Raw genomic sequence first — 72,089 nt, 5'->3', positions numbered from 1 at the left:
TAATTTGTTAACAAGAAAGAAATGGCCAGGCTGTCTACCTGCCAACAAGGAAGGCATTTGAAACATGCAAGCTAAATGCAGAAAGCCGGTTCCTTCCACCCAGATGTGCTCTTTTCACAAAACGGAGAAAGGAATGCCACAACTGTTTGCTCACGTTCAAAGGGATGGCTTCTGGCTCCTGCTTCCACCATGTTATCCATCTGGAGAGTTTTGTTTTGTAAGTCACCCGAGGTTGTGGTAGAGGAAGCAATTAGGATTCTGAGTATTTTCTTCATTCTTGCACCATGAATCATCTCTTGGTCATGAAGTATTTGGAGGAAGGTGATTTGGTTTATTTTAGGGCAATCAGAGGGCAGGATCATAAAAACCTGTTCAAAGGGACTTAAAAATTTACCTCCCCACCCAGGACTCTCAAATTTGTGCTTCCTAATTGATGTGAGAAGATACCTGGCAAACTGAATTTCAAATCTAAGGAAACAAATATACAATAACAAAGCCCACAGTAGTGTGGTTGATCTGGAGAGCTTCATTCAGCTTACGAACTTGGAAGAAATACTGTCCTCTTACTGCCTGGTTGTCCCAAATCCAGGGAAATCACAGACGTTGAACAGCAGCAGAAACTTGGTGTGACAGTGTTTTGAATCAAGCCAGTGTGTAGTACTCAGCTATCTAAGCAGACATTAATCTGTGTGTTTCTGTGAAGGTATTTGTAGATGTGATTAGCCATCTACGATTGGGTGACCTCACATGAAAGAGGTTGTGTGGCTTTATCGGGCTAGTTCATCTGTGGGGTGTCTCAAGAACAAAAACTAGTTTCTTGGAAAAGATAAAATTCTGACTCAGGACTACAGCATTAATTCTTGAATGAGGATTTTTTTTGTTTTTTGTTTTTTGTTTTGCTTACTTTTATTTATCTATTTTTGTGAGATAGTCCCTCCCCACCCCGCCTTGTAGTGTAAGTTGGTTTTGAACTTATGGCCCTTTGGCTGTTGCATTCTAAGTCCTGGGCTTATAAGTGTGCACCACCACACTTGACCTTGATTGCACCCACCCACCCTCCCTACAGATTTCAGAACCACTCGCTTTACAAGTGCACGATCCAACTCACACACATATACATATGAACTTATACATATGTGCTAGTATACACATATAGATAAAGCATATAGATCAATAGGTAGATGGATCCTACTATTGGTTTTGTTTCTCTAGAAAAAATCTTGACTAACAACAATGGTATAAATGCAATGAAACAATGCAGGAGAAACTTTCAGATTTGATGTGGGCCAGACCAAGCATTTCCCATGTCCTTGGATGTGCTCCCGGGGATGAGTTTATGATCAAGCATCTATTCTGCCCAGATTTTCTCAGTTAAAGCTGAAAACCACACTGTGACTACTCACAGAAAGTTCTTGTTGCCAGCTTGCCATAGATGTCTTTTGAATCCTGAGCTTAAACTCAGAACCACAGACAGCCCCAACTGTATCTGTGTCAATCTTACTTCCTAGATAAAAACCACAAATGAAGTGGCTCACATGGAACCTAGAGTCACAACTCAGGGGTCCTCTATGGATGCCTGGCCCCTCCTAAGCCATTTAGCATAATAATACCCATATTCTCATTGACAAAGAGTGGATCGAAGAAGCACACAGGACTTACAATTGTGGTTATGCTTTCAGTAAAGCCAATCAGTTATCCTGCTTTGAACAATTTGCAAATAATGATTTATAAATAACCTTTCTGAATGGCTAACTGCTTAATTTTTCATTGCTAAAAAGGTCATAGATACATCCTCACACACTGAACTTCTGAGATGTGACTTGTGGCAAAAAAGACAGATTGGCCAACTGTGGATGTTTCTGCAGCAGATTTCATTGTCTTGAGCTTCTAGTAGCCAACCTTGGATGACTCACTTCATTTAGCCCTTCCACAAGTTTCATAGATGCCAGAAAAGGGAGAAATTCATGTTCTTATCCCATTTGACATTGGTAATGAAATGCCTCTCTCATGGTACATTCTTACAACAGTAGAAAGCTATGATATCTTTAAGCAATGTGTAGCCAGCCCTTGGGTATGAAGTCACTTGGCTTTTCAGTCTTGGGTTTCAGTATTTCTAGCTCTCTATAGAAGTGTAGAGTGTCACCTGTTATTTTTTTTTTAATACCAAACTCAGCACCCTAGTTTGTGTTTCCTGAGACAAGAGAATACCACTGGCTCCGTAAGTTATAAACGATAGGGCAGCCAGGTATAGTGGTATGCACTTGTCATCCTTGTACTTGGGAGATGGAGGCAGCTGGACCATCCCTGCTACATGTTGAATTAGAGGCCAACTGGCTACATGAGGAGATGCCATATTAAAAAAAATCAAAACAATCTCCCAAACAACAGGTTTCTTTAACTCATGGCTTTAGAGGATTTAAAGTCCAAGGGCATGGCATCAACATCTCATGAGATCCCTAGTGCTGTGTCATAGCATATATAGTTGCTCTTTCTCTTCATTCAGAGCTGTTGATCCCATCATGCAATTCATCTCTCATGACCTCATCTATTATTAACTACTTCCCCCAAAGCCCCATCTCCAAATAGCATCAATCTCTGGCTTGGGGGATTATGTTTCCCACATGTGAACTTTTGGGGGACCCATTCAAACCACATCAGTGAGTTCTGTTCTGCCTGTTGGCTGCCATCCTTAGAGAGATTTTACACACAAATTATTGCTGAAGTGCTTTAAAGACCCGGTAATATGTGCATGTAGCCACATGTGCACACATGAATAAGTCATATCTATAAACAACAGAGACAGTTCTTGCTGTAGAACCAGGATCAAGGGCATCTTCCCAAGAGGCAGGGATGCTCATCAAGAAATACCCCAATTGGTCCCAATGTTCAGGTGCTCCCTGCCAGTCTGTTCTGTATCAGGGCACCTTGCAGATCCTGGGATCTGTTAGCATTACTTTAGTCATGCAGAAACTAAACCACAGGGCACAAAATCCAAACTCCTCCAAGGAGACTCCGAGGGGATCCTTTTTCTGTGTCACCACAGGCTCTGTCTGTCTGAGGTCTGTGTGAAGGCTATTACCTTGCCAGAGCGGAGGCCTCCTTGCTTCAGACTGTGGGAGAGAAAGTCAGCAAGCTTGCTTTTTCCCAGTCTCCCTGCTAAGCTCACTGCTGCTGTGATGTGGGCCTCCATCACACAGTCTTGCTGTTCTTTCCATCCCTCAATCTCCCCACCTCACATACAGCTTCCAGGCAACTTACAGAGGGAAGCTTTCCCTTCCCTGAACATGCTAGGGCTGTCTTCACACCTTGTCTCCAGATATGATATAGCCCTTGTAACTGTCTTTCTCATTCCTTCTACCTGGTGAAACCCATTCTCTTAGCCAACTCCAATGTCAGTTTCTTATTAAATCCTTCCAGGATTTACTGGGAGGATCAGCACTTTGTTGGCTCATTTTAGGGATATCAGCGATAGCCACTAACATAGGTTGAACCAATTTTCCTTTGCACAGCAGCTTGCTCCTCTAGACCTTGAGCTCATGGATGTTTAAGACAGTCTTGTTTTTAGTTGTATTCTTGTCACCAGCCCAGAGCCTGGCACAAAATACTGTGCTTACAACCCAGGGTACTAGCTTATTCATGGAAGAATGATAAATATGCTATATTTATTTTTATCTTTGTGTGGGTTGTGTGTATAATTTATGTGTGCATATGTATGTATGCATGTATTTGTGCATGTGAGTGGTTATATGTGTGTATGTTATGATGCATACGTGGAGGGTAAGAGGATAACTGTGGCTGTCAGTTTGAGACACCTTCCACCTTGTTTGAGACAGGGTCTCTTGTTCGTCTGTGTGGACCCCCAGGCTAACTGACCTGTGAGCTTCTGACTATTCTCTTGTGTCTGTCTCCCCCCTCACTGTAGCAATACTGGGATTACAGATGTCTAATTGTATGTGGGTTTGGAGGATCGGAACTCAGGTCCTTGTGTTTGAGAAGTAAACACTTTGCCCACTGAGCCATCTTCCTAGCCCCAAAATAAGTATTATTAACTATCTTCTCTGAACAATAATGAACATAGACATGGATATATTTCTGAAGACCTTTTAGTCTCAGAGGACACACAGACAAAGCCAGAATGCAATGCCACATGACGGCTGATGTGAGCCTCTGGTGTCTGGTCTTGGCCATGATGCTGGGGAAGCTCCTACTGATGTTTGCTGACATCCTGAGTCTTAAGGATGGAGACTAGCTGTCTCATGAGCCCATGTCAGTGTCCAAGACACTTTAGTGACTTCAGGATGCTGAGAGTTACTGCTCAAACACAACCCCACCATCTTAGCAACACCAGAGCTCATGACACAAATCTTCACACAGGAAAAGGGTTCTGGGTTGGAATGCTGGCTGTTGTTCTGCGAAAATTGGTGTAGAGTGAGTGTGACAGCCGGCATCCCAACCAGAAGCCTGGAGCTCTATATTCAGGCCTAAGAGTGAAGGCTTTCAGTGTCACTCTCATCTCCATCTAGCAGAGGTCTAGATGAAGGGTCTCAGATTTCGAGGAGCTCTCCTTGATCCCAACCATGAGAGGTATGGAGGCAAGCTTATTCTTTCCTGAGAGAAGGCTGAGACCCAGGCATGGGCTATCATCATCATCAGCGTCAACTGAGGCAGTGAGTGATTAGTGGTTCTGCTCTGACATGGAATGCTAGGATAATGCCATTGTCCACACACTTCCAACAGCAGAAACCTGGCTCACTGATTAAATGTGTGAGTGTGAGTATGCGTGTCCTCTCCTGAGATTCTCATACTTCTATCTTACAGAGTAGAAAATGAAGGGAGGGAGGCAAAGGAACTCAGACCTTTGTCAGGCTGTTTAATCACAAAACTAGAATCCTGGTTGCCTTTAAATACTAAAATGTTCTTTCTTTTCTTGACAGCACATTTTAAAAAAATTATTATTATTATTATTATTATTATTATTATTATTATTATTATTGGTTTTCCGAGACAGGGTTTCTCTGTGTAGCTTTGGAGCCTATCCTGGCACTCACTCTGGAGAACAGGCTGGCCTCAAACTCACAGAGATCCACCTGCCTCTGCCTCCCGAGTGCTGGGATTAAAGGCGTGTGCCACCAACACCCGGCAAAAAAATATTTTATTATTATTTTATTTTTACTACACAGGCAATTGTTTTCACAAGTAAGTACCAACAGAGAAAAACTGTGGAGTTTTTAGTCAGCTCTAAGCATAAATATGGAGAAAGTTTGCTCCTGCCACATATATACTCTCAGTTTTGCCCATAACTTGGGCACACAAAGATCAAGAGTCATGTGTAAAGAGCATCGGCTCTCTAGAACGGGCTTCATGGAGAAGGGATCCCAGGACTTGTAGCATGGGCAGGGGTCGTAGATAGTGACAGATAGGAGCAAAGGGAATTCCAAGTAGACTGAAGGACACACAAAAGTACCAAGGTGTGAGACGATTGGATGCCATGGAGAGTTGAAAATCTAGCTGGTGTGATTGATGAGTTTCGGTGGGCAGTGGATTTCATTTTTTTCTCTAGAAACCTGCGTTACTTTTCTGCATGTTGTGGGGGCCTCTGAATAATTGAGATAATTGCAATACATCTTTCCTTGGCATCACATCAGAGGCATCACATCTAGTTGCTGAGGACGCTGGCTCAGGGCCATTTACCACCACTCCAGCTGGACTGGCAGCAGGCGTGGCGTGAGGCCTCTGACTCTGATGGCAATGCCCTGAAGGTATGAAGGCATTCCAGGTAGGAGAGCATAGCCACTGATAGCTACTCCCTGCCCCCAACCTGGAGGCTCCACCAAGGAAGGCCGCAGCATCTTTAAAGAGGCCTTCCAGAGATCATATGCAGTGCCGTTCAGTTGGTACACCGGCTCCTTTGATCTCGCAGCCATGCATGAGAGAGTCCCCAGCCCTCGCCTTTTATAGAAGAAACATAACTTCTCCCGTTTCATGGAGTTTGTCCTAAGTGACACAGCTGGGATTGGAACCCCAAGTGTGAATCTCTTTCCCATACTGCTTCTAAGAATTCTGGTTGTAGATTTTGATTAGACTGGAAATGGAGACCATCATTCCTCAAAAGGGCAAATTTAATATCATTTGTGTTCCATATGAAACTGAAACTCACCATTTCCTCCTCTTTCCCCTCCTCCTTTTTCTTTTAAGTCAGGGTCTCAATTAGCCTAGGGTGGCATTGAATTCCCTATGTAGCCAAAGATTGCTTGTTGTTTCTGATGCCTGTGCCTCCGCCCACTAAGTGCTGGGATTCTAGATATGCACCATTGTGCTTGGTATGCGGTGCTGGGAATTGAACCCAAGTCTCTGTGCACACTAGGCCTCTGCTTTACCAACTGAGTTACATCTAGTGTCTCGTGACACTTGTTCTAAAGCACTTTGGTGGGCCTTGTTTTTTCCTGGCCACCTATCCTAGGATAAGGCTGGCCTGGACACTTTGAACAGCCTCTTAGCTTGGTCAGGACGTGAAGCCTTTGTGGCTCCTTCCTGTCTAAGGAAATTTAGGACAGAAATGGTAACTGGTACTTATTTTTAATCCTGGCCCTTAACCTAAGAGAGTCACAACTGCTTTTGGAACAGGCTTCCCCCAGAATGAAGGGAGGAGGGACCCAGAGCAATCTCATGGGGAAGTAGTTCACTAGGGAGGATGGGTGGGGGAACCGTTGCCAAGAGGCAGCAGATGTCTTGAGAATGGGATGGAGGAGGTGGGTGTGGGTGGGGAGGGAGGCACCTGGGGAGCTGCAGGTACATAGCCCTGGTGTAGCTGGTGGATGAGTGTGGAGATCTGGACAGATGGGGAGCAGGAGGCCAGGATTGCAGCCCCAGGAGTGGGAAGTCAGTGAGGAGCAGTGGCTGGTGGCTTGTTTTGGTTCTGCTTTCAGAAGTACAGCAGTGGTTTGGCTGCAACATTCAAAGACCTGAAAATATGGAAGCAGGCTTTGAGGAAGGGGACCGCCGAGAATAGCAGCAGTGAATACGGGAAGTGCAGAGCCAAGGGCTCTTCCTTGGAGCAGAGATTGGGCTTCTTTCCGGAGCCTGTGGGTTGACAGGAAGAGGACATCGGGTTCCAAGCTGCACCGGGCCTGCCTGGGTCATCCAGCTGGCTTGCTCTATCTTTGGCTGATGTCTGCACTCCAGTCTTGCCCATGTCAGCTTAGAATATTTTGCACACCGTAAGGAGCCACTAATGACAATGCAGCTGTTAATAATATTGGTTATGTAGCTCATCATAATTTACTGAGGTTAATCTGTGTAAAGCTCTGAAGCTTTGCGATGGAGTGAAATTATTTTCAGGACATAGTGTGAGCTTGGAGAAGCATATACATAGAGCTACAGAGGTCAGAGAAGGGAGAGACTGTGCTGACCCTGGGAGAGTCAAGGCCAGAAGACCAAAAGGGTTTGAGAAGATACATATTTAGGGCAGGAGGAGGTGGCTCTAGCGTGAAGCATTTGTCATGGAAGCATGGGAATCTGCGTTGAAATTTCCAGAGCCCATGTAAATAAAGTCAAGTGCAATGATGATCATCAGGGACGCCAGCAAGGCTAAGACGAAAGGACTCCCCGTAAGCTCAAGGATCAGCTCTCCTGGCATACACTGCTGTGAATAGTGAAGGTGCCCTGCCTGTCCCAAAATAAGGTAGCAAAGTGAGTACTGAATCCAACATTGTTCTCTGACCTCTATACACAAACACTGTGTACCATGTGCGCACACGTGCATGAGCACGTGTACACACACACACACACACACACACACACACACACACACACACACACACACACACACGACACTTGGACAAAAGCTATGAAAACTTGATTAAACATAAAGTTGACTGTGCAAAAAGCAAAGGAATTACTCCCGGGCTAAAAAGAGATGTGTTTGTCATGATAGGGAAAGATCCAGGACAAAGATAAAGGCTTAGGGACTTAGAGTTTATACAGCAGACACTGATAATTAAGAAAGGTTTTTATGTAAAACATTAAAAGGATCTTAACACTATATTTTAGGGTACCAAATGTGGTGGTTTGAAAGAAAATGCCCCTATAGGCTCATAGGGAGTGGCACTATTAAGAGGCGTGGCCTTGTTGGAGGAAGGGTGTCACTGGGAGTAAGCTTTGGGGTTTCAGAAGACCAAACCAGGCCCAGTATTGCTCTCTCTTCCTGCTGCCTGCTGATCTGAAGGTAGAACTCCCAGTTCTTCTCCAGCATCCTGTCTGCTGCATGCTGTCATGTTTCCCACCATGATGATAATGGACTAAACCTCTGAACCCGTGAGCCAGCTCCAATGAAATGTTTTCCTTTATAAGAGTTGCTGTGGTCATGGTGTCTCTTCTCAGAAATAAAAACCTAACTAAGACATTTCATGACACCAAACTTGTAATGGTTACACTAGCTGATAGTAATTACAAACAGTGATTATGATAACACAACTAAAAACATATTTATATGCCAAAAGTGGTGGCCATTGGACCATCAGGATGGCTCAGTGGGTGAGGGTGCTGGCCTCCAAGTCTGATGACCTAAGTTGGGTCTCTGGGATCCACAAGATGGAAGGAGAAAACTAATTTCTAGAAGTCTTCTCCTGATCTCCACACTGGCACTGTAGCAGGATTATCCCTTCCCTTGATGAATGAATGAATGAATGAATGAATGAATGAATGAATGAATGGAGTATAACTTTAAAAAAATAGGATGTCACCTAGTCCTAATGTTACTCTGCTTCATAAAATGATTCTATCTTAGTGGGTTGAAGACAGAGATTCTCTTGGTGGCTTCGAAGAAGCAAATTGCAATGTTGTGAGCTACCAGAGTGAGGGCCAATGGCCGAGAACTGGGAAGACAGTGTGAGCCAGCATCCTCAGTCACACATCTGTGAGGTAATGGGCCGGGGAGCAGCCACTTCTCTCTCCACAGGAGCCCTCCAGATGACAAAGCAGTTTGGCTGACACTTTGATTGCTGCATTGTGGGACCCTTGTATGCTGCCTTATATCTCTAGAGCCTTCTAGAAATTGGGAAATAATGTGTGTTGTCTTAAATTGCCAATTTTGTGAGGTGTTGCAAAGCAATATAGTAACAGGACTGTGCTGTTTTCTGAGTTTTTGTTTTTTACTTTTTGTTGTTGTTGTTTTTTAAATAGAATGTGCTGGATGTCTCTACAATTTTGTTCAAATGACTGCAGAACCTGGAAAAGCTGTTGCTGCTATTGATGCATAACATATTGCTATTATTGGTCTATATATATATAGACCAATAATAGATATATATATATATATATATATATATATATATATATATATATATATCCCCCAAAAAACAATAATACAGACTCCCCCAGATTGCAGGCCAGGAATTGCTTCTAGGAGAACTTAGTTTGATGCTCAGGGTTATTAAAAGGCAGGTGTGCCTGGCCTATATGCTCACAGCCTCTGTAGCTACCCCACAAGGTAAAATTCGAGAGGGAGAATTATCCCACCCGATCTTTTCCCTCAATGCTGCTAGGAAGCAAACCTCTACAGTCTTAGAGACAGGTTCCTTAAAGAGATGTTTGGCTATGTTGCAAATTAGGACAGTGAGAGACTAGAAGCTGGGGTATACCTGCTTTGTCATCAGGAAGACTGAAGTTGGGATCTCCAAAACCCATATAAAAGCCCCCTGGCTACATTGGTGCATGTGGACAACTCCAGCACTAAACATGGTGGAAACAGGCCGATCCCTGGAGCTTATTGGATGGATAGCCTAGCAGAAACTACGCGTTCCAGATTCAGTGAGAGATCCTGCTCTCAAAATATGGTGGGGAGAAATAGAGGAAGCCATCTAACATCTACCTCTGGCTTCCACATGAACATGCATCGACATATACACCTGTATATATACCGTGTGTGTGTGTGTGTGTGTGTGTGTGTGTGTGTGTGTGTGTGTGTGTGTGTGTGCTCACACAAACAAATGGCATATTGTATACTATTATCAAGGCAAATAAAGAGTCTGGCAGAGATGAGAAACCCTGGAGTTACTTGTGCTCATCATTTCGGGTCCTTCACATTAATGGTCCAAGGAGCCCTAGACCTCCTCTCTCTCACCTTACCTGGTCTCCAAGGCCTGCCAAGCCCTGTGGGGCAGGCACAGGGTCAGGGGGCTTATCTTTCAGGCAAGGAAGGAGGTATGAATTCTAGGAATGCCCCAGGAGATTCTTGCTTGTTGGCTGGGATTATGGCTCCTCTATGGGTTTAGGTCAAACCCTATTCAGCCTCATCCAAGCCAACCTGGCTCAAAAGCCTGCTTGCCATGGCTCATAAGCATTGGCCTGTATCCTTCTGTTGCTCTGGGGAAGGTCATGGTAAGCTGGTTAGACAGAACAGCCCCCAGACAGGGAATGCATTTCCAAATTGTTGGTGTCACAGGGGGAAAAGGACTGTCCTGGTCTATGCCACACTACCTTTTCCTGTGCTCCATTCCAGCCCTATGGTCAAAGGATCAGAGAGTTCCAGAGGGTCCTTAGCCTCCATTTCTGCATTTCCCAAGGAAGGACCAGGAAAAGAATGGGGACACCCATTTCTCAAGGGCTCCCAAGTGCCAAGCCACTGGGGCTGGCCATTGCTGTCCTTCTGTCATGGAATCCTCCCAATAGCAGTGTCCAGAGCATACCAGGATACAGAATAGGGAAACAGAGGCTCAGCGTGGCCCTTGGTGACTGAAAATGATTGTACGCCTAACCTGACTGTTGGATAGTATTAATTCAATTCACACTACCAGGTAAGGATTCTGCTGGAGAGCATGAAAAAGATGTAGAAACTAACAAGTGTTTGAGAACCCAGAAAATAAGAACTTTCATCCATTTGACAAGGGAAAGGTCTGGAACACTTTATGCAATCAATTTAATGGTGTTTTAAGGTGTAGGAAATTACTGTACCCATCTTTGAGATAAGGTGCCTAGAACTGTAAATTGGGGTCCGGTTTGCTCAGATGTTCCTAACTCAGAGAGCAAGAGAGCAGATGTGGGGATCTAAAGTTCTGCTGGGGGCTGGGTGGATTGGGGGCCCATTTCTTGCTCTTAGGCCACCTCCTGTTCCTCCTCCATCTCATCAAAATGTGGTTCATCAGGAGCTAGGGACCTCTCATCTGGGGAAAGACATGAGAGCCTTTGTAACCGAGGAGCAGAAGTGAGAGCACTGCTGTCTCATCACCTCCTCTTCTCGGCCTGGTCGGCCATCTGGGTGATTTCTAGGCTTGGAGACTCTGCTTGCTCATTTGCTCCAGCTTTCCTGTCTTCAGGGCTTTTGTGGGCCCCAGGGCTTTCCCTGCTTACTGAGTGCCTGCAATGTGCTGACAGAGTTATGTTTGTGACACCCTGTGATGAGCAGTGTCCATACCTTTTGGAAAGATGGCTTTTGTTTTTAATTTTTATGTGTATGCATGTGTTTCTCCCCCACCCCCACCCCCACCCCCGTGTGTGCATGCACTCACAAGTGAGTGCAGAGGCCCACAGAGTCCAAAAGAGGGCTTTGGATCCCCTGGAACTGCAGTTATAAGTGCTTATGCGCTACTTGAGGCGGGTTCTGGGAACTCAACTTGAGTCCTTTGTAAGAGCATCGTGTGCCCTTAACTGCCAAGCCATCTCTCCAGCCTACCTCTTTTTAAAATTTCTTCCCAAATAGAGAATGTCAGATGAGAAAGGCTGAGCCACTTCCCCAAGTTAATAACAGGTGCTTCCATGGAGCAAGAACTGAAAACCTGGAAAACAAGATTACTGAGAAATTCTTGGTTTCGAAGGGATATCATATGGTGACTTTCTCTCCTCATCATTTACTCTTTATCATTTAGTTTCTCACTTTCAAAAATGGAATGATTTTCTTTCTTTCATCACCCCCTCCTTCCCTCACTCTCCCCTTTTTCTTACTTTCTGAGACAGGGCCTCATAATACAACCAAGCTAACTTGCTGTTCATTATGTGGTCTAGACTTGTCTCAAATACCAAGATCCTCCTGCCTCTGCCTCTGCCTTCTGAGACTAAGATTACTGGTGTGGAGTGGTTTTATTGGAAGGACTGTGAATTTGGTGTTTCCATCTGATGTCTCAATGCACACAACCGCACTGGTGGCTGCTTCACACTGGAGAGGTATCCAGATTGCAAGCACGTGGTTCATGCACACATCTAGGTCATCTCTCACTGCAAGGCAAACATAGAGCATGCAGACAATGGCAGTTTCTCCACTCCCACCTGACCTGATCTTGGGGCAACAGTTAAGTTGTGGAGGCCAAGTAGAGGGATATAGGCTATTACGTTCACACATTTGTCCTGGGAAAACTGTATCTCGCTGGGCGTTGGTGGTGCACGCCTTTAATCCCAGCACTCGGGAGGCAGAGGCAGACAGATCTCTGTGAGTTCGAGGCCAGCCTGGTCCCCAGAGAGAGTGCCAGGATAGGCTCCAAAGCTACACAGAGAAACCCTGTCTCAAAAAACCAAACCAAACCAAACCAAACCAAACCAAACCAAAACTGTCTCTCATTCATACCCTGGGGCTTCTTCATGCATGCATTATGCTGTCCACACCCAGGGTCTATACCATACCCTGGATTGTTGCTATTTCTTCTGAATTCAGCTAACATCACAGCCAGAGCCCCCTTCTTTATGTCAGAAGGCTTGTGCTTAGAGGACAAAGCTCTTCTGGGGATAGGTGAAAACTCCACACAGCTTAGACTGTTCTAACCCAGACTCAGAGCTAGTTGAATAAAACTTCAGTCCACAGGAGTCTAGACAGCAGAGGACAGCTGAACACTTGATGGAGCCAATCGCAGCCACTGGATGGGTCTCTGGCTAGACCATCAGTGGCTAAGGGGGTGACTTCAAACACCAGTGCACGGAATTTTCCCAGTTGACATGCTCTGATTGTGATCATCATAGCTAGGTGCCTGCTATGATGTCTGTTACAGAATTTAGTATTTAACTTTTAAAACACCAACCCTGAAGGAAAACAGCAGTAGGGTTACTTACCAAAGTGAAATGTAGGTGCTGGCTAAAGATAGGCCAGTGGCAGCCTGACTGTCTAGCACATGTGAGGCCTAAGATTCCCTACCAGGCACTGGAAACAAACAGAAAGCACAACAGAGGCAGGAGACATGTCCCAGCGGTTAAGAGGACTTGAGGATGACATGGGTTCAGTTCCCAATATCCACATGGCAACTCACAAACATCCGAAACCCCAGTTCTGGGAGATCTCATACCTTCTTCTGGACTCCACAGGAACAAAATATGTACCAAATATGCACATGGTGCACATACATGCATGCATGCAAACACTTTTACACGTAGAATAAACATAAACAAAATCTCTGAAAGGAAAGAAAAGAACACAAAACCCTGAGCCATTACATAGGAGCAACGATGGAGATCTAGCTAATCATTCTTGCCTGCGGACGCTTGGTCCTGTGGTGCATTTTTAGTAACAGTGCAAACGGTGCATGCTGTAGAGTTGTTGAAGGCAGGCCCCCATAAATATGAGGCTTACGCCTTGTCCTACAATCCAAATGATGAAAAATGGGAGGAACAGTGACTGCCCCATTTATCAAGAGGTTTTCTTTAGGCAAGGGTTTCTAAAGTCTGTCTCCCATCAGAGCCCTGCACTGCTCTGTGCCCCACCCTCTGGAAACATCACTACAACCAAAGCCACCCACCATCTCCCTGGTCATTTCACAGGTGTGAAAACTCAGCCATCAATGGCAGAAGACAATTGGCTAAAAGCCTGCAGCAAATCCCCAGTTGAGCTAGGCGGAGGCCCTGGTGAAGAGCCGTCTACCAAATATCCTGGCGGATCTTTCAAGTGGTTCCAGTTTTTGAACAAGGAGCGAAACAAACTCTAGACCATGGAAGTTTTCATCTTGAGAAAAAAGCTTTTGCAATCGTGATTTTTTTTATCCAGAGAATGGATCAGAAGTTCTGGGCAACCTTCAAAAATACATAGTTTGGGGCACGGGGTGGCTCAGTGGGTAAAAAAGAGCTTGCTACAAAGTCTGAGAGCCTGAGTTCAATCCCCGGGACCCACATAGTGGGAGAGAACCAACTCTTATGATTCTTTTCTGACCTCCACTTGAGAGTGGTGCTATGTTCACACATACCAAATAAAATGCAATAAAGAATTGAAAAAAAAAGTAGTTTGAACTAACACTTTCTTTGAAATGTCCTGTACTTAAGCACAGAGCTTAGCAGGTGGCAGCAGGCTCACGGGTAAGGCTGCTTCATCCAGTTTACATCAATGTCTGTTTCTAGTCACATCTTGTCAGTGTTGATAAACTTGTATTGCACTCTGTGTTTATGAATTGAATTATTTATTGTACATTTCCATGGCTTTACTACAAACATCAACTTACTTGGTTATTGCTCTATCTACATGAAGAAGTTGTTACAGTCTTCATTTTTAGAGGAGACTTAATATCTGGTTTGACGACCAAAGGAACCCATGTTTCTCTATTATTTATTGAGTTCTAAAATACTCTATTTTAATTTTCAGTGTGGTGACAGAACCAAAATAAGCAAAATCTTTTCAGAGCCCTCAATGACTTTTTTTTTTTAGATTTCATTTTACATGCATGTGTGTTTTAACTGTGTGTATATGTGTTCACTATGTATATGCTGGTGCCCTTAGGGGCCAGAAAAGGGCATCAAGTCCCATGGAACTGGAGTTACCGATGGGTATGAGCCACCATGTGGGTGTTGGGAATCAAATCTGGGTCCTCTGGAACAGCAGCCAGTGCTCTTGATCACAAAGCTGTCTCTCCAGTTCTCACCCTCAATCACTTTGAAGACTATGAAGAAAACCAGAGAACCAAGTATTTTGGGATTGCTAGTAGACTGTGACTGCTTTTAGGGCTTGAGGTCAGGTTTCAAATGTTGGAAATGTGTGGTCTTAGGTTTACAGCAATCCTCCTGGTGACTTAGTACCTGTACCTGTGAAATAACACTATATATATATATATATATATATATATATATATATATGCATTATCTATTATTACTACATTAACAATTATATATTTTACAATTATACAATATAATATATACATGACAATTTATATTTATCATATATATTATATATTATATATAAATTATATGCTTATATATAAGCATATTGTATATATTTTCTATGATGGAAGATGTGAGGTTTGTTGAGAGGTTTAGCTAGATGATTCCTACTGAAGGGGACAAGTCATTGTTTGGGACATAAATGTTCTCTGGACTGTAGATCTTATGGAGCCCTGGAGTGGGAGTGGGTGGAAGAGCCTGCCTTGAGCTATGTTAGTAGGACTGAGGGTTGCCTTAGTTTTTCCTGCATTTCTGGGGATGAGAAACACAAGCAGGGTAGGGCCCTTGCCCACAGTTGGAGCATAAGGCTGCAAAGAGGGAGTTTGACTGAAAGCCACAAAAATCTTCAACCCCTACTTGTAGAATTCTTCAAGAAGCCCTGGTGTGGGCAGAAGGAAGAGGGTCTGGGACAGGGACTTGGCTGGTTTGGCAGGATAGGGACGGCCTTCCTGGCTGGGCTCTGGCACCTGCATCTGAATGCTGCAGTGCTGGCTGAGCAAGCTCTGAATAGCTTGGGGTTCCTGGAAATTCGAATCAGCACATTAGCTAATGTTTTATCAGCAAAGAGCAGAGGCAGTGGAGAACAAGGGACAGATCCTGTTACTCCTGACTAAATGCCTTTTTGGTTAAGCATGAACAATGTTTTAGGGATGATTCCCAACCCTGGTGTGAAAGCAGATGTTGGATTGGTTTTCTTTTCTTTCTTTCCCATCTGTCCAACACAATGCAGGACAAAGGGCAGGAGTCAATTGTCTGAAGCTGAGTTCCCACACATGATGGCCCTGGAATGATGTCACAGGAGAAGCTTCCTTGTCAGGGCTCCTGGGACAGGGCGGCCTCCCTATGCAGATGGAGTGACAGAGGTCACTCAGAAGGGAAAGTAAGTATCCAGGGTCTCAGTTTGGCTGCATCTCTCTGAGCTTAAAGCTATGTTTGACAAGAGCAAAAGCATGGAATGCTAATAGCCTTGAAAAGATCCGTGAGAAAATGAGCTTGGGAAACATTTACCTTTTTATGATAGGGTCAAAAAATTGACTTCATTTGGTTTTTACTCTTACAAATGATTAACTAAAATGTCTTCCTCACCCAAAAAATAGAAGAATAGAGAGAAGCAATAGTTGAGGGTGTGTGGCCACAGCATTCTTGAGATTAGAATCGAACCTTGCAAAGAGCATTCTGGGACCTGGCATCAAATAGGCTTAAAAAGTCCAAGCCTGCCATTCGTGGCTTGTGTGATCTTGGGCAATATCCCAAGCCTCAGTCTCTTCTCCATAAAAATGGGATGTTGGCCTCCCTTTCCTTCCGCCTTCATTCCTTCCTTTTTCTTCTTCTGAGTACGGGAATCCCAGCTGTGCACTACCATGCCCGCCATCATGCTACTTTCTGAAAGAAAGAGATGTTGTAAAGGAGACAGAACAACTACTCATGTTAAGTACTTCCTATATGCCAAGCCCTGAGCTGAAGACCTCATTGAACTAAATTAGAAGTCTTGAGTTTAGAATTTATTCATTTATTTTGAGACAGATTCTAGTCAATGTTGGTGCATGGTCTGAATATTGGTATCTATTCCCCTTTCTTGAATCCACATGTTGGGGTTTTATCTGCCAAGGAAGCAGAACGAGGAGGTGGTGTCCATTTGTGTCCTGAATAACAACTCCTAAGAGAGTTCACTCAAACCTCCCACATCATGAGGCCAAGGGCACAGTGTATGAATCAGGAAGTAAGTTTCACCACACACTGAGGTTTCCCGAAGTGTGAGAAATTCATTTTGTTGCTGAGACCAGGGTGCCTTGACCCCACTCACAAACTTCCTTTTGTCTGAGAAATTATTACCCAGCCCCAGAAATATGGATACATAAAATAGGCATACAGATAAAGTATTTACTGATAATTACTCATAAAGGGATTTATAAACAGTTCTGTATTGAATATGAAAGCCAATCTGCATACCAACGAGATAGACATGCTCATTTATTTTTATGTAAAGAATTAAATCTTGGATAATATTTGTTAACATTTTCAGAGGGTATTAATAATTTGATTTTATAGTCACTAATTCTCAGAAGATCACTTTATATTGACACATAGAACAAAATGAAAAAGCGTGGTAAGGGCCATTTCAGAAACTGCTGGAAATTCTGTCCTAAACCTGAGCCAAATTCCATTTAATAATTTTAAATGTCACTCAAGCCAGTCACTCAAATAACAAAAATTTAGTCATTTCTAGCCAATCCGATCCATAGATGTATTCATTTAATACTTACATGCTGAGGAATGGTAGGGTCTTTGTTGTCCATAATTAAACCATTATGTTTTTGTAAGAAGCTAAACTTTTGTATATACAATCAAACCCTGCCAAAGTCCATAGCATACAGAAGTCTCAAATGTGAACTGATGTGTTTCATATAGCATTGCTGGGTGTTACATGGTATGACAACATGCATCGAGAAGTATGCTCATGTGGTGTGTCCAGGATGAAGGCTGCTGTGAAGCTGGTGAAGCAACATGAGTGAACATTGCGGAAAAACACCTCAAATTCATTATGCATTTCGATTTGAGTTAAGTTTTGGTTGTTATGCATTCAGAAACCCTTTACAACTGCCAACATTTTTGTGATCACCAAATTTAGCTACAAAACCTCATACAACTCACAGTGTAAGAAGCTATGCTTTAGACCCTACTTAATTTATGGTATTTTGTTCAGCAGACAAACAGACTAGGAGAATTCATATTATTAAAATAATCATATCTCTTTCCTCTTGATTTATGTAGCATCCCGAAGACCATTATCATTTCAAAATCACCACTGAAAACTCAGGAAAGTGGCACCCTGAGACAGATGGAGGTAACTACAAGTCTCTGGAGTAGCTGGGGTGAGGGGCTGAAAGTGGATCTAGCTAAGGGTGCCATCATGAGAAACTCAAGAAAACAAACAAGGGTTTCTGAGGTAATGTCTATATTGTAAGACTGATCTTGGAGATCCCACATCGAACCTCTGCCATGGATCTTCCTGGATGGACAAAATGATCAGATCTCTGGGCTTTGAGCAGCCATCATGGAATCCAGTGAAGGGATATTGCGTATTTCATAGTAATTACAAGGTTAGGTTGGCGTTAACATAGTTGTCTTGATTAAAACACATGGGTGGTTACACAACAGACCTCTTTCCTTTTTTATTGGTTGCATCCTCTTTCAGGCTGTGGGTCTCATGGGAGAAAAATCACAGTAGGGTTCTTCTCTGATGAGAAAGCTAGGGGCCCATGTAGCTGAGCGCCTCACATATTTCAGAGATGTTTTACGAACAGAGACAGATCTGATTGCTAGGCAGTATGCTTCAGAAGCCTCTAACTCATCGCCTATGAGAAATGGATATTTCCTCCTCTCCATTATTTTAAAGGAATAAATCAGGCCACAAGAGTAGACAGGGATATTCAAAGGCATTAGAGAAACCAAGGCAAGTCCACAGCTCTGCCCCTCAGTGCTTCCCAGATGTCTGGATGAATTTTGCAAGAGTTTCAGAGTTCTTCAAACAGGAAGCTGTCATCATTTAATAACCTGGAAGCTTCCCAGGGAAGATGACAAACTTTCTTTTAAACTGAAGTAAAATATGTAGAAAACCATACACACCAAAACCCATACAGTGATACCCAGATGAAAAAGAAGACCTTGCCAGCAGCAGTGAGCCCTCAGTCTTAGGGTACCTCCTATTAACTACCACTTTCTTAAGGCATTGCGTCTGTCCTGAGGCCAAACACTTTAGATTTGTATTGACTGCTTTTGATCCTTTTCCAAATGGAATCTTATTGGAAAGTATATCTTATGTGCCCACCTTCACAAATACTATATTTGTGGTATTTTCTTACATAATTTCTTTTAGCCATGGAACATCGTGAGTTCTTGATACTGTTATATAGAGTATTCTATTCACTGAATATGCTATAATATATTGGGGTTGTCTACTGTTGATGGATGTTTGGTTACTGTACCTAATGCTGCTGAGAATATTGTAACATCTGTCTTCTGGTGTATGTCTGCCACACTTTTATTGGATAGTGCACTGGTTAGTTTGTTGTCAGTTTGACACAAGCTAGGGTCATTTGGGAAGAGGGAACCTCAGGTGGGCAAGGCTATGAGTGCTTTTTCTTATTTAATGACTGATGTGGGAGGCCCCAACCTACACTGTGTGGTGCTACCCACAGGGAGGTGGTCCTGGGTTCTATAAGAAAGGAGGTTGAGCAAGCCATGGGGAGCAAGCTAGTAAGCAGCACCCTTCATGGCCTCTGCATCAGCTCCTGCCTCCAGGTTCCTGCCTCCAGAGAGTTTCTGCCCTCACTTTCCTAAGTGACAGACTGTGATCATCTAATCCAAATGAATCCTTTCCTCCCCTAGCTGCTTTGGGTCATGGTCTTTATCACAGCAATAAAAAGCTAAGTAGGTCAGATAGATAGACACAAAGTGGAGATGCTTGGAAGAACAATTTTGCATTAATGTAAGGCAAAATTACTTTCAAAAAGAACTGTGGAGGAAGATATTTTGCACAGATCCCAGAAGGTTGGAAGATACTGGAGACCACCAAGTGACCCAGAGGGTAGACATGGGGTGCCCATAAAACCCATATCATGGGCTTTCTTTCCTGGGGCAACCAAACTTTCCTGCCCCTGCTTTTTCTGGATGACTTCTTGTACCACTGTCATTTCCAGCTCATGACTTCATGGGAGCTTTGACTGTCTTAGGTCAGCTGCGACTCTGTGAGTCTTCTTTATTTTTATTTATTTTTACTTTTTTGCTTTGGGATGCTACAGCTATCATGACTCTCATGAGCATACACACTGCTCCCCTGCTCTGGCACCACCTAGCGAGTTGCCTTTCTTTAGCCTGAACTGTAAGCTTCGTGCAGGGCAGGATGGAGTGGGCCTAGTGTCTCTGCTCTGTACTGAATTCACTGCTCTACCCTTTGCCTAGGAAATCTGGCTTCTGTTAGCCAAGCTAAGATCCCTTCTCTACCTAGCTTTTGGGTGTGGCCAATAGAGAAGCGCCTTCGAGGGTAGAGGTAGAAAAGAGAGGGAGAGCCACACTAGGTAATGCTCTGCTCAGGTCCTGCACTGCGGGTCGTTTTGAGCTGGCTATGTTTCCAGCAGAGGGTTGTAGCTTCTCTCTGGCAGACATCTGATCCCTTTCAAGCCTAATGATTTCACCTCATCTCCTTCAAGCCCAATGGTTTGAAAAGTTCCAACATTTCCAGACTCACTACTAGGCTAACCTTATTGTTCCTCTACCATCCAACCAACTCTGCCCATTGTCCAATCTGTATGTGACCTCTACTAGGTTCCAAAGAGAGGAGACATGCATTTTTTTAAAAAAATATCTGTTGAGACTGCAAAGACAGCTCAGTTGGTAAGGGATTATCTTGAAAACAGAAAGACCTGAGTTCAAGTCTCAGAACCTACAAAAGAGAGAGAGAGAGAGAGAGAGAGAGAGAGAGAGAGAGAGAGGGAAAGAGAGAAAGGAAAAAAAGAAGAAAGTAAAGAAAACAAAAGTAACACAAGAGAAGAAGGCCAGGCACGTGCTTATAATTTCAGATAAGGAGAAGTGGAGACAGGCAGATCTCCAGGCTCCCTGGCCAGTCATCCTCATCTACTGAGTGAGCTCCAGGCCAAGAGAGACTGTCTCAGAATGAAAAGTGCATGGCACCTGAGAAACAACAGCTGAGGTTGTCCTCTGGCATGCATGCACGCTCACTTTCACTTTACCCCCCCCCCACAATGCATCTGTGCACATACAAATGCATGTGCACGTGTACGCGAGCTCACAAATTCATCTGTGTATCCAAAGTGTACCCTGCCTGATAGCTGTTAGTGATAAGTAACAGTTTTGAACTGAGACAATCAGTGGGGGAGGATCTGAAAGAGTGGCAGACTGAAGAGCTGAAAGAGCACTAACGCCAATTTTGAAGGCCAGTCTGTGAAGGCGACTTAAATTTGGTGACACGATGTTGCAGTGTCAAGTATCTACAGGATTGGTTAAGTACAGGCTGGAATTGTGGCACGGCAGGAAGTGAATGCCATTTAAATTACACTTCCTCTACTCAGTGTCAGCCCCTTAATGCTTCGCAGGAATGTGGCTTTTCAAGAAATCAAGGTTTCGATGTGAAATTCCGAGTTGTGAAGACTGTCAGCATTCAATTTTGAAATACTTCATCCCCGCAAAGGATTATGTAGCTTCCAGTTTGTAAGCTCTCTGCTGCCAGCGGGGACCCAAAGGGCACCATGGAGGCAGAGGGTGAAGTGATTGGATGTTGCACCGTGCTCTGAAAAAGATACTTCTAGCAAGTGGGCCACAGAGAAGGCCGCCCTTTGATCTCTAGCCCCACAGCAGTTCAGATGAGCTGGGAGGCTGTTAGACTGAGCGCTAATCTTGATGCTCCGTAATGCGTCTTTTTTCTTAAATCGGGCTGCGGTTCTAAAAATAGTCTTCGGGTTTGGTGGATTTCTCTGCTGTAGTCAGGTTCCCAGGCACTTTCTCTATTTCTGCTTCAAGCGAGGAGTCCTGAGTTCTTTTGGGTTTTATCAAATTATACAGTGTGCAAAGGCATCCATTTCACGAACAGATGGACTTCATGTGCATGAAAATACATGCCTTTTAAAGAAACTAAATTGGTAGTTCCACTTCTTCCCCCTTTTATTAAAGACAGAGTTCCAGGAGAGCTCCCTGCTATAAAGCCAGACTTCATAGACATCAGCAAAATGAGGCTTATTCAGTGGAAATCGGACAGAACATCAGAGGAGTCTTCGCACCACAGATCCTGCAGGCTTCAAGTGGAGACAGACTCAAAAGACACCAGCCCCCTGTCCCAGCTCTGGTTTAAAAATAGAGTAGGGGTGAGTTTTGGGAACCTCTTAACTCCTTAAGAGTGGAAGGCTTCCTTAAAAGAGAATGAGGGTGGCTTTCTCTGATGACAACCAAAACGGCATCGAGACGGGAGGGGCGAGTGAAGCCGTCAGTGCCATCCACAGAATACTGGAGGGCAAGTCAGAAGGCAGGGGACTTTTTATCACTAACCTGTCCTTCCACCTCACACTCTCCTGTTTTTCAGAGGGAGCATCAAGGCAGCCGATGAACTCATGAGTTTATTGTTTGAGGAGAAACAGTTCTGTAATGTAAGAAAGCATGATTTTTTTTCTTTCATGATTTTATTTATGTATGTGTCTCTGTTTATTGTGGCTGAAGAAATTATGGTATTAACACATTTTCATGGTGAAATTTTGTACACTACCAACATGAATGATCTCTTTGGCTCTCCTTTACGTCAGTTCAAGAAGTGACTAACATGGTGTTATGTGTATACACCCATGAAGTTTTTTTGCTTTTTAATGAAATAGCATCTGGATGTAAGCTATAGGCATAAGTGGTGATCTCTCTCTCTCTCTCTCTCTCTCTCTCTCTCTCTCTCTCTCTCTGTGTGTGTGTGTATGTGTGTGTGTGTGTGTGTGTGTCTTGGAAATATGTACACATGTGTATGTGTGTATGTACCTGTGTGTGTGTATGTGGAGATTAGAGGATACTTCAGGTATCTTCATCTACTTATTTATTTATTTGGAGACAGTGTCTTCTATGTAGTCATGGCTGGCCCAGAACTTTCTGTACAGACCATGCTGGCCTCAAATTCATGGAGATCTGCCTGCTTCTGCCTCCTAAGCACCGGTCTCCACCTTATTTTTTCTGAGACAGGGGCTCTCAATGAACCTGAAGCTCTGCTAAGCTAGCCAGCCAGCAAATCCTGGGATTCTCCTGTCTCTACAGCTGGATGCTGGGGCTACAGGTTTTGGCAGCCATGCCTGGGCTTTACAAGGCTGTTGGAGATCTGAACTCAGTTTCTCTTGCATTCTCAGCAAGAACTTTGTCCCACTGAGCCACCTTCCTAGCCCCTGTGGTGATGTATATGTATGTATATCACACACACACACACACACACACACACACACACACACACACACAAGTAAAATCATGCTGTTCACGATTGTCTACAGTTGGCTTGTTTTATTGAATATAACACTTCTTGTCAGAATACAGAAATTAGCCGTGCTCTTTTGGAAGTCTCCATAATTGCTGTAGTTGATAGACACTGTGGTCCTTTTAGTTATTCCTTATTAATGGGATATAGGATGAATTCAGTATTGCACTGTTGTGAGAAAATGCAGTTTTACTCATTGAATATCTCCCTAGGGTAGGTATGGAGAACCACACTTGCTTGATCAAAGAGAATGCACCTTTAAATTTTTTATAGATACTTCCAAATTGCCCTCCAGAGAGTCCACTGATGTGGGTTGTTTTCTTTTTCTTTCTTTTTTTTTCACAAGTAGCATTTATGGGCATACCTTTCCCCTTTCCCTCAATGACATGGAATATTAGTTACTGTTGTCATTTTTTTTCCAATCTGATTAATGAAAAATGGTTTTAATTAGTACTTTCCACAGGACTGGAGAGGTTGAGCAACTTTTCCTATCTTTATTTGTTTCTAATAAGGAGAGCCTAACTCTGTGTAAGGGTAACTAAGTAAAATTGTAGCTGTAATGGAAAGAGCCCTGGGAGGGAACAGGGACTCAAGTTCTGCCATCCCTACTACTGAGCTTGGTGACCTGGTTGCTAGCCTTTTCTAGGTCTTAATGAACTAGTCTATGTGCTGTTATGGACCAAGTATCTGTGTCTACCAAGATGTCAAAGCCCCAAATCCTCCTCCAGTTCTTAATGTGACATTTGGAACTGGGCCCTTTAGGGAACTGGGGTTAAACAAGGGAAGCTATCTGTGAGCCAGGAAAAACACTCTTGTTTAGAGCCAAATGGGCCTGCACCTTGATCTTAGACCTCCTAGCCCAGAACTCCAAGGAATTATTTGCTGTTCTTTGAGTCACTCCCTCTGTGGTACCCTCTCTTAGCAGTTAAGCACACACCACACTATCATTCCTTCTCTTCCTGTGAGAAGGTTGCCAAAAGAACTCATTGTCAATTTGCCTGCGAAGCCCTTTGTGACACTTCGTTTTGATATTCAGAGAGCTGAAGGCCTAATATTGAGAGTAGAGACTTACAGAATCCAATGGGGGAAGCTGTAGGGTCAGGAGACCTTAAAAAGAGTCAAGTAGAGAGAGAGCAAACATCCCTCCATCCACCCCTAGAAGAGGCCTGAAGGCCAACTGCTTTGCTGGTCTCCCGACTCACACACACATTCTTAGTGCCCAAACTCCTCCACACACACACAGAACAACACTTAGCAAAATACCCAGGTACCTGATGGCCAGTCATGTCAAGCCATAAAGTAACTGTCACTTAGAGTCAAGAAGAAAGTCTGAACTCCCTACCCCCATAATCTAATCTGTTGGAGAAAGAGCAGTTCCTAATCCCCCACCCCCAACACATGCCTCTCATCCCCCTACCCCTTGAGCCCTTTCCTATTTAGTGTAGTTGTTGGCTGTCAATGATTGCAATACTTTAAAAAGGTCCATTTCCCCACTGGGAAGAACTATGAAGAGCCCAGGCACCTGAACTACCAGGCTCCAGAACGTTCTAGGCTTGCGACATTAGACTCAGACAAACAACTTTTATTTTGGTCTTTTCACCAAGTTACACAACAACCATTTTAGGAATTTACTTACTCTTCAAAGGTCTGGGGATCTCTAGCAACTTTGTATCTATGTTCTGCTGGTGACTTGGAACAAGCAGGTGAACGAAACATTGTCCCTGAGTTGGGGTTGTATTGCTTTGTAACCTTGTTGCTTTTCTTCCTGACACATGGGATTCTGATTTAGTACCTTTGTGCAGCGGACCTGGAAGTCCCCTTCTAAAGGCAACACCCACTTAAGGCTCCTGGCTTTATTTGTTGTCTCTGTGTTTCTCCTTCCCTCTCACCGTCTTTCTGACTTTCTTACTTGACCTCCATCCTGGTGATCCTCCAGGTAGGGACATTATCTTCTTCATGTCGAAGTAAATTAGGTTTATTTATTTATTTTTGTGGTGAATGTGCCAGAGTGTGTGTAAGTGTGGGGGCCAAAGGAAGACGTCAGATGTCCTCCTCCACCACTCTCAGTCTTATTCCACTGAGACAGGGTCTCTCCCTGAGCCTGGAGCTGGGCTGGAGGCCAGCAAGTCCCCCAAATCCCGTCTTCATCTCCTACAACACTGGGCATGTAATGACTGAACCTAGTTCTTTTACGAGTGTGCTAGGATCTGAACTCAGATCCCTACGCTTGATTAGCTAGTCCTCTTACTCAGAGCCATCTCTCCAGCCCTAAAATTAATTTCACTTCTATTATTTGTTTTGTTTTGCTTTTCAAGACAGGGTCTCATTATGTAGCCCTGGCTAGTCTGGAACTCCCTTTGTAGACCAGGCTGGTTTTCAACTCACAGAGTTCCACCTGCTTCTGTCTTCTGAGTGCCAGAATTAAAGGCACCTGCAGTCACATCTGGCCTAATTATATTTTTCACTGATATAGACTATGTATATTTATAAGGCACAGTTTGGTATTTTGGTACATGTGTTTGCCCCAAATGTTTCTCATTTCTTTGAGACCGGAACATTCAACTTCTAGTTAATTTGAAGCATTCAATACTCTGGTATTAACCATATCGCCCTACTGTTCAGTGGAACCTCAGAACCTCCTCATTGGTGCCCTCAAATCAACCTCCTCATCCTGAACTCCTGTCTTCTTCATTTCTGAAGTCACCAGAGGATTAAGCACCATACCTGTCAGTCACCAGGGTCTTAGATGAACCCTGCTAATACAGGAACTGACAATGTCACTGCTCCTGTGGAATCCCCATCAAATTAAAAAGAGTGAGGCCTTACAGCTCTGTCTCCAAGCAGTCCAACATTACGGTCCCATAAAGAACCACCCGGAGAACTTCTCATGCTTTTACTGCTCAGGACGAACCCCAGAGCGGCTAAGTTAGGGTCTTACAGGAGGAGACACAGGTGTCCCTGACCATAAAGCTGATTTATAACTTATAAAGCTGGCCAGTTGATTCTATTGTGTTGAAAACTATTGTCAGAGCTGGGTGGTGGTGGTGCATGCCTTTAGTCTCAGCACTCAGGAGGCAGAGGCAGGCAGATCATTATGAGTTCCAGGACAGCTACACAGAAAAAGCCTGCCTCAAAAAAAAAAAAAAAAAAAAAAAAAAAAAAAAAAAAAAAAAAGGAAAGGAAAGTACTGTCAGATGGCTTGGTGGCTAAGGCTATTCAGCTACTCTTATGGCTATGGCAAGAAGTTCTCAAGTTCAAGGCCTGCCTGGGCTACATACCGAGTGAGTTTAAGACTAGCCCAGATAACTTAAGTGAGACTATCTGTCTGGAGCCCTTACCAGGTTTTGATCTGGGAGGAATGACAAACTCAGCAAGTTGGTTTTGAGTATAAGTTTTACTTCACACTTACGTCAAAGCAACACATAAGCATAAACAAACAATCCTAAGAACCACAGACAATAGGCTCACAGCAGGGGGTACCTCCCCTGCAAGGCTCAGGACTTCAGCTCTGGATTCAGGGCGGCTAGTCTCCTGAGGGTCAGGTGTCTTGGAATCCAGCTCAGAACTGGCAGCACTCAGCTTGATGGACTGGTCTTAGGTGAGCGGAGGAGAGCTCCAGGACATAGAGTCGTGGTACACTCTAAACTTCCCAGTTCTGAGCTGGTCCTTAAATAGTTGCTAAATCCTGCTAATCATACTTTGCCACACTTCACATATTTTCACTCTTATCTACAACGGCTGGGCTTTGTAGTGGGCCTACGCTCCTTTTCCTTTAATCTTTCTTCAGCTAGGCCTTTGCCTGCCTGGTTACAAGGCTCCTTACACTATCAAATAAGAAAGAACATCATAAATGGCTGGGATACATCTTGATGGTGGGGTATTTTTCTAGCAGGCCTGAGGTCTAGGGTCAATCCCCAATATAACAAAAGGGTTCTTCTACAAGTGGAGGGATTTGCACATTGGATACCAGGTAGTCCTCTGACACAATAATGTTTTCAAAAGAACTTGGTAATTTTACCAGAAGCCAGCTCGGAATAGCAAGACTGACTTTACTGTGGTCCAAAGCTCAGTCTCCATCTTAGAGAAATGAGGCCTGAATCCAAAGGAGAACAATATTCAATAGAATGAGGCTGTAAAAGTCTCCCAGCAATCAAGTAAACAAGGAGCTGGAGTCACAGAGTACAAAGTAATAAAGAACTAGCCACCTTTTACCAAGCACTAGCCCCCAAAGTGACACTATCAACCCGTCCATATCTGAAGCAATTGGCCTGGGTGCCTGTCACTGATTAGATTGGGCAGAAAAGCCACCAGCCTGCTGTTGAGCCAGAAGGCAGGCAGGGAAGGGTGGGGAGAAGAAGGAAGCTTGTGCCCAGTAAAATCGGACTTGGGCTCCTACAATGTGCCTGGATTCATTTGGGGGTGGAGGGCAAATCCTCCCTGCATCCCTGAGACTCTCTGTGTCTAACATTGAGAACTTGTGTTCTGTGGCTTGTCCATGAGTGTTCACTTTATTATTTATTTTCTGAGACAGGCTCTTACCATATAAGCCAGACAGACTTTGAGTTCCTGACCATCTTGCCTCCAGTCTCTGAGTGCTGGGATTGTAGGCTTAGGCCGGCAGGCCAGGCCACACTTGCCTGTGTTGAAATTACATCTTAATACTCCTTCTGATGTCCCAGGAATGAGTAAGGATGGATTTTAAAGAAAACCAAATAAACAAAAATAGGGAAGTCACACCAGTGAGAAAGCATGTGATGTGGCTGCTGCCCACTGGAAGCACATTCTGCTTCCAATTTAAAGCCTGTAGGCAAAACACTCCCATATGTAAACAGTAAGCCTAAAAAAAGAAAACAAAACAAAAGGCCTCATCTCTTAGGACAGCCAGAACCCAGCCACCTTCTTTCTTGACCAAGGCTTCCTCAATAGGAGAACCAAATCCCCCCCTTGTCTCACTGAACCCCCACATATGTGAGCCTGAGGGAATTTTGTACTCAGGAACACTAATGACACTTCTGTTTATGACACAGTAAAGGACAAGGGACATATGTGCTGCCCTCAACTCTTGCCATCGCTGTCACATTCCTCTATGCCATCACACTTCACTTCAAAACACACACTCAAAAATCAAGCTAATTCCAGGTAAGGCAGCACATATCTGTAATCCCAGAACTTAGAAGGTGGAGGCAGGAGGATTGTTGAGAGTTCTAAGAGAGACTGCTAGTGAGACCCTGTCTCAAACAGTAAACACTGAACACACAAAAAAAGTTTGTGCTAAGAATTTCAAGGTGATTAAACAATGAGTTGAGGCAAAATACAAAGCTTTCCTGTTACTTCATAGCAGCATGTCTATGAAGCTGACCCTAGGTACAGGTAGATCACCTTCAAAAATACGAAGTTGTGCTGTTGATACTTTTCAGGAAGCATAAAGTTACTTGTGTGATGGTCACATGCAACAGACCCATATTTCACTTCTGGGGCTGTAGCTCAATTCCTTATCTTAAACTTATTTAAAATGCTTGTTTGCAGAGCTATTTGTTACTGAATGACTTTTAACAGGTAAGTGACTAGATAGAACCTAAATACATAACAAAACAGAGCATTGAATGTGATAGAATAGTATGCTCCCAGGAAATCCCACAAGACGATGCGTGGAAATGTATGGGAAAGTGTATCTGCTTAATTGTTAAGTGAAAAAACAAAAAGGTGTTTTGTTAATGTTCATCAGATGCCTTATCACTTGAGAGTGTTGGGTTGTGGGCACTTTTCTTCAGTCTTTATTTCAGTGTCTGTTCATTTCAAACTTTATTTAGCAAGAGCTTGTTGTTTCATTTTGTCATGTGTTTGTTGCCATCTGATCTGGATGGAGCCTGGACCTCTTTAGGGATTCTGTGTGAGGTTGCTGTAATCCCTGTATGGGAGTGTTGACTGTTTCATGTAGTTTGTAAAATGGACTTCCCCCACAAAAAACACAGTTTCTGTTCAATTACTTGTCAAGGGAACCTGGAGATGGAGTCAGGTGGCCTTGAAGGGGAAGGTGATTTTCCTTCCTGTGTTTTCACTGTTCTGTGCTGGGGCAGAGTTCATTGAAAAGCTGTGTAATAATACCCTGGACTTGGAGTTACTGAGATCTTACATAAAGCCTGTAGGACTGAGACTCAAACTCACTTATGTGTGGGGTGGGGGTGGAGGTTTGTAATGTGAACTGGCCTCAAACCTCTAGCTCTCAATCTTCCTGCCTCATCCTTTTTGTGTGCTGAGATATAGGCAAATATCAAGGTACATAAGTCAATGACCTACAGTTGAATCTCTTTTTTTAGGCCTTCCTCTTTCCCTCCCCCACACTTTTCTGCAGGTTTATAAAACAAGAAACATTAACTTTACCATCTTAGCCATTTGCTTTTCATCTTAGCCATTTTTAAGTATATAGTTTGATAATGTTAAAAGTACCAGCACCGGTGTGGAACAAACTTTAAGTTTCTTTTTTCTTTGTTGTTGTTTGTTTTTTTGTTTGCTTGCCTGACTATGTAGACATAGGCTGGCCTGGAACTCTCTGTATAGTCCAAGCTTGCCTCAAATCCAGTCTTTTTGCCTGTGTCTCATGGTTGCTGGAATTATAGGCATGAGCTTGCTTTCTTTTCAACTTCTTCTGCTTTAGCATTGTACATGCTAAGTAAGTGCTCTATGAGTCTGTTACATTCCCAGGCTTAGCAGCTTTTTTTTGAGGAGTAATTGATAAAGAAAACTTACCTAATATATGCAATTTGATGAATTTGGACACAAGCAAACAGTGTCCCCAAACCATCAGGATGGTAAATTTACCCGTTACCTGTCATTTTCCAGTATCACCATCATTTGTGTGTCCATGGTAAGAACACCTAGAAAAAGTGTGTGTGTGTGTGTGTGTGTGTGTGTGTGTGTGTGTGTAGTATCTTTAGTCACAGACACTGTGTTGAATAGACAGAATCTTAAATTTATGCATCTTGCATGCCAAATATTGTAGCTTCTACGGAAAACAGTATGGTAATTTCTCGAAAGATTGGAAATAGCAACACCATATGTTCCTGGAACTGTGCTTATCAGTGTGGATCCAAATGAACTGAAATCAAGATCATGCATAGATGTTCACACTCCCAGATCCACTACACAGTTGTAGCTAATGACCAGGATGTAGGACCAACCTTACAGCTGACTACATAAAAGGAAACACAGCAAACACTTACAAATAAATATTTTTCGGGGTTCCTGAAGAAGGAAATGCTCTCATATGTGACAGCATGGGTGGATCCCCACCCCCTAGCTCTTAGACCTTGATCTAAATGAGATAAGAAAGGCAAATATGAGGTGACTCCAGCTCTACCTCTTAGGAACTCTGCTATTCCTGAGCCTCAAGTGCTGGGTCTGTAAAGTGGGAACAGTTCTCACAGAGGTGAGTGTGATCAAGACCACTGAAGTGACTGTGTGATGGGTCTGGTCTATGAAGGTCATCTGAAAAATGCTAGTGATTGGCACTGCCACAAAGTCTCACGCCCCATATTTCCCTGGAGAATCAACAGGTCAAGGCCTGGCAATAGGAATGGCAAATTCATTTCCAAACACATTGTTCCTAGTAAAAGTGGTTTTTTTCCCCCAACAGTGTATGATGTTTCTTTTCTCACAAACCACATAGTTTATTGTTTATCATTTTTATAGTTCATGAGAAATGGTCTTTTATGTTCTTAATGTCTTCCTTGAAAAGCATATGAAGTCTATCATAGTTTTAGGGAAAAAAAGATACCTTTCTTTTGAATTCTAGAAACTATCAAACCTAATGACCAAAATGAGACAAGGGCAGCTGGGAAATGCTTATTAAACATGATACTAAGAATAATCATGACATTTGGCATCTGTAAGTCAGACATTCCCACCCTCAGTGTGATCTGCCCAGTGCCTGGCTCTGGGATCAGGGATAAATACAAAGGGGTTGATTCCTCTGTTCACCGTGCTCTTCACCCCTTCCTCCAGGAGGAAGACTTGAAAATTAACATGTGGCATCCTCCTCAATGAATTCTTGGGGCTACATGTTTGGATGCCAATGCTAGCTTAGGATTATGATGATGATGATACACAAAAGGCAAAACATTAGCCTCCCTAAATCCTTAAGAACTCTTGTCTCTTCAATATCCCTTTCATGACATAGCACAGATGTGAGCCACCTCTACTCTTGGTATAGGTACTGTTGGCCAGAGGATTTCTGTTTCATTCTATTAGTGCCTGGGCCTAAGGCATGCTCAAAAGTTGGCATGATCAGCCCAACAAATGTGGGAACATCCTGATTCCAGGTCTAAGTATCCATTTTTAACTTCAACTTGCCTTGGAGAAATGTACAAATATGATAGCACCCTGGCTTTGTGTTTTAAACACATGTATTGGTGCCTCGTATGGCTGTGATGCCTGGAATCCTGGCACCCAGAAAGCACAGGAATGAGGACTATGACTTCTAGGACAGTGTGGGCTGCGTGGTGAGTTTAAGGTTAGTCTGTGATTCAGAGCAAGACCTTCAGGAGTAATACAGGAGAGGAGTAGAGAGCAGGGAGAGGAGAAGAGAGCAGGGGAGAGGAGAACAGGGAGAAAAGAGAGCAAGAGAGAGGAGTGGAGAGCAGGGGAGTGAAGAGAGCAGGGGAGAAGAGAAGAGAGGAGACAGGGCAGATGAGAGCAGGTGAGAGGAGAGGTGAGGAAAAGATAGGAAGACTGAAGAAGGAGAGTAACTTTTTTGGTTTTCTTGGAACAGAATCACCCACAAGTGCTGTTTAAAAAACCACATGGTTATCCAGAATTGAAGGACTAAGACAAGAAGGGCCCAGTGATGTTTTTGACCATCTTTTTCTCTGGTTGCTCTTGGACATAAGCTAATACTTAAGAGTTACTAGGTAAATAACCCAGCTTGAAGTCAACAGTCTGGCTCCTGCGTTCTGGGAAAGTCCGCTTTCTTTTGTGAGCTTCATAAAGGAGCCTGGGAATCATAATTTCTGTGGCAGTATGGTTTTGAGATTGAAACAAAATTATGTAGGTGATCTCACCTCATAATAAATCCTTTTACTGTGCTTAGTCATCCTTAGTACTTTTCAGTTTCTTCCTAAAGCTCTCTTAGCTGAATAGAAGGCCTTTTCTCAGGCCATGAGCTTAATGGTCTCTACCTGCTGGTTCTGGTTATGATTTTGGAGTTACTTAGCATCAACACAATCAGTTTACACGGAATAAAACTTTGTCTTGGAAGCACAGGGATAAAGACTACCACAGAGTTCATGGTGAACTTAGTCTAGGAAGACTGATGTAAACAAGCAATTCCTATGCAATTTGAAAATAATAATGATAATGGTCATAATAAAATATTTAAATCAATAATTATTATAATTAGCATTTTTTGAACATTATGATGATATGATATGCCTTGAGTGTTTACATTTTCTCATTTATGCCTCATTATAATCCCATAAGATGGCCATTATTATTTGCATTTGACAGATAATGAAATTGTGGTCATGAGAGGGAGAATGGCTCGCCCGGGGCAGTCTGTCATCAGTGGCATTAGTACAGAATCAAATCTAAGTCTGTCAGATTCCAAAGGTCCCCTCTCTCTATTGGTCTTCTATAGAGCTGTCAGCAAGCTAGTGAATCTGTATTTACAACTGTCACGCCTACCTAAGCTTGAGCTCATGAGGTAGACAGGGGCCACAGTATAGTGACTAAGCTCTTGACACCAATCTACAGTGAGAAGCTGACCTTACAACATGTTACAAAGTGTGTGTGTGTGTGTGTGTGTGTGTGTGTGTGTGTGTGTGTGTGTGTACCTATTCATAGAACAATATTCATCATTACTGTAAAAGGTATTTCTCTATTTCTTTTTCTGTCTCACCTTCCCCCTATTCTATATCCTGTCTCATACCCTCTCGCCATTTTGTTCTTTCTTTCTTTCTTTCTTTCTTTCTTTCTTTCTTTCTTCTTCTTCTTCTTTTTTTTTTTGGTGAGGGCAAACATGCCACAGCCCACTCACAAGTCAAAGGACTAGTGAACTAGTCCTTTGTAGGAACTAGTCTTCTCCTTTCACCTTATGGGCTCTGAGGGTCACACTCAGGTCATTAGGCTTTGGGGTGAGCATCTTTGCTCACTGTACCATCTTGCCAGCTTGCTTTCTTTTATTATTTTTAATTATTTCATTTTAGATAAGGTCTTACTATGTAGTCCTCACTGGGCTGAACTTGGTGTGTAGACCAGGCTGGTCTCTTCTTCCCTCCCTCCCTTCCTCCCTCCCCTCTCTTCCCTTCCTCCCTCCTCCCTCCCTCCCTTCCCTTCCATCCCTCCCTCCTCCTTCCTTCCTTTCTTCCTTCCTTCCTTCTTTTCTTTTAAATAGGGTCTCTTGTATCTTAAGCTGACTGTGAACTCACTTGTAGCTGAGGATGACCTTGAACCCTTGCTTCCTTCTGAGTACTGGAGTTATAGGTGTGAGTCTCCATGACTGCTTTATGCTATATTAGAGTTGAACCCCAGGTTCTGTGAATGTTGAGCTATACTCCCAGCCTGGGTTTTTGTTCCTTTGTCTAAAACGTTATCCCTGTCTACTTTATTAATGATAATGGGTTCAGACATGAAGAACATTGAAGGACATTAAGGAACACTGAGACTAAGCCTGTGTTTTGTATCTGTGAGTACTATTGCTTGAGTGTGGAAGCAACAAAAGGTTTAATTTACAACTGGAACAACTGAACTGCCTGCGTCTGTTAAAGGACTGTTACTCTGGCTGTGGTGGCACATACCTATAAGCTTGGGTTACATAGTAAGACTCTGTCCTTTCATCATGTCCTCTCCAAGATTCTGCTGTTCTAATTGGCCATTCTCTTAACAGCAAGTATAGTCTCCCCTCAGTAGATACATGCCATTATCTTGAGAGTGGACTCATTGTAAGAAGTTGTATGTGGTAACCCATTATAGTTGTTCGAACAAGTCCAGTCTGTCTCACTGATGAGCTCTCTTGCTCTCTTACCTTACACTATGGGATGACTCAGTCAAAAGGCCCTTACCAGCTAATGACACCACACTCTTGGACTTTTTTTTTTTTGAGACAGGGTTTCTCTGTGGCTTTGGAGGCTGTCCTGGAACTAGCTCTTGTAGACCAGGTTGGTCTCAAACTCACACAGATCCACCTGCCTTTTAACACTCTAGAGCAGCAGTTCTCAACCTATAGGTTGAAGCCCCTTTGGGCAGGTTACCCAAGACTGCATATCAGATATTTACATTACAATTCATAACAGTAGCAAAACTACAGTTATGAAGCAGCAATGGAAATAATTTTATGGTTTGGGGTCACCATGACATGAGCAATTGTAGCAAAGGGTTGAAGCATTAGGAAAATTGAGAATCACTGTTCTAGAACTAGGAGCCAATAAATTACTATTCTATGTAAATTGATCAGTTTCAATTATTCCGTTTTGTGGCACAGAGACTCAGGCAGGTTGTATAGTAAAAGTAAGCATATGGGGCAAGGAATTGGTGCTTTAGGCTTGGTAGGGAACATGGTCTAGACAAAGAGGAGAGGGCACTTGAGGACCAGGAAGTAACAGTGCTGGTAGATGAAGGTAGATGATGAGATGCCACATCCCAAAGTATACATTTTTAATTGGATTAATATTTTATTAAAACTTTTGTTTGTTTATTTTGTGGGGTAGGGGGTATGAAAGTGTCATGGTACACTTGTAAATGAAGGTCAGAAGACCACTGGTAGAAACTGGTTCTCTTTTTTCCATTTGGCCCCCAGATATTGAGCCATCTTGTTGGCCCCAATTTTACTTTTGAGACACAGTCTTGCTATGTATCCCAGGTTAGCCTTGAACTCACGAACTTTCTACCTCAGCCTCCCGAATCTGGCAGTGCAGGTGTGTGCTGCCACATCCAGAGTTAATGTTTGATTTTTAAGCCACTCAGTGACACGCCATCTTCTGGAAAGCAGAAGAGCACAGAATACAGAAATCATTTCCTGCCTTCCACTCTTCCTCAAGCAGTCCTGAAGGGGAGGCCAATCAAGACGTTCACTGAGCCATTTGCCTAAGTCAGTTCTAACTGTTAAATAAGCAAGACACACAGGAGGAGAGGTTCCTTTGGTCTGGTCACCTTGTGTAAGAGTCTATGCCACCCACTTCTGCTGATGTTGCTTTCATTACATAAGAAAACCCTGCTTTTCCTAAGCAGCTGGCATTTTCTCTAATCTGACAAGACCTGTGATTCACACACATCTTGATAAGTGTTTCTGACGTCGCTTTTGCCTTTGAGACACTTGCCACTTCATCTGTGTTCCAGCTTCCTTCTTATACAGTGTTGGGAAGCTGCTCTTCTCTCCTCCATACACCATCTCTTTGACTGCTGTTCTCATTCAGTAGGTTTGGTTTTTATTTTCTTCAAAAAAAAAAAAGAAGAAGTGTTTTCAAGTTTTTATTGGGGTGGAGGTAGAATAAGTGTAAAAGTCCGTACAGGGCCATATTAATTATGTAGAAACGAAAATGTGGGAACTTAATGAATCTCTACCTCCAACAATAAGTCAGCAAGTATTCGAGTGCTTTTACGTGAAGTACAGGAAGGGATGAGTCATTTCGGGAGAAGACGATCCTCTGGAAACAGAGGTGTCCACACTGAATTGATTAAGTATGAAGATCAAATGCAGTGTGCGGGCTGGGCTAGGGCTCAGTGGTGGAGGGCTTACCCCGCATGCATGAAGCCTTGGGTTCACTCCTCGGCGCCACAGGGGTAAAGAAAGAGTAATTCTGGAAAGATTTAGAAGTCATCAACCCAGTTGTCAAAGCCATCAGAGGAACAGTTCATTAAGAGAAGCCACTTATCCTCACACAACAGCTAAAGGAAAAGACATATGGCCACTTGACATGCTCCAAATTATCCCATGGCTGATGGCATATATATGGATGTTAATCGTTCACTCTTACAGCTCCTAGTGAACCTTGTGACACCACCCTTATTCCTAACGTTAAATCATGTGAATGGTCATGAAATGTAAGATTAAACTCAACACTGTAATTACTTCCCATGAAATATACTTTCTCTGGATATATATACTTTTTCCAATTGAATGTACAGATCTTGTATTTGTGGTTTGTAAGTAAGAGCTCCATGTATTTAGAGAAGGAATGTTCTGCCATTAAACTCAGAAGTGCATCACTGATGGGAAAATTCTGGTTGCTTCAGGGTTGATCTGTTTGCTGCCTGGCACATGACAGGATGAAGTTAAAATCCATATTTCAAAATACTATGGTTTCCATTCTTATGTTAATGAAATACTTTAAAACTTGAAATTAGAGATAGCTTAGTGTACCAAATAAAGCTCCACAAAGGGACCAGCTTTTCTTATTACGGCCTCTACACTTTATATGTGAAAAATTGGTTTTTAAAACATTTTCTTTACTATCTCCCAATACTCCCCCTGCTTGGTGCTTGGTGCTTAATGCTTGTTTATTGATCAGCCAGAAAGAAAGGATGTAAGTATGTGACCTCAAGTCCTTGTGTTTTGGAAAAACAAACAAACAAGTAAATAAACAAAAATGGAGAATAATGAAAATCCCAATTAATTAGTAACAAAAACAATGGAATTGGTGAAAACAGATCAAAACATCATAGAAAACGAAGTCTGTGGCCAGTGTGGCTGTTTAGGTCTGGTGGTCCTCAGTGTATTCTTACTGGATAAATGTTCTTTTACTTCATTGGCTGAGGAGTCATTTAAGGTGTTTTTTTCCTGGATTCCATCTTTCCTCAGAGGTCTTGGAGGTTCCTGCCCTTGTGCTAGATTCCACCATCATGAAACCACCCATCTCTTCACCCAGTGCATACATCCTACTCTCCTTGCTACTGCAGAACAGGGTCCCTGGGTGCAGTGATAGTTAACCTGCAATGGAAACTGTATACAGTAGGCTTTGAGGTTTCAAAGAAAAAGCCCATGTCATTCTCAATTATGTCTTTATGCCTCATGGTTGTAGGTAAAATACTGCTCCAACACCTGCTGCCATGTTCTCCACCATAATTGTCATTGACTCTAACCGTCTACAATGGTGATCCCCAAATTCAATGTTTTTTTAAATTTCTTTGGTCATGGTGTTTTGTCACACAATAGAAAAGTAACTAAGAGAGCGTATGAATGAGTTTTTGCCAAACAAAAAACCCTAGGCAGAAATACTCTTCAGTACTGTGTGTCACACTCTAATATGATGTTATCCATCACCCAGAGATCCCATCAAAGAAAGATGATTGTGTGGGTGTGGCCAGAGACCCTATATTTCGATGGAGTCTGGGGTGACATCAGTGAAGTATGTTTCATGGATAATATTTCATCTCATCAGAATGGGCACTAGTTCCAGCCTGGCTCTAAAATGTCCTATACAGACGTCTATGATTTATCAGCCTTATCTGCACAGCTATAAGCAAAACACTCAAGACAGCAGAGCCCCAGCATGGATGTAAGGCACTAGGTCAGTGCTTTTTGGGGAGCTGCTGAGAGACTGTGAAATTAGCAAGATGTAAACTTCCTGTTGTGTAAAATCATGTTGGCCAGGGCATGCCTGTTACTAAGCTGTGGCTTGCTCTAATTCTCTCATTTCAACTCATTTCTGAGTCTTTTCTTGACTTGGGACATAGAAAGAACCCTTTGCTAGGCATAATGACAACTACATGAGAAGTCAGATTAAAATGAGATTCTTTTTCTCAGTAACTAAGACAGGAGATAAGAAAAATTATATCACTTAAAGGGTGTGAAAATCTAGCACAGACATCTAGAACAACTTCCCGATGTGATTACTAACAAGGGCCTTGCATGATTGGCAGGTTTAGAGCACTTAATAATTGGGAGAAGGCAGACCACTTCTGAGGGATTAAAAGGTGGTCCCGAAGGGAAATAAGGTAGATGCCCAGGAGGCAAGCAATAATTCTAGTTGGAATTGGGATTTAACTATGCTGAAGTACAAAAACCAGATATTAAATATTATCATTAGGCAAAAAAAAGATGGTCACGAGGGAAAAGTGTACAAGGAAATGGGAGACCTGTCTTGGTCAAATTAGGGTGAAGGGTTATAATAATGGTATAAACAATTAGAATGAAGTCAAGCTTGTGTCATGGAATCCTTCAGATGGCAGTTTAAGGAGCTTGGGTTTTTATCCCTGGAAACTAGGGAGCACTGGGCCACCCACCCAACTTTTTATATGGATGCTAAGCACCTGAACTTAGGTTCTCTTGATTGTGAAGCAAGCAGTTTATCCACTGAGCCATCTCTCTAGCCCTAAGAGTAGGGGACTCTGGATGAGTTTAAATAAAGGTAGGATCTCACTGTAGGGAAAGTGGGAAAGAAGGTGATGGACCTTTCTTTCTGAGGGTCTGTTACAACCATCTAGGCAGAAGATGCCAGGCTTGAGGATGCTGAGCACAAAGTTGAAAGACAGGGAATTCCCTGACAGTACTGTGAGGAAGACACAGTTGCACTTCCCCACCCACCATGCTCCCTTTTCAAAAAGGAGGAAGCTCCTTAGGCTGTGTCTTGACATGTCAGCTGTGTGTCTTGGTTACAGATAGCACATCAGCCATGGAGACAGTCTTTAGATCTCTGGCTTCTAACTCCAAGCTAGTATGTTTTCCATTCAACTGCAATGTTGTTGCCAGGGTCGTAAGTGCCCTCTAAATTTGGCATACTTCACACCTTGTAACTTGGCCACCTTTGTAAACTTTAATTTGAATAGTTTTGAGTCACTCCTGTTGGGAAATTTACTGGAACTCTGTTTCACCATAACCTGCCACATCAACTCAGGGCCACTTCTCTGGAGTTGTGTCAGATGTGGGTGACATAGTCTAATAAGAGCACCCCAATCCTCTGAGGACTCCTCTTGTTCCGTGGCTGACCTAGACTGAAGGAGGAGGATGGCTGTCACTTGCAATGGGGTCAGGTCTATAGGAAAGGGCACTGTGAATAAGTCATAGACTCTTACTTGAAAACCATGGAAAGATACTCTAATGGCTTTTCAAGACCATAGTCTTGGAGTGTTTTTTGAATCTGCCATCTGATAGAAGTTTCTAAATAATATGTCTGGTATTTGCTAACTCTATGAGTTAAAATGAATGCTACAACATATCAAAGCCATGGTTTCTAAGTTTCTAAGAGGATGGGAACGATCTGTCAAAATTGTCTGAAGGCTCTACAAGACTGAGGTGATAAATTTCTGAACTTAGAATGCTGTCTTCTGTTTCATCTGCTATCTCAATGCTGTTATCTAAATGACAACATTGCTAACTACCCAACAAACAGTTTGGAGAGTATCCATTGCTTAGAAATCAGACTTTATTTCTCATTCATCAACTTTTCTATGTGGGTAACCTGGACCAGGAAGCCTCCCACACAATGAGTCATGACCTCAAATCCTTTTTCCTGGGGGCTCCTTGCTTACTGAGGAGGAGGAAAGGGTGGTGGAGTTCCCACCTTGTCACCAAGAGTAAGATATGTCACTTCTGTTCACTGGTGTGGAATAGTCAAATGACTCCTCTAAGTGCAGCCACTTCCCAGTGACAGTTCTATTCTACACAAGGAGAGAAGCCATTTCTGGGGAGCAAACACTATCTCTGTCATAGGAGAAGGACTACTGAGATGGAATTAAGCCATGGGTAAAGGAAGCCAGGCTTATGTGGTGACAACATGTCAACATATTTATGTCCTTTGAGTCTGTTCTAGACCTTAGGCAGGCAGGCCCTGCCTTGCTTGGCACCAGGATCTGAACAAGGAAGCATGTGGGGCTGGTGATTCAGACCTGTTTGGGTCTCAGAGAGGATGTCTTTGAACCCTTTGCTCAACAAACACTTATCTCCTGCAAAGAGGTCAGAGGTCATCTGTCTGCCCACTTTGACACCTTCACCCAGTGACCTTTGGGGCTTCAGACACCTTCCCAGTAACTTGGAGTGGGCTCTGTACAAACTGTCCTTGGATTTGACTGTGGCTGACTCACCAGAGCTCTGAGTGTGAGAAAGCAAAAACAGACCAACAGCACAGGAGACGGTGCCATCTAGACCTGTGTCCTGTAAACAGACTGAGTGGTCCACCGCCAAAGGATGTGCCTAGTACGTGGGATGAAATTGGAGACGTGACAGTGAGTGCCCAGAGCTTCAGACGGTGGACAACTATGTGCAAAGGCACAGTCACCCCACATCCTGTGTATGATGGGGAGGCGGGATGTGGGGAAAGTAAGGCTTTAAATCAAGTACAATTGGTCCTGAGCACTTAACTTAGGCTTGTGAGTCTAGATAGAAATTGGTTATCCTTTCTAAGTCTCAGTTTCCCCCACCTGAAAAATTGGTATAATATTATGGGTTCAAATGCTTTAGGAATTTATGAGTCAATTTATCCCAACACCCTGTGCAATGCTAGTATACACAAACACAAGTAATATTTTCCCCTGTTCCTTCTGTTTGGAGCAAAGCTGTTACTCTGTGAGTTAATGAATATGAATAATACCAATAACAACTATGTTTCCATTTCCTCCTATGAGCCACACAACTCTGATACTGACAGTACAATTCCTATTTTAGAGACATCGTCACTGAGGCTTGGAGAGGTTACAAGAGACCCCGAGTGATATTTTGCTATTGATCTGTTACTGAAGAGAGAGAAAAAACAAAAGTCCCAGGAGCTCAGAGTGCCTGGTAAATATCAAGTTTAATTGGCCAGTGGTGAGGTCTCTAAACCTAGCCCTTTGGTAAGGGATTTTCATCTTAATCTACTTCCTTGGTTTTATTTATCAACACATTTGTGTATAGCCTCCTCCTACTCTCAGTCACTTGGCAAAATGTGATGATAAGCTGCCTGTACCCCAAGATTTGCTTCTTGAGATGGGTTTGTGTCCAAATCATTAGCATCTCTGGGAATTTACGAGAAATGCTCATTATCAGTCCCACCCCCAGACTTTCTGCACCAGCAACTGCATTTTCACAGGATGCCTTGGGAGAGTTGTTAGAAAGATCTGAAGAGTGAAGATCATTCTCTCATAAGGACTAACTTGGGATCCCCTTTCCTAGGGACCCCTGCTCTCCTAGTCCCCATAAAGAATAATGGCTCCTTTCTTCTTCTTCTTCATCATCATCATCATCATCATCATCATCATCATCATCAAGGAATTCCAGTTATTTCACCTCCCATCCCATTCTTTCGTCCCCTCCCTCTCTGCTAGAACCTTCTCCTCAACAAGTCCCTTTCTTCTTTTTGTGTGTTGACCCACTAAGTTTAGAGTTTATTGTCTGAGCATGGGTGGGAAATTATCTACTGGGGCAAGTGCAACTTAGCAGTGACTGGAGCACGAAGAAATGACAACCCCTCCTAAAAACCTTTAACTGGCAATAGTCCCTTAGGAAGGCGTGAGTCCTCACAGTAGTTTTTTTTAAAAAAATAGATTAATGCCTATCTATTATTGAAGAGTCTGAAGTCATGAGTTCAATCTCTTGCTCTGTCTTGAGTCTTTGCTTGCCCTGCTGCCTTCTATCATGGGATGACTTGACAAAAGACTCCTTCTCAGGCAAGGGCTCCTTCATCTCTGACTTCCTATCCAGAACTGCAACAATAAATTATTTTTCTTAAGTGTTTTGAACCAATGTTATAACCAAGGTTATGTTGTGTTGTTAAAGCAACACACAGACTTAGGTCAGTGGGATTGTAAGGGGAGGGGAGATCATGCATGTCATAATCAGGGATGGGAATTTACATTGAAATCAAGGAAATGGTTTATTAATGGGACATTGGAGTGTATTCCTTCGTCTGCCATTCCCCTGTCCCTTTGGAGGCGATTGCAAGGGAAGAAGGAAGATAGAGAGAGGAGATGGCCTCAAATATGATCTTTCTGTTTCCACTGTGCTCCTCAGCTTCTCCATTTCAGGGAAGCCTGGAAGAGTTTTACTATGGACCTAGGAAGCAGCTGGTCTTGGGTGAAGCTCACAGCCTAAATGTTTGTTCTGCCTCCAGACCTCAGACCTGTGAGTGCTAGCTGCAGAGCCAGCCTCTCTGACCTGATGGTAGACACTTTCAGCAGCACCCCAGCCCCTAGCCCCTAGGGAAGCTTTGTTTTCCAAGCAATCTTTGAGTCTCAGGTGACTTCATTTTTTAAGTGAGATATTCAGATTACAAATGTTCGTGTAATAATTACAATTATTTCTTTTTGCTTCCTAAAGATTGCTTATGTTAGCATTTTATGTCTGCTTATAATCATTACAATGTTTTCAGTTGTTAGTTGCAAAGTTCAACTTAAAAAAATATAATATGCAATTTCATGTACCTGGCAGGTTGAGCGATGGCTGGGTGCAGCGACTCTTTTAGTGCTGAGACTCCTTTTGTCCCATGTGTTGATTCAAGGAGGACTTTGGTTGTCCTTGATTATGTCATACCCAATCATTGTTGCTGGAGCAGCAGAGCACTGACATTGGCTAACACGGAGTCATACAACCAGCCCTGTGATCAAGAAGAAGATGGCGGCAGATGTGGAAGCTGGACGATCTACTGGAACGACTCAGACTAGAGGTAATCAGTTCCCCAAGAGACAAGAGGATGCTGGTGAGACAAAATCTGGTGGGAATCCATTCTCAAGAGCCTGCGGTAAACAAATGCTTGCTCCTGATTATTTCTTAGCAGCCCCCCCCCCCCACTATGAGTTAGGGCCAGTCCTAGGGAAGATGCTTCAGAAATCAAAGGAGGGAAATCAGGGAGCATGAGAACCCAAGCTCAATCTCCTGAATACACATGAATCAGACAGGGCTCACTGGCCAGCCAGCCCAGCTTATGTATCTAATCTTATCGATGAGAGACCAGGTCTTAAAAGCAAAGTGGACAGCATCTGAGGAGTGAAAGCTGAGGCCTTTGCTCTCTACATACATGTGTGCACACATGCATCTACACATGTCCACATGTATGCACACACATACATGTTTGTGTGTGCACACAAATGTTCATCTGTGTGTGTATGGACACACATATGTATCTGTGTGTATTTGTGTGTGTGTGTGTGTGTGTGTGTGTGTGTGTGTGTGTGTGTGTGTGCATGAAATCCATATGGCCTCTGAGCAGAGTAAAATAATTAGTAGATGTAAAGAGTGCTGTTGGGGTGCATGGATCTGACCTGCCAGCAAGAACCCCCAGTGTCCCTCTACTTTGAATTTGCACTGAATTTCTCCTAAACTCTTCTAAAACATCAGCCAAACACCCAAAGCCAACCCACTGCCACTCAGGTGCTTTCCCTCTGCACTTGCCTGCCCTTTCTGGATAGACACGTCATGCTCCACTGGCTTGTAAATGGGTAAGAGAACAACAGCCACGGAGTTTGGATTCACCATCCTTAGTCCTTTGTGGTGTGGAATTCACAGTGTTCTCTCCCAGCTAGTTCCTAGAAGTGACTTCGTTTGCTTTAGAGATCCTTGGAGAACACCTGTTTTGTATAACAGGCTGTACGGGAAGACAAGGCTGACACATGTAAGCCAGATGGGAACTGCCTTTCATCGCTTTGCTCTGCTTCTATACTTCCCAACACGGAGGGTGCTTCTAGCACCATTTTACTCAAGAGACTGAGAAAGGGGTTTGCACATTTCAGAGGAAAATACTGACAACATTCTTCCTCAATGTTCTCATTTTTCAAGGTTAGTTCTCGGACATGTCCAGCCATGGATTCTCAGCTTTCCCTTTCCCTAGCATTGTTGATTCTACTTTCCTTCTCTCTAGTGGGCATGCCCACTCCCACGTGTCCAGCACTGTCTCCCAGGAAGAAAAGAGTATTTCTACCTTATCTTTTTACCTTCAGTCTTCCAAATGTGCAAGGTATCATGAAGCTAGGGAAGCTAAGGGACGGGGCTCTCCAGTGTCCACTCTGAAAAGTCAATAGTTAGCAGGCTCCCATTACCACCCAGTGGCCACAAGTTCTAGGAACCCCTGCTTTGCATGCTGATGTAGAATGAAAATTCTCAAAGCCTGATGTTGTTGGAGGTTTATATTTGTAACCAATTCCAGCACTTAACTGAAGCAGTGGGATGGAGAGTTTGAGGCCAGCCGGGACAGCATTGAAAGATTCCAGAACCTACACCAGATAAATGGAATTAGAATTTCTCAACTCTGCATGAAAGGCTCTACTGGACAAGTATTTCTGCCTCTCCTCTCCTCTCCTCTCCTCCCTCCCCTACCCTCTCCTCTCCTCTCCTCTCCTCTCCTCTCCTCTCCTCTCCTCTCCTCTCTTCTCCTCTCCTCTCCTCTCCTCCTTTCCTCTCCTCCTTTCCTCTCCCTTCCTGCCCACACCTCCCTTCTTCTTTACTACTCTCCCCTTCTCCCCCTACCCCCTGCCACCACTTCTTCCTCAGGATCTTACTGTACAGCACTCTTAATTCTCTTGCCTCAGCCTCTTAAGTGCTGATATATTGGGGGTATACTATCATGCCAACATCTTGTTTCTTTGCAAAATGGCCTTGAAACAGCTTAAATGTATAACTAGACTTTTAATCAGTCTCCTAGAAACACCTGCATATTTTGCTTTTCACTGAACATCTTAGGTGACTCATATGCAGTGTTTGAGTTACAGGAATTCAGTGGAGAACAAGCAATTGTTTTCTGGTGGCACTGGAAGAAGGAAGAGCAAGGCAAAGCTACCTAGAGGACGTAGGTGGTGTTTAAGATGGATCTAAGAGAATAGGGAGGCTTCCACCAGCTGGGGAGAGTGGCTGGTATAAATCACCCAAAGTTTACTGAAAACAGAGCCAGTGGTGGGCTCATGGTACAGGCAGATACAAATGTGAAAAGTGATTGTCATTTGCATGGCAGCCCTTATGCTACATGTTCTTACCAGCAGCACAAACCTTTTCCTCTTCCCTTATGAGTAACTATTCAAAATGCAGTCACTAAGGCTTTCAGCTCCATGGATAATCTACATCATGAAATATTGCAGAAATCCTAACATTTAAATATCCAAATTCCCTCTCCAAGATAACATCTAACATTTGAAAGTGGCATAAACATCTGTTGGCAACCTCATGTTTCAATGAGAGGTTGAAATACTAGAGCTTCCATTTCCTCCGTAGCAAGTTCCTCCACTCTCCCTGAAGGTGTTGGAATGGAAGCGCTCTGCACTAAACCAAGGGAGACCAGCAGTGATAACCATCAGTCAATACTGAGTGTGGTGGCTGACAGCCTGTTCTCTCCTTAATGTTATTTGTTTAACCAACACCAGTGAGAGTCCTTAACAAGGGCTGCTAGGACATGACAATGCTGTTTGTTGAGTTTGCCAAAGTGAGGTGGTGCTCATGCTTGCTCCCTACTCTTGAGGCTGCTGCTGCAGAAGCCTATGATACAATTCTGAGGTGGGAGCTTTTAGCGAAGACACTAGGCAGCTCTACAAACAAGCCGGTCATTGAGAACAGAATCACTAATGCTGAAAGAGTCCACCAACGTTTGTTGGCTTCACATGCATTTTCTTGGTTATAACCACAAAGCACACATAAGTATGCATGGAACACACTCTCACACACTCTCATTGTGTCGAAATAAACACTCAGGCTCAGGGTTCTTCCCTAAGCTCCAGCTCTGAATTTGTTAAGGCAGGTCTTTTCTTTCCTAGTAACTTGAGTGTTGGGAAGGAAGAAAGGAGGTGTCAGAAATGTGGGACACATAATTGAGTCAGGGGTCCTTTACCCCAAACACATGTCATCTTAACAAATCTATCTATCTATCTATCTATCTATCTATCTATCTATCTATCTATCATCTATCTATCCTTTCCCCTTCTTTCTTCCTTTCATCTATCATCTATTTTTCTTTCTATCTATCAGTTAATCTATTTATCTATCCTTTTTCTTTCTACCCATCTATCTTTCTTTTTATCTATTTATGTGTATGTGTGCATGTATGCATGCATGAGTGCCTGCACATGTGGAGGTCATATGACAACTTGTGGGAGTTGGTTCCCTTCTTCCACATTGTGAGTCCAGGAGATCAAACTCAGAACACTGGGCTTGGTGACAAGTAGCTTTACCCACTGAACGATCTCTTTGGCCCTGGCATGTCCTTTTAAGATGAACAAATGATAGCCTCTTGGGAAGTTGGGTCTCTTCGGGACTCTTGATCACGCTGTCTCCTAAGTCTAGAGACTTTTTCAGCTATTGTAATGAGGACATCCTTCCCTTCCCTGTGCAGTTTAGTAACATTAAACCAATATTTTTTCCTTGTTTGTGAACTGTCTGCCTCACTCTGAAATACTGTTAGCCTCCTTCTTGTGCATGGATATTAAAATGTCATCTGTGGGTCCTGGTGGGACTGTAAGATTTAATCAACAGGGTCCCACATGTTTTGAAAGCTCTAGAATAAAAGTTGGAAAATCGAGTTGAGATAATGATGATAGAGACACAGTTTATTGTTCAAACCAAGACCTTTGGAGAGTGACAGGGTGTGTGATGATTAATTATTCCTAGACCACAGATGTGAACCACAGCTAGCCTGGGTGTGACCTTCAGTCTTCCCAGCAATGCACAAGAGGTTAATATTTGTTATGCCTTCCCCCATTAGAAGGTGAGAACTTAACTAATGCTTATATGCAATCTTCTATTTAAACCTTACAATAACTTGATAGAGTGGATTTCATGGTTCCTTTTGTATAGAAGAAGAAATGAGGGCCTGGATAGTGATTCATGGAAAGCAACTCTTCATGTAAGCCTGTAAGAACAAATCTGAGTAGAGATCTGGACAGAGGTCTTATTCCAAAGTGAATGCACATTGCACTACAGGTGAGTTCTTCATCCAATAAATTGATATTGTAGTATTAACCCCTGCCCTCAATTGGGTTCTAAAGAGATATGGATACTGCCTAGAGATCATCTGTACCTTCAAAGGCAAGGAGATCATGAGGCAAACTGCACAAAGTCCATCAACTAAGGGGCTGGGGAGAAGGCTCAGTGGGCAAAGTTGTTGCTGAAAAAGCATGGGGACCGAGGTTTGGAGCTCTAGTGTCAACATAAAAGCTAGGAATGGCTGCTCATGTCTATAATCCCATCCCAGGGGTTGGAGAGGTAGCAGACACAGGAAGATCCTTGGGGCTTGCTGGCTAATCAGTTTAGCTGAATCAATGAGCTCCTGGCACACCGAGGTACTCTGTCTCACAAAGGAAGATAGAAAACAATTGAGGAAGACACCTGTTGCTGATCTCTGTACATGTACAAGTGAACATGCCCCCAATAAACATGTGCATATAACACATGTAAACACACACATCACACACACACACACACACACACACACACACACACACACACACACACACCTGGCTTGTTGCACACTGATACTTACAAGGCTGGGGCAGGAAGGTTGTGAGCTCTCCTTTTGACACTGGCTGTGAATTCTGGTTCTTGGGGAAGCCTAATCGGATGTCTCCCCCAAGGCAGCATTAGTCTCAAAGAATATCCTTCCTTGTAGGATTGGAGATCTCTCATAAGACTGTCCCTATGCTACTTCATTTATTCTTTATCACCCTGTGAAACTGATGCTGTTATAAGAATTAAGGTCAAACAGCTAGCATACAATGACACTGAAATTTCTGTGTGTCCTTGGTCCCAATCCACACTGAAGTATCTAAGCATCAGCTGGGAGTAGCATTTGGTCCAATGGTTGGACCATAACATCAATGCTGTAATAGGGTAGATATCCAATTAGTTTTCTTTAGAAGTGGGGTAAGAACTGGGTAGCACTGGGCATGACATTTCCTTCTGCTCTGTGAAATTTGTTCCTTAATTGTTACTCCAGCTCCCTGACCATGAGCGTTTGGGAGATAAAGTGGAGTATGGACCTGTTGGATATTGTTCATGAGCACTGTAGGTAGGGCCACTCCAGACTCCTTCTTACATCTATTCTACTGGTTTACTTAGATGTTCAGATTAGGATACACCTGAACTCTAATGTCCATAAACTTTCCGATTTGTGGAGATTTTTCTCTGGGCTGGTTTGGTTTGATGGGTACAATCTTGAGTTCTTGAATATGTGAATCTAGTTAAATATGCAAATCAGGTATATGATCTGTTACAGTTTTCTGTGTTGGGTCTGGAGAGGTAGCATAACAGTTAGGAGAGTGTTCTTCTCTTTCAGAGGTCCTAAGTTTGGTTCCCTATCACTTGGGGCCCAAGAAAGCTGTCACCTGCTTCAGGCCTCCATGGACATCTGTAGTCCTACACATATACACATAAATGAAAGTAAATACAAAAGGAATAAAGTCTTCTATTTTACATGTAACCATGCATTCTAGCAATTTCAGGAGCGAGCAGAGTAAGAAATTCAGAAAAAGATGAGATGACCACCTTTTGCACTTCAAGAGCTGTAAGGTAAAACACTTCTAGTATTCCATGATCTGGCCTATAGTGAGTTTCAGTAAAAGCTGGATCAGAAAAGTATTAGTAGTCACCACCTCAAACATTCTTGAAGACTTCTATTTGCTAGTGATTATTAAGACTGTATTGACCACATCTAGTTATTTGTTTTTAAAAAGGAGTTCAATCCCAGCATCTTCATAGTTTTAGTATATTCCATTTAGAGTTTTTAAAAGTGTACCAATCATTTTTGATCTATAAAGCACGCATGTAGTGTTGACCTAATTTTTCAAGGTCCCTCCCTTATTTGTGTTGCAATCTGCCCTTTCACAGCTATTTAGTTAAATCCCTGTTGTCTGCAAAGAGCAGAGAATCTTAGTAACTGTAGGTGGAATAATTAAAGGGTGGATTGGTTTCAAGCAATGGAAAGAATGAGGTCAAAGCCTTAGATCTGATACAGCAACATCTCAATGCCACCAGCAACCCTGGCCCTTTCATTTTCTGTCTGCCATCCACAGGTTATCACTTTCTTCTAGATGAGGAGGTGGATGCTGGGCTGAAGCTGCCGTGTTGGTACCTGTGGTGAAACAAAGGGTGAAGAATGATGGCAAAGAACTCTCCCTGTGTGGCTCTGGTTCCATGATGATCACATCTTACTGGCCTCTAGCTCAATGATCTGGGTAGTGTAGCTGGATGTGCTGTGACTCCGAAGGAAGCTTGGTTTTCTCTGAAAAGAAGGAAATGGCTGGTAGAAGATGGTCACCAGAAAGTCTGTTGCACACACCTGTACCACAAAAGAAATGTCCATTGTATTCTGTTCACACCCATGTAGCCCTCTTGCATGTTTCTAGTTTCTACTCACCTGCCATTCTCATTCTGAAATGGTTTCAACTCTTCATGGAATTATTCTTTATTTCCATGACTTTAAACTCTCAGTCTCTGGGATCTCTTCTTCCTTAGCAGATTTTCTGACATCACTGTTACCCTTGTAAGTGGGATTCTGTCCTCCTGCTTGCCCGCTGTGCTTTATCATCCCAGAGTTGGGACACATATTGGTCTCCATCATTGCCATAGTAAACAGACTGCTCTCCAAAGCAGAGATTAGAGTTTTTTTTCCACAGTTGGTGGTGCTTCTCCACCAGCTTCAGTGTGATGGTTTGCTTAGCAGAGGACTGACAGAATGGATATTGACACACTATGAAACAAAATCCAGCTATGTATTTTTTTCTTCTATTATGACTATTCTAACTAGCTTGATTGGGATAGTACTATCCTGGAAAAATTATCAATGGTGTGTGTGTGTGTGTGTGTGTGTGTGTGTGTGTGTGTGTGTGTATAACAGAGTCCTCTTATCAGTTATACTGTACTCAAACTTACCACGTAGTCAAGGCTGGCCTTGCTTTTGTGGTCCTATTCAGCCTCTTTGGTGCTGGCATGACTGGTGTGCAATATCATGTCCAGCCACCCACAGTAATCTTTGTCCTCTAAATGGGTGTTCAATAATAAATGCCGTGTGTATTATAACTATTAATGGTTTTGGCTTGTACTGGAGCTGCCATACCTGCTTCCTAGAGGATGGGCAGGGGGATAAGCTTGTCACACCCAAGAAATTCTGCCTATCCAAGATAGACTGTTACCAAGAGTTAGAAATGCATTTAGTTCATTCAAAGTCTGGACTCCCAAGAATAGCTATTTCTTCCTGTTCATATCAGATCATATCTTCTTCCTAGGATGTATCTGGGTTCTGGGAATAAACATATGTTCTGACTATGTATGTTCTGGGAATAAACATATGGCTCTGACTACAGCTCTTTCTCAAATCCACCTGCCATGCCAGCATTTGAGTTCACAGGCACGTTGAGCATTTCCATGGCCACTTATTTCCCTACCTATTTCACTCATGGCTTTCCATCTTGTTGGGAGTTGGGTAGGAATAGCTGGTCCTCTTGCATTTAATCTCTTTCTTTTGTCTCTATTGCTGTCCTTTCTCTGTACATGTTAGTGTTGTCTCATATATCATGCCCTCTATGGTATGACCTGAGGACATGTTCAAGTTCAGATCCCTAGACTCAGTGTCAGTTCAGAAAGGGAACATTGTGATGGTCACTGTCAACCTTTCAGTAAAGTTTAACTTGTCACTTTAGGAAACTTCCATGAGGAAACAGAGGGATAGATACTGTTCTGTTCCTGAGAAAAGAGAGAGGGACTCATGGACAAAGAAAATGTGTTGTGTTCTCAATTTATAGTCCATGCTCCCCCAAAAGTCTGTCCCTGTTACAACTACTTGCCGAATGACTTGAGGACTTCATGATCATAACTTTTCGGGCACTATCTATTCCCTAAAGCTATTGTAATCAGAGTGCATATATACATGCAGCCTGATACCACAACAGAACATGCTGGCTCTAAGGCCACCCCTTAGGGACACCCTTTCTTGAAAAGTGAACCAGGATGTAGGTGGAAGTCCTTTACAATTTCTTTCACCAGAGATCTTTCTGAAGCTGGAATGACTAGCAAATATGAAGGGAGAATAGATATGGGCCTTCTAGTTCAGGCTGACCCTTCGAGAGAAAGTTCACCAAATTAATGCTGCTGCAAGTGTTGCAGAGTATGTCAAAAGAATAAGGCAGGGAAAAAGAGCTTTGTTCTCTGTTGCAGCATAGCTAAACCGTACACCCACTTTCTCATTTTATGATTGTCCATAGACTAAGGGGAAATATATGTGTATCAGATAGACTGACGGATAATAGATTCAAGATAGATAATAGATGGTAGACAGGCAGATGCTAGAAGATAGATGAATGATAGATAAATAATATGCAGCCATTCCTCTACTTTAAGTGGAGTTGGTTTTCAATAAACTAATAGTAAGTTAAAACATTGCAAGTAGAAATTGCATTCAATATAAATTTATACAGCAGTTTAAGTTGGTCTCTTCAAATGTGCTCAGAATGCTTAAACACGTCTGTAGTTGGTTTGAGTCACTGAACACAAAGCTGATTTTGAAATATATGGTTGACTATCTCTTGTGGTTATTGGTTCCATATAGGGATTGAGAAGTGGAGTGCTAACTGAATTCTCACCATCAGCAGACAGCTGAACAGGCAGTGGCCGCAAACAATGTGTAGGGTCACACGGTATGGCTGACTGGGAGCTGAGACTTGTTGCTACAGCCTCCCCACATTTCCAGAGAGTATTGTGTTGTTCAGGAAAGACTGAACTTCAAAAGTTCCTGTATGGCTTCTACTGCATGATGCACAGATAGTGTACATCAATTTTACACCAGTGTAAAGTCAAAAGACATGTAAATCACAACTCCATAACTTATAAGAGATGGGAGGAGGGAAGAAAAGGCAGAGGTGGTAGAGAGGAGATTTAATTTCTGAGGAAGTTCTAGAAAAATTTCCTAAGGCAGTTTTGAGGATTAAGAATATTAAATCCAAAGACCTAGATATGGGTCCTGACTTAACTCCCTATAGAATTAGGAACTCTGGGGATTTCTCCCTCTACCACAGAGCTATCTGCTTTTGATGTACTTAGACAACTGATGTGGTAACTTGCTGTAAAACAGTTTGCTATTGTTCATGGAAAAAATCTGATATTTTAAGAGAGAAATTAGGCCATGTGTCAAATTTTCCATCCAGATCACTTGATTGAGAGCCTGATAGCAGATGTAAGACCTGGATGTATGTGCACAGGGGACCACCTGACATTAGGCAACTGTGGCAGCTCAGGGAGTCAGCCTGCAAGGCCACAGAGGTCTGAAAGCTGGTGACAAAGAGCAAGGTGGACTCTGCCTCTCTTCCATTTTTGGAGCAGGCAGCATCAGTCAGGAGGAAGGATGCTGTGAAGGATGCCTAATTGTGCCCAAGCGAAATTACATGTAAACACTAAAATAGCAGTTCTCTGATGGCCATGTGGGAACTCCATAAGAAGACCCAGGAACCCTGCCTATTGGTCTCTAAAAACTTACTTTGGTTTTGGTTGGTTGGTTAGTGTTGGTACGACTGGAGATTAAAGCACTCTACTGCTGAGTCACATCTTCCCCATTTAAATTAAGTTTAATCTAGTATGAGGCTGTGTCATGTGAAGCCCAGGCTGGCCTCAAGCTGAAGATAACCTTCAATTCCTGATCCTCCTGACCTCACCTCCCATTATATGAGACATAATTCATATGCAGTGAAATCCCCCCCTTGAGCATGTGCTACTCCATGGTTTTCAGTATAGATATATATCACCCCAAGCTAACCAGTTCAGTTTGAAATGGCTATGGAATCTGTCAGGAAGATAAATCAGCTGGTTCAGGGGAAGACACTGCTGATTCATTTTGGTGTGTGTGTGTGTGTGGGTCATATCTGAATAGAGCCTGGAATGAAGGACGCAGGTGAGATGTGGGTATGTGCAGGAAGAAATGTCCAGATGGAAGAGGCAGTACAGAACCTGGAGGCAGAAACACAGGTTTGTGTCTAAGGAAAACAAAGACCATAGAGAACAGATTAAGGAGTCCAGGAGAGGAGACGTTCTCAGCCAGGGATTGCAGGGATCATGTAGAGAATTACCTGGTGCAGTGCCCAGCACACAGTAGGTGCTCAGTACACAAGACCTGTAGCAGTTACAGCTTCCATTGTTGTTCACATTTATTTCCTAGGTACCAGACACTGGTCCCTTTTGCCTCACCCCAAAGACAAGTTCAGTGTATTGTGCTTTATCCAGAAAGCTATTAAACACCCAGTAAGTGAATAAAATGGTTTTCAGTCTTTAAATTAATGACCTTCGCCAGCAACAAGAATAGACAGGGATAAATGCCCAGATGGGCTGATAAACCACAAAGACAAATTAATATTGTTTAATAGTTCAGTGTTCTATGAAAAGCACATTATGTCTATAAGACTTTAAAAGTCTCTAATTCTACGAGATGTGTGGGTAGGATGAAGGCCCCCTCTTTTTCTAAAAAAACTGACCTCTTATTGAAGGCATCTCTGTGACAGGCTTTCCTTATAATTGGGTGAGGGGGTGTCTAGGTCAAAGTGACAGCCAATGTGTGCTGCTATTACAACACATTACACAAATAACTCTACATAATTGCTACCATCCATCAAAGTGGGGAGATCAGTGGTGAGAGATGCTGCCAATTTCTTGGGATGAAAACCAAAGCTCCTAGTAGCCAATCAATGCCAATTTTTTTCTTTATCTTTTAGAAAGGAAGGTTAAATTGGTTTAGCCATCATGTCAGCCTTGAGAAGGATTCCTGTATCTTCCCTATGGGTTTGTAAGATTGCTTGCCCAGTGCTTATTTAAGTTTTGTTGCTGTTATTGCTTCAATTTACATGAATCTGTCTCTTGCCCCCTCTCCCCTCCTCTCTCCTCTCCTCTCCTCTTCTCTCTCCTCACCCTCCATGTCCCCTTGCCTTCCCTTTCTTATCTTCTTTTATTCTCTCCTCTCCCCTCCTCTCCTCTTCTTCCCTCCATTCCTCCTTCCCCTCTCCTCTTCCCTTTCCCTCCCCTCCTTTCCCTTGTCCTATCATCTCCTCTCTTCATCTCCCTTTCCCCTTTCCTCTCCTCCCCTCTCCCTGCCCCACAGTATTCATTTTTGCTCTGCCTCCCTGCTGTAACCTGAAGCCTTTGGGCTCAGCATTCTGATGGGTTTAGGTTAATCTGACCATTTGGGAGGAACAGGACAGAGCATCTCAGCACATCAGGAATTCCAGTCCTCTGGATTCTCTGCCTTTATGGGTCGAGTTAACCTGATATTTTCTCAATTCCTCCTTTCATTCTGGGTTGGCAGGAGACCAACCCCAACTTCATAAAGCAACCAATCAAGCAGACAGACAGAGACAAGCATGTCAGACACTCAGCAAGCAAAAGCAGGAGATCTTATAATGGCCCCAGGTTGCTCTTGAACTGGGTCTTTGTGAGATCCTGGGCTGTGATCACTACAAACAGCAGGGGCAGGGCCTGCCTCATCTCCCCAGGCTGCCACTAAGCAGCAGGAAAACCTTAAGGAAGGGATATTGAACTCTAAAGACACATTTGTGTTGATTGAAAAAAGTCAAAAAGCAAGAAGCCCCATAACTCATTTGAGCAAAACTGTATAATCAACACTTCCCTGCAAATGTAGGATATAGGAGCCTTGTTGAGCTCCCATGAAATGGTTGTTAGGGTTTTCTTAGGGATGGTGATGGTTGGGATTAAATAGATCCAAGTTACAGACATAGCCAAGAACTCTGACACAGTCTGCTTTCCGTAATGGAGTAAACCACCTCCATTAAACAACAAAACCTGAATAGGCTGTTCATAGGATGGCCCCTTTAACAGGAGCCTTACCCAGGATGAGGTGAGCCACTCTGAGTTCCCCTTGCCTCTTGTTCCACACTCTGAGTCTGCCAGCGATGTTTGTCTAAATGAACGCTCCGTGTTGCTCAGAGTGTTATAGCCTGTTTTATTAGTCAGAAGTCCTTTTGTGGATAATTAGTAGGAAATGAAAGGATTGAAGGGTGATTTGGGGTTTCTAAAAATCCTTAGAAGTTGTTTAAGAGGGAAAAATAAGTAAGTCTTGCTAAACACCCCCAAGCCAAGGGGCATTGTTCTTTTTCATGGAAAATTGCTACTTAGAAAAACCCTATAAAATGTGTCATGCCTTTGTGTCAACGGACACTGTGCATTTAAATGTTCTTGAGCAAAACAAGATCTTGCCAATGGTGCTTTTACCTTTCATAGATGCCAGGCATTAAAGGGACAGCCAGGTACAAAACAAAACTCTCTGAACAAAAGTAGACATTTAATATTCATTTAATAAGCCAAACACTGATATATAATATTGGAATAGCTCTCATTCCCATTGAAACTGCCTTCCTTCAACTGTGTTTTCATTTGATCCCTTATTGCGAATCTATGAAAAAGCTTAGGATGTAGGAAGTGACTTCTCCAGCTTCCCTTGATAGCCTGAGCCTATTATGCAAGTAGTCCGCAGGTTGGGGCAGGAAGATTGAGAGTTTGAATCCCATTTGGGCTACAGAAGGAGGCCTTGTGTAAAAACAACACAGTACATATATATCTTACACATAGCAAATGGGATCTTGGGTCTTTCCTGGCTTGTACCTTTTCTGCTTGAGGGGATATGAGAGGAGCATTGCCTCCTGGCTTTCATTTCTGTCTCAGTGGTTACTCCTTTGACTTGTATGTGAGGAGGGGCAGCACTGTTTGCCCAACATAGACTTAAACAGGAAGAGCAAATGATCAGCACTGGGGGTAGGGCTTGGGGCCCCCTTTGCAGATCTGCAGGTCATCAGTGGGAGCAGGTCAAGGCTGGAGACACAGGTGTCAGGGACCAAGGATCTTGGGGACTGGAATCAACTGCAGGAAGAAACTTCTTGAGCAGCCCAGCTGAGGGTGGAGTTTTGGATGCTAGAGCAGATAGGGTCCTTGCTCTGACTTGAGTGAGTTCCCTGCCTGAGCCTCAAGTGCAGGGCCTGCTGGAGTCTTCCCTCTGTGAGACAGGATTGAAAGTCACTTCCTCTGCTGGATCTTTCAGAAACTCTGGCTCAGAAGCCTCAGAAGGCCCAAATTTTTAAAAAGTTGCCTGGAGCCAGCTGGAAACTGATTGGCTGAATATGAGGTATGCAAATAAGATGAAGATATAGGGCCAATCAAGGGAGAGTGACCAACCTTATCCCAAATGTCGGGGGAGGGGATGGACGCCTCTTCCGGATAAGTTGAGGGAAGTAAACAATAAGCCTTTCCACTCTGTCTGTGTAGAGGTAGGGAAACTGTGGAGAAGTATCTGTCTGGTCCTGGTTGCCACTGGACCTTTCCAGGCAGCCCTCTGCTTCTCCTTCTGCTTCCTTCAGCCAGGGTTTTCCATCTGAAGTGGATGTTTTTCAGTAGGTTCTGCCTGCTATCTTTGGCTCCTTTGCTCTCAGCTATGAGGAGGCTCTCTGTGTGTGTGTGTGTGTGTGTGTGTGTGTGTGTGTGTGTGTGTGGTGTGTGTGTGTGTGTGTGCGTGCATGTGCACATGCACATCTGTCTGTGTGTGTGAGTGAACATGTGCTCACATGGGTATGTGCATGCACATGGAAGAAGGAACTAAGGTGACAGATGGATGTGACCCATCCAATATGGGTTCTGGGAACTACCTTGGGTCCTCCAAAAGAACAGGAAGTGCCCTTCTTTCCAGCCCCTCATGAGGTAGCTTTAAGGATTATCACAAATGCTGTCAGTCCCTAGGGTATGCCTGTCTGCAGCTCCTTTCAGGAAAGACAGCAGTCTCCTCACTGTTCCACAGGAAGAGGGGTATTCAGGGCCAGATCTCAGCGTTTGAAAGAATTGTCACCAGGAAGGGGAAGTTAAAACTTTTGAGATAGGACAGGCTCACTGAAAAGGTTCCATTGACTGTATGTGATAGGACAGCAAATTGGACTCTAGCTCTTCCCTGAAAGGGTAAAATGAAGACTTGATCTGTCCACTCCAACTTGCCCTGAGCTGCTGAGGAGACACAGAGCTGGTGCTGGGCACAGTCCACAGAGAGAGATCATTCTTCCTTCCACTCAGTGCCTACGGAGGGCAAACATGACTGCCATTTCCTGAGCAGGGAAAGCATCATACAGCACCTGGCTCCAGTAGAGTTTCACAAAGCTATCTCCCAGGACAAGAGAAAATAACTCTCAAGAAGGAAGAAGCACTCTTAAGATCAGACTGCGCAGACTCAAACCTGCCCAGTACTTCTGTGTGTATACAGTGTATACAGTGTGTATACAGTGCCCAGTACTTTTCTGCATTTGTATACACGGAATATTGCTCCCTCAACCTCAGCATTATCATGGTTGTCCTATGTATCATTTCATGCAAGTATAGAATTATCTAGGTGTGATGGCTCATGTCTGGGATCTCAGCATGCAGGAAACTGAGTTCAAAACCACCCGGGCTACAAAATGAGAACGTATCTCAAAACTACAACAATACCGACAGCAAAAACCTATCCCAACCAATAAGAACAACAAGAAAAATCCAAATTCTTCTTTATCTAAGCAAGCAAACAAAAAAATAAATTATTCAAATAAATCAAAAGGTTCACCATACATAATTACCTTTTCCTTCTCAGTACTGAGGCTTAAACCCAGGGCACTTAGCATATGAAGCAAAGGCCCTACCAGGGACACACAAAGCAGGGGTTTTTTATGAAAAGAACAATAAAAACAAAACAAGAAAAAAAAATAAACCCCAAACTTCCCAAGAGTTCTAATGGCTAACTAGTAGAAGACTATGTTCATAGGAAGGATAAATTGAGTTCTTACTCAATTTCAGTTCAGGATAATATTCTGCTTACAAATATAATACAGAGAGTTCTTGGCCCAAATACTTTTACAGCATGTTCCCAGGACTAAACACATGCAAAAGCTCTCTAGGCTTGGGGGAGCTGGGAAGAAAGAAAGAGAGCTAAGAGTAGTGAGTCATCCAGCATAGAACAGATGTGTTTCTGTGCATATATGTGTCCAGTGGCTAGTGAGAGCTTACTGGGGGGCTCAGTAGTGATAAAGGCTGATTATGATGTGTTACGTGTACTCTTTCCCACCAGCCGCCTAGGTCCCATTGCTGCTTTGGCCCCCAAGTAACACATGAGACACTTTATTAATTATAAATCTGTTGACTGGTGACTAGGATTGGCTATCTCTGTCTTAAGTATTAACCCATAAGTACTAATATATTTATTTCTACAAGGTCTTAGCTTACTGAGAATGTCAGACTCATTCGTCCTCTCCTCCAGGGATCATATGGCGACTTCCTACTACATTTTTCAGAATCCTCCTTATCTTTTAGTCCCGCCTATCTTGCTTCCCTATTGGCCAACAGTGTTTTATCAACCAACAAGATAAACATATGTACAGAAGACTTCCCCCCATCATCTCCTCTTTCTGTCTAAATAAAAAGAAAGGTTTTAACTTTAATATAGTCAAATTATATATAACAAAACAGTTATTAAGCAAGAGTTATAATTACAATATTTAGTCCAATAACATTTAGCAAGATTTAAAGAAAATATTTTATCCATCCTATCTTTGTGACTTATCTTTTATAACTCAGGAAAATTATAACCATGACTATCTGTTTTCAACTCCATCAAAAACCACAGAAGGATAATATATAAACTCTAGAATTGACAGAGACAACTCACTGTCTGGTCAGTCACCCGAAGTTCTTCTGTAATGTTGGGACATCCATCTTCAGCCTATAGGCCAAGAGTGTCTGACAGACTTCTCAGTGAAGCAGGAAATTTTAAACTGTTCACCTGTATGGGCAGTTTGTCAGTCACTTTTCTCTGTGTCCTGTAGGATGACTGGCAGACTCTTCCATGAAGCAGGAACCCTGTAGCAATGTCCATCTCATTTCAGCAGTCACTTTCCTGTGGGTTCTGAATATCCAGTGCAAACAGCAACAGTTAAACAGTCCATACCAGAGTAGTTTCTTGTCCAAATGGCTAGTCTTGCTATATTGGAAGCAAACTCCATAATGAGATTCTTTGATGCCCACCTCTCTTTCCAACACAGTTGGTGTTATCAAGAGCAGTTGTGTCTCACTGTCAAGAAAAACCCTAAACCATTTTAAATGCCATGTTCTGTAGGTATTTGGAAGGTTTGAAAAATGTCTGCCCAATTGAAATATATCTCTATATATCTAGAAAACCTAACTAACCTAACTATAAGTTTTGACTATTATAGGTAACTATCTATAATCTGTACTAAATATACATTACATTTTTAAATGAGCTATATAAACATAATACCTAAATAAGAGGAGAAATATACATATTACAAAATCGATCTTAAATTTGTATCAATAAATGAAAATCCATTCCAATACAAAGTATTCATTTCTATACCATAATCTCCCCATTACCTTTAAAAAAAGATTTGTTGTGATCATTAACCATTTATAACTAACCCCATTTAAATGAAAACAAAAATTTTATAAACAGTATTTGGGAATTTGGGCATTGTTCATTCTAAACTACTTCCTGTTGTTAGGGGGGCGCTGTCATGGGGATCATGAGAAAACAAAACCTGGCCAAATCGTGGCTGTTATAGTCTGTAAGGCTGCATCATCTCAGCTGTTTTGGATGCTGAATTAGTGGGGCCACTGTTTCAAGGGGTCTTGCTTCATCAAACCATATTAGTTTGGAAGGAATCCACACCTTCTATTTTCTGTGGAAACAAAAGAAGTAACTCTTTTCCCAAGTAAACTGTCCTTAGACTTAAATTTTGAAGTCAAAGCATTTTTAAAATACATAAGTTGGATTAATTTAGCAGCATCTATAATTAAATATCTTTCAGCAGTTGTTCCTTTCTCAGCAATTAAAAAATTTAAAAAAATTAAAGATAACATAATAACATAAAGTATCCATGCTCTCTGTGTATTTTTCATCTTTATGTGGCTTATTGATTTATTATTATAAGTCTATTTCTTTACTCTTATTTTATAAGACAGGGTTATTCTGTTTATTTTTGCCTGTCTTGAAATTTACTGTGTACACTGGGCTGGCCTTAAATTATGTAATCTGCCTGCCTCTGCCTCTGCCTCTGGAGTGCTGGGATTAAAGGCCCAGTCATTCTATATCTATTTCCTCTCAAGCCTAGGTATATTTTTAAACACAATGTAAACCCTTTAGAGATCTACTTTGTCTGAATCTGTCTTTATTGTAAATATCATTTTTTTGGCCACATGAGTCTTAATCTGCTAAACAACATTGCTAAAAGAGCTGTGTGTAGGTTTTTCGCTGCTTATGCAAACTAGAAAACTGCTTATTTATTTATTTATTTATTTATTTATTTTGGTTTTTCAAGACAGGGTTTCTCTGTGTAGCTTTGGAGCCTATCCTGGAACTTGCTCTGTTGACCAGGCTGGCCTCGAACTCACAGAGATCCGCCTGCCTCTGCCTCCCAAGTAATCCCAGGCTGGGATTACTTGGCTTCAGATGACTTCTTAACACCTGCAATGGAGTGGGAGCAGAGAGGCTTGGAGAATTGAAAGTAGGAGGAGAAGAGAAAAGGAAGCAGGGAAATTAAGATCTGTTTTCTGTTTAGGGAGGAGCAATGTCTGAAGGATTTCTAGAAGCCTGGATCAGTCCACAAACATTTTATTACTCCAGCCATCAACGGGTGCTGATTTTCAATTTCTTTCTGTCATATAGCAAAGGGACTTGTTCCTTAAAATGCCCCAAAGAATGTTGCAATGTGCTCAAATCAGAAACCACTTTATTTTTAGTGACTTTCACCCCTTCCTCCTGCAAGGGACTTCTTGTATCTGATAAAGTCAATATGTAAACGGTGTGACCAGCTGATCTTGTGTCCCTGGAGAGGGCAGCTGTCTGTGACCTAGGTGATGAGTGGGCTCTTCTTCCTGTGCACAGGGTGCCCACTCCCATTCTTATCTGCTCTTGTTAACTTCCCCAAAAAGCCTTAGATGTTGTGAGCTTTTAGAGGATTAAAGTCCTGCTTGTTCACTTCTGCATTCTTGCTCAGCCTGACACATGTTCAAGTCTCTTATTTTAATATAATTTTTCTTTATTCTTGTGAATTTCACATAGGCATGTAATGAAACATGAGGATCTGTATGGCCTATTTTCCCCTTCCAACACCCCCTCTATCTTCCCAATACATCTTCCTCCCAACTTCTCCTCTTTGTGCCTTTCTCTCTCTCTCTCTCTCTCTCTCTCTCTCTCTCTCTCTCTCTCTCTCTCTCTCTCTCTTCACTTCTTTCCTCATTCTTCCTCCTCCCTCTTCTTTGGTAACCCACTGAATCTGACTAGTGCTGCTCACATACACATGATTGTAAGGCCATCCACCGGAGAATGGGCGATCTACCAGTGGCCACTCCCTCAAAAAAAAAAAAAAAAGATTTTCCCTCTCATAGCAGCTGTCAATGCCAGTACCTCCTGAGAAATGAGTGGGGCCTGGAGAGTGCCTCCTTTATCTAAGCTAGAAGTTTGGCTGGCTTGATCTTGTTCATGTCTTGTGCTGGTAACCATAGCCATTTTGATTTCATGAGTGAGAGAGCCATGCCATGTCCAGAAGACAGTATTTCACAGCCTCCCTCCCATCTCTGGATCTTCCATTCATTCTGCCTTCTCTTTCATAATATTCCCTAAGCCTTAGGGTGTGGGGGTGCATAAAAATGTCCTACTTGTGACTGAGAAAGCAATCTCTCATTGTAAATGTTTATCAGTTATGCTTTTCTGCATTTACCTCTTCCCATGATAGAAATAACATTCTCTGACCAGGGTTGAAAGCAGCCTAGGTATATGCATTTCAACATAAATATGTAAAAAGAAATATGAAAATATGACCACTTAACAAACTAATAAATATGCTTTATACATGAGGTTTTCATTTCAAGAACAGGCATGAAATTTTCTTCTGAGGAGCAGGTTTCAAGTCCAGCCATAAAGTCTTTATTTACCATATAACATTTATGCCACTATTGTACCAGTGGGAACATTTGCCTGGCAAGTTGGTATTGTAGCATGTAAGGCCCTTGGAAGCCTAGATGGTACTTTCTGTTACAAGCACATTCAAATCTTCATTAACTCCCTTATCTCTCTGCATGGGGTCTGTATCCATAAATTCTATCTGGATGGATTCAGCCAACTATTGGTAAAGAATATTCAAAAAATTATATCCACATTGAGCACTACAGATAGCTCTTTTGTTATTGTTTACAAGAAAGTGGAGTGGATCTGTACACATTTACATTGTACAATGTAATGGAGAAAAGAGAAAGACATAAATTTGAAAGAGAGCAAGGATGGTTCAAAGGGAGGAGAGGGAAAGGAGAAATGATGTAATTGTTTTATCATCTCAAAAATAAAGGAAAATGGGGGAAAGTAATCTAGCGATGATTTTAAAACTATGGACGTGCATAGTCGTATGCAAACATGGTATCACATTATATAAAGAATCGAACACCATGAACAGGTAAATTTCTTCAGCACCCAGACACAGAGACTACTGTATGTGACTGAAGAAGAGTAGAAGATCTGTGTTCTTCTGGGATTGTGACTGCTCCTCAAACTTGCTAATGTGATCCTCTAAAGGGAAACCATCATGGAAGATGGAAGTCCAATTCATTGAAATTCCTCAGGCCCCACTCTATACTCACAATGTCTAGGTTCACATTCACTGTTTTTAACTTTATGTTTCCCCTAAACTCCACATGATAATGAATTTTCATTGTTAATCTGACTGGACTGAAAATCATCTAGGAAATACACCTCTGGACATGTTTCATGTTTCTGGATGGAGTTTCAGATTGAACAAAAGGGAGAAAGTAACTTGAATACTAGTGTTTAACTCTCTGCTTCCTAACCACAGATGTGATGTGAGCAGCACCATCAAACCAAAAGCCAAATAAACCCTGCCTTCCTAGGGTTGCTTTTGTCAGTATTTTGTCACGGTAAAGCTATACTTGCTTTTTATATCATAACTGCTCTATTTTGAATGGCATGCTTTCCTTGCAGAGTTGCAAGTTGGAAAGCTAAGAATGAGTCTCAACTTCCTGTCTTTCACTCCTTGCATAAACTGGTTACCACTTCTAAATGCTATGGTTTTGTATTCCTCAGAAATATCTAAGCCTCTACAGTCATCCCATGATCTCCAACAGATCTCCCAGCTTCCATCTTTTCTTCTAAGTTGTCCTTGTAGCATTCGGAACTGACCATGCCCCTCTCTCCTTAAACTCCTCTCATAGTAACTTCGGTTTCCAGCATGGTCTGGAAATGAGAACTCCCACACTCCTTAAGATGGCACACTCCACACCACTCTACCCCATAAGCCCTCAAACTATTTGTTTATCACACGGTGTTTGTTTCCTAAAATGTGTCTCCCTCCTTCCTGTCTTTCCCTCCCTCTTTTCTCTTCTCCCTTTCTCTATGTGATTCAGGAATGCCTCAAACTGATGATAAAATCTCCCAAGTACTGGCATTGTAGGCTTGATTCACAATATTCAGTGTGTTGCCTCTTTCTTATTGTGTGCTGCACAAATGAACCTTCTGGAAGTTCTGGGGAGGGAAGAGTTCAGTGGGATTTGATTCAATATCTTATCTGCCAGTTCCAGTTCTTCTGCTTCAAGTGTCTCAGGAAAACCTCAACCTGGGGAGACTCATCATCCACTTATTGAAAGCTGATGAAGCTAATACAGTGTGAACTATGGGAGCTTCGTTGGCCAGATGCTATGAATGTCTTTCACATAGCAACCTACTAGTACCCTTTGGTCTCTGCAGAGTAGAAGATAGCCTCATGAGCAGAAAGTTCCTCAGAGGCAAGCCCCAGCACCCCACTGAAGTGATGACTATGAAGTGCCTTGGTCTGTTTCCAAGTTTCAGATTGTTTTGATAAAAACGTGTGCCTTCGAGTCTGGTGTGTCCCTTTTACCAAATACCATATGTCTTAGTTACTTAGTTATTGCTGTTATAAAAATCCATGATGAAGGCAACTTACAAAAGAAAGCATTTAATTTGGAATTATGGTTTGGTTTCAAGGGATGAGAGTTCATGACCATTATGACAGGAATCATGAAGCAATAGTTGGGAGTTCACATCTTGGTCCACAGGTACAATGTGAGGAGGGAAAATATGAGAGAGAGAGAGAGAGAGAGAGAGAGAGAGAGAGAGAGAGAGAAGGAGGAAGAGGAGAAGGAGGAATAGGAGGAGGAGGAATAGGAGGAGGAGGAGAAGGAGGAGGAGGTGGAGGAGGAGGAGGAGGAGAAGGAGAGATTGGGAATGTAATGGGCATTTGAAACTTCAAAGCAGGTCCCCAGTGACACATCTCTTCATCAAGGCCACACCTCTTAATCCTGCCCAAACAGTTCCACCAACTTGGGATGAAGCATTCAAATCTATGAGCCCACGAGGACCTTTCTCTTTCAAACTGCCACACTAAGCATCAGGATGCTTCTCTTCCATGCCTTTCACTACAACCTGTAAACTAAAGATGAGCTCCTATGAGCTATGTGGCCAAGTTACTGAGCCAGGGATAAACATAACTTTATCAGTAATTATTCCATCAATAAGCCAAAGATTATTGTTTATCGACTTATAAGATATGAATCCCGTTTTATATCCAATCCACAATCTTAGTATAAATATAAAAAATTAAACACTCCTGAACATCTGCCTCCTTGTTTTTACTCTAACTGGTTTTAGCGTCTACTTAGTAGAAGGATAAAAATTCTAGATGCTTGCTTGTTTTTGCTTTTGATATTTTATTCAAAAGAAGTTATGTTTGCAACTTTTCAAAAAATTTGTTTTAATATCAGTGCTTTGGAGACACACATCCCCCTTCTTCCAAAAGATGAAGGGAATGACCATTTCTGACTTTCCTGGTCTTAGATATTCCCTTTGATGGAAATGCTTTCTCTGGCTTGTCATATCAGCCCTGGTCCCACAGAGTACCACCATCTCCTTTATTCATATAGAGCTTTGCAAACAACTATTACACAATCGAATTGTCTTGAAGTATTTAATGTAGATCTAGACTGGGTCCCTATCCCAAGGATGCATCCTACTTTATCCTAATAGTCCCTCAGATTCCTAAAGGCCCAGACAGGCTTTAGTGCAGGTTTTAGAATGAATGGATAAAGGATAGGTGGATGGATGGATAGACTGGACAGGGAGAAAAATCAAGAGTCTAATCTGTTTCCTTGGAGAGACAAGCTTTCATATGGTAATCGATGCTAAGCAGAATTCCACTTATTGCATTTATGTAGGTCATAGCTGTCATTTCAAATTCATTCACTCCCCATTCCTTTTGCCTGGAGTCAAGGGGAGATTTCTGATTCCATCAATGTGTATGTGTATTGTTTGCCTTTTTACAGGATGGCTGTTTGATGACTGACGACTGTTTAGATAACTTGAACTAAGCAGTTCTGCACTTGGGATTTGGGACTTTCAAGCTATGTACTTTGGAATAGGATATGGTATTATTTCAAATACAGTGCAAGCCAAATATCATTACTAACATGTCTCATGAGGAACCAGATGTTACCAATGCTTAGTTTACTTAATTCAAATAATCTGCAACACAAAATTATACTTTGTGTAGCATGCTTTGGAGAGAATTTTAGAATTTGTTATTATAGGATTAACTTGTTATATTAATTATTACTAAGAGTCTCAGGGAATTTCCTGGTGTTCACAGTTGAGAGAAGGGATTGCTCATTTTTTTCCCCTGTGTATCTATCTTTTCCTTTATGCAGCAGAAAAGTCTGTGGAGCACCCCTGGATGAGGAGCACTCCTTGACTCACCTCTAGCACCAACACAGGACTCGGCACTAGGTAGGCATTCAGGAAAGGTTTTCTGTAAGACTGAAAGGCAAGTAAGACACCTGAGTTCTAGATCAGGCCTCAGTATTGATCAATGGGCATTTCAAGTTGAGGGTTAATATTATGATTCTGAGACAGAGAGAAATTAAGTACACATTAGGATTTCATTTAGCTTATTAAATCTAGAGCCAGGCAGCTGTTATAAGTCAAAAGAGAATCAAGAGAACTGGCATATGGCTAGATGAGAAATATTGAAATGAATATGCAAATAAAAGCAAAGCCAGCCTTCTCCACCAGCAGAAGAAGATTCAGTTGAGAGGCTCTGTGGATAGTACAGTATTTGTGCTTCTTTATTTTGGACATGTTGGACATGGCTGTCAGGTGTCTGTGAGTTCCAGCCTTGTGAACAGGCCCCCTGTACACAGAATCAGGTGACCTGGAAGGTGAGTGCTAGACAGTGCCTATGCTAGTCGTGCTCTCTACAACACAAAGTTTCCCCTGCAGTTCAAATCTGGGCTATGCTCAGCAAGGGAGGGGCAGTCTGCTTAGAGATAGCAGTATCTATAACGGCCTGGAGTCATGAAGCATCCTGTTGCTTTCTGTAAGGGGAAGGAAGATGCTAGAAAGAGGGAGTAGGCAGGTGGGTAGGACCCAGATCGCAAGTGCTGTAAATCAAGATAAGGAATTCAGATTACAGGCAAACTCTTTGCATCATACAACCCTTACATGTGAAACAAACTTGTTCCCTAACTTGAACTAATAAAAAAATTAAAAAATAACAATAAATAAATCTTACTTTTTTTTTTTTAAAGTACACTTTGAGGGCAGGCATCCAGTGGCTCCTGAGTATCAACTCAGTACTGGGGATGGTGAAGCAGGAGGATTGCTGTGAACTGAAGATTGGCTTGGGTTATGGAAACCAAACACACACACACTCACACACACACACACACACACACACACACACACACACACACACACACACACACACAATCCCCCAAATAACATTTTAAGTACTTGATTCCAAATTGTGTGTTTACTTAAAATTGTTCACATATTACCTTATTATGATCCCAGAATAACTCTAGAGGCAGCACTGCATTTGGGAAGACAGACAGGGCAGTGTAGAACCTGCCCCAGTGCTGGGGGTTTAGTGGATGCTGCCCTGTAATTGTTTATGGTATTGGTCCTGGTAGAATGCATTCCTATGCTGTTTTTCTGCAGGATATAGTGCTTAGTGCTTCCTCCTTGCAGTCTTGGTGGGAAACCTCTTGAGCTACAGCACCCATTTTCAGGTGAGGTAACTCAGATTTACAAAGACTAAGTGGCTAAAACCTTGAAATCAGAAGCTCTGATGTCAGCACCCTGCTAGGTAGATCTTGCCTTCCATCCAAAACCAGGGAAACACTGCCCTACTCTATGAGTCCCAGTCACTCCAGCTCTCTCTGCTCTGTCACTTTTTGGTGCTACTGCTGAGGCAGCATTTGAAGAGCAGGAAGTCTTGATGCCTGTTGGGAAGCACCCGGATTCTGCCCTCACTTTAAGAGGCAGGCAGAGGCAAGGATAGGACCGAAAGGGCCAACCACAGGTCTCGGGAGGCTCAAGAAAGCTATCGAATACTGCCTAAAAGGAGTGGGTGGTAGGCTGTTGATAGGGGAGGAGATGTGGGAGGCTGGAAGGAAATCTAATCTTTTAATAATCCACACACAAAACAAATTGAAACTCTCAAGGAACCCAGGCCACGGCAAAGGAGGAGAGGCAGTTGTCTTCAGGAACCTTCTTGGGAAAGGGCCAAAGTTTGTTTTTTTTTTATGACCTGTCTTCCAAACTACCTCCATCCATTATAAAATATTACTATTTTAATTTTAGTATTATTTCTATGTTTATTTGTGTGTGTGTGTGTGTGTGTGTGTGTGTGTGTGTGTGTGTGTGTGTGTGCATGCAAATATGACTGCAGAGCCCAAGAGACCAGAAGTGATGTTCGATCCTCTGGAACAGGGTGCTGGGAACTGAATTGGGCTTCTTTGGAAGAGTAAACACAGTTTTAACTGCTGAACCATCTCTCTAGCCCCAGATCTTACTTTAGTCTACCCCCAGGAAAGTTACAGATGGATATTATGTGCAGCCTTAAAATATGCTTTATCTTGGGGCTGGGGAGATAGTTCAGTTGGTAAAGTACTGACTGTAAGCATAAAGACCTGAATTTGGTTCCCAGAACACTTGTGAAAGAACTGGGTATGGTCATAAACTGTGTGTTTATAATCCCAGTGCTGGGGAGGCAGAGACAGGTGGATCCCTGGGGCTAGCTGGTCAGTCAGCTTAGCCAAAGTAGTAATCTCTGGGCCAGTGAGAGACCCTGTCATGCACAATGAGGGTGGACTGACACCAGAGGCTGACCTCTGGACTTCACATACATACATAGCACACACACGTTTACACACACACATATATGTTTATCATCTCATACATGGAACTTGCAATTAGAGGATGAGTGAGTAGCACCAAACCCTGGGACCTAGGATAATGGAGGAAGTCATAATGATTTATAAAATGAACATCCCACGTGTCTCTGATGTCATCAGTTCACAATGCAATTTCTCACCATTGAGAGTCAGTATACAAAGCTCTATGGCAGTGTGCCTAACATGCAGCTGTGCTGGCTTACCTGAAGCCATCCATTGGAACTTTAGGACAGGCTCTCAAGCCTTGTTGAGTGAACACATGGATGGTGGAGTGAGTGAGTCTTCAGGCACACCCTTGCCTGAGTCATGGTAGACTCTCAGAATTGCTCATAAAATGTTATCTTACTGTAGACCATATGCTTCCTGGGGTGGGATTAGGATAAATTCTATTAAACTATTTTATTGAAACATGCGCTGTGCTGTTGGAATTTGTAAATTGGTTAAATTCTGGATCATGAGTGTGATGATGGCTCTACTGACTGGGTTTTACCTGAGTTTAAGAAGGGATTAATTTTTTGTCTTCTATGGGCTAAGTCAGTCTCCTACTGCCTCTTTGGATTTACTAATTAACTTTACTTTTTGAAACAGAATCTCATGTAGCTGAGGCTAGCCTTGAGTTCATTATGTAGCTTGGGATAGCCTTGACCTCCATATCCTCCTGCCTCTACTTCCAGAACACAGAAATTCTGTGCCACCATGCCTAAGTTCTCTTAGGATTTAGGACACTGGGGTTCGGAGACACCCAGCTTGCTCTAAGCTTCATCAGCTTTTGCCCATAGACACAAAGCAGAAGCACTGCCTTCCCACCATAGTGAGAGCAGCTTCTCTCTCTAAAAGGGGACCTAGCTCTTTCTGTTCTCTAAATAGGCCATTCTGGCCCTTTGAGGGCCACAGAGGAGCCAGTTCCCGATTCAGGGCAAGCAGGAGCAGTGCAGGCCTGATACAAATTCAAGTTTCTGATCTTGAATTTTTTTCTCTAGACTTCTTTTCTCTCTCTCTTTGGACATGTGGCATCCTAGAGATCTCAGAATGTTTTAAATTAGGATCACTCATTCAATGGATAACAAACAACACAAGAGCAAATCAAGCTGATTTAGTGCATAGCTGTGAAACAGTGTTGACATTGTCAGTTCCTATGGTCATTTCCCATGAACATGTTCTGGTATCACCTTGATCTCTTGAAAGAGATGTGGCAAGCATTCAGTAATAAGAAGCAAAGGAGAACAAATGGAGATCAGTAACAATGAAAGCCCCCATGGTCCATCAAACAACAATGGTGATGAAACTCTGGTTCCAAGTTAAGCTTTAGACAACTGGTTTTATAGGGAGATTCCACATGTGCCAGAGATGCTACAGCGCTACCTAGAAACATCCCCAAGTCAGTGAGTGCTAAGATAAGCAGAGCAAGCAAGGAAGCATGGGACACCAGTGTGGGGTTGGCTCATGAGAAATACCAGAATTCTAGGGTCTTTTGAGAGTCTGTGCCACTTGTAAGGGTGAGAGTAGCAATTAGTGGCTTCTGGCCTTGCCTTCTCTTCTTTTTCACATCCCATGTGCCTGAAGTTGGTGGCCCTTGTTCTCTGAGCACTGCCAGTCTCTGTTAAGGGTGGAGGTTCTAAGGGGTGTGGAGCAGAGATGGACTTCTGCCTCCAAGGAGTTCAACCTGTAGTTTATGTCCTTGTGAAGATGAAAGAGAAAAGTGAGGAAAGAGGACAAATTCAAATCTTGCTTTGGTGATGCTTGAGGCAGCTCTGTCAATAGTTCTGTCTTTACTTTCCTAAAGGGATTGCAGAAGTGCTTTGTGGGACTCAGCTTTATGTGGGTGTTGAGGATCTGAACTTCAGTCCTCACACTACTTTAGCCAGCATGTTATGTACTAAGCCATGTCACTATCTTCCAGAAGCAGATTTCCATGGAAACAAAATGCTCCAGTTATTTGAGTGAAGCTTTGGGATAAAAATCTGACACCAAAATTCTTTCCGTGTGCTACTAATAGCTAGCCAGGCTGGAACAAATGGAAGCCATTTCCATTTCAGCAACATTCCCCTGTTTTTGATGGGGCAGTTAGCTCCCCAGCATGTGGAGAGCTCCAATTTGTAGCCTCTTCCTCCCTCTTCTCTCCTATGTTTTTTTAGGCCCACCTTGCTGGGCCTTCCTCCTTTTAGGAACCTTCTAGAAGGGAACACACCTGATTGTATTGAGGGGAGAGACATCAGTGAGTCTGCCATGTTCCTCTTCATCCTGTTGCTTTAAACTCCCAATGAAATAACAAAAGAGGATGCAAGGACCATTCTGGTGTCACTTGCCCTCATTTCTTTCTTCTGGGCTGGCAGTGAGAGTAGTCCAGAAAAGACAGGGGCCTGGAACACTGTGTCTTCTCACATGCAGGGCTTGGAGCAGTACCAGAGAATGAAGCCTCAGGGCTGGCCAATGTGACAAAATAGGAATCTCATGACTTTTGATTATCCCCATAAGGTTAGCTCCTATGCTCGTTCACAGAATCAAGTCCCACAGTCAGCTCCTAATATCTCCTTGCTCTGGGTTCTGGTGGTAGATCCTGTGTCTACCCTTCTCCTCCGCCCAGCCTATTAACTCCATGGAGGATGCCTGCATGCCTCCTACCCTTAGCCACATTGATAGCCAGTGACTAACCCAGGATCTGGCATCCCTCAGAGGCCAGTATATATTCCTAGGATGAATCTAGTTTATAGTCTTTTGTTCTAGGACTTGAGGTCCTTAGAACCTTTGGAAGTGCCAATTAAGCTATTTCAGGAAGACCATAAAAGTTTGTGTCACGCAAGGTTTAGTTTTGGTCCACTTGGAAAGACAAGACAAAGTATACAGCAGCAGGTGTGGTAGACTTTCAGGAGTGTGTTACAGCTGGCAACAGGGATGCCTAGGATTGTGGGGGGATGGTGTATAGCCTAAACGAGGTAGCAGCCTCACCACTGAACATTCAACAGCTATGTATTCATTTGGCAAGGACCCCCTCACCATGAGAGACATACTAGCATGCTGGTATAGATACTGCTGGTTCTGAACTGTAGATACAGCCCAGTGACAGAGTACTTAGCATGTATGGTGACCTGAGACCATTCCCCCAGCATCCCAAGCAATAATCAAACAAAAAGTACTAATAGATCACTGGGTCAGAGCTTGGCTTTGCCCATCTTCTTATTGACTGGGCTTGGGTGAGTCATTAAACCTGCCTGTGTCTCATTTTCTTTACCTGTCAAATGGGGACAATACCATTGTCTACCTATTTAAGCTCCTTAGAAGATTAAATGAATTGATATCAAACACTTAGAGCAGTCCCTGGACTCATGAGCACTACTGAGCACGCTTTAGACTTATTGCTACATTCTTGAAGGAGATGGATAATCTAAAAACTCCATTTCAGTGATGATTTCTGTGCTGTTCTGTGCTGGGGGCAGCATGCATATGGGTAGGAGAGTCTAGGTAAGCCATGGCTTTGGCCCTAAACTGCTTACAAAACCCCTTTAATGGGACTATTGTGAATGGTGAACCTGACCCAGGCTCCTGCTGTGAGAGGGGCAGATTCCTGAAAGGCCCAGGCCAAATTCAGAAGCTGTAGCTGTCTTCATCACAGGGATGAGAAGGGCAAAGGCCTGGGCATGAGAGCAAGCTGCTGTTGTCTATGACAGATTGTTTTCCAAGAACAGCTCCTACGACACTTCCTATTCTGCATGTTTTTTCTGGAAGCTTGGCACTTTCCCTTCAGCAAGTGGAGTCTAATTCCCCTTCCCTTGCAGCTGGGCAAGGTTCCCAGCTTGCTTGGAAGGAATAGAAAACAGACTGCCACCA

Source organism: Cricetulus griseus, chromosome 2 (assembly GCF_003668045.3).
Source record: "Cricetulus griseus strain 17A/GY chromosome 2, alternate assembly CriGri-PICRH-1.0, whole genome shotgun sequence".
Taxonomy (NCBI): domain Eukaryota; kingdom Metazoa; phylum Chordata; class Mammalia; order Rodentia; family Cricetidae; genus Cricetulus; species Cricetulus griseus.
The sequence above is the reverse complement of the archived record's forward strand: the minus strand, read 5'-3'. Positions refer to the sequence as shown.